Source organism: Excalfactoria chinensis, chromosome 9 (assembly GCF_039878825.1).
Source record: "Excalfactoria chinensis isolate bCotChi1 chromosome 9, bCotChi1.hap2, whole genome shotgun sequence".
NCBI classification, from domain to species: Eukaryota; Metazoa; Chordata; class Aves; order Galliformes; family Phasianidae; genus Excalfactoria; species Excalfactoria chinensis.
In genome coordinates, this window is record NC_092833.1 from 17318537 (window position 1) to 17390625 (window position 72089).

The window sequence follows — 72089 nt, forward strand, 5'->3', positions numbered from 1 at the left end:
TCGTGACCTTTTCTCCCAAATCGGTACAAGCCACCATAAAGACGTCTGCCCTTTTTCATAAAGACATTAAGAAGGAGTAGAGAAGAGATACTAAAATGTTCAAAAGATACTCCTTTCAGAAGCAAAGATTTAGAGATTAACAGTACTATTTTTTCCAGCCTAGACAGATTCTAAACCTTTCAACTAATTGCCATTACAAGGAGTTGAGAACAGTTCATCACCACTTGGAATTAAAAAAAGGCATCACTACTGCTCTCAGGTAGTTCCCAAACCTTGCAGCTTTCACCCTTCAAATCAAGAAGGAAAAAGAAGACAATTCACAGCAGCAAATTTCTTGAAATACATTTTACTCTTCACTGCATAGTATTCCAAAGGCCTTCAGTTTCAGAATGTTAATGCTTCTAATGGCTTAAACTTTTATATTTAGCAATTCTCTGGAAAAGCGGAAATGAATCTTAAAAAACCTGTTGAACAACTTATTTGGCTAGTGGTAAGATTTGGCTCTGTCCTTCAGTTGGAGCAACTCAAGACCAGAGGAAAGCCACAAAGACCAGAGGGCTGAAGCTACTAAGACGGGCTGAGGGAGCCGGGCTTGTTTAGCCTGGAGAAAAGAAGGCTGCAGGGTGACCTCATTGCAGCCTTCCAGTACCTAAAAGGGAGCCTAAAAACAGGAGGGGAGTCAACTCTTTACAAAGTCAGATAACAGCAGGACAAGGGGAAATGGTTTTAAGTTGAAGGAGGGAAGATTTAGGTTGGATGTCAGGGAGAAATTCTTTATTACAAGAGTGGTGAGGTGCTCAAACAGACTGTCCAGAGAGGCTGTGGATGCCCCATCCCTGGAGGTGTTCAAGGCCAGGTTGGATGGGGCCCTGAGCAACCCAGTCTGGTATTACAGAGGGAGGTTGATGGCCCTGCCTGCAGCAGGGGGTTGGAAATTGAGGTCCCTTCCAGCCCAAGCCATTCTACAATACATTTCTATGATTCTGTAAGACTGCTGTCACTGAAAAGCAGTTACACAGAGATGAAACTTCAGATTGGGGCTGGATAAAAATACAGACTCTAAAAGGAGTTCTAACTTAGCCAAATTTTTCCCCTTCCCTTCCAAAGTTTTTATCAATAGTTCATAACAATAAATAAGTAAATTAAACTAAGCATGAAGATGTCTGCTCCTTTCCTTTCCCATGTTATTGTGCCCAGTGGGAACTGTCTAGACAAGGTGAAGAACTGCTTTCTGCTGGAACTGACATCTATTTCAGTTTTCCTTTGTAGCCTAACATGATGTACAAGAAGTCTTCATTTAATTGTTCTTGGGTGATTTCAGAGCACCTGCTGTAAGATTCCGTACAGCATCCAAAAGGCTTGCTAAAATTAATGAGGAGTGTCTACACACAGATAGCCAGTCGTTAAAAATCTAACACAACCTGCAGTTTATGAGGATATCTTCACCAATGTAAATTAGCTCATTCCTAATGCAAGTAATGCTGCCTATGCATTCCTGTTGCTACTTTGCAGTGTGCATGTAGAATACTGAAATATTTCTCCATACGAATAGCTGGATCGCAGAGACACCCAACACATATGCCACAGTCCTGAACTCCTGAACCAGCTTTGAGGGCCTCCTGAAACAAGGGGATTTGCTTGGCATCAAACACTTGGCAGTCACCCCCAGGTTTTAGAAGGAGCTATTGCAGAGCAGCCAGGATCCAGCTACAGCACTTCTATCAACTGTTTTCATATAGAACTTACCCTTGCCTTCTAGGCTCTGATTAAACTTTTACAGCTCAGAAGTATAACAAACTGACTACAGGATATCAAGAAGAGGGGAGAAAAAAAAAAAAATTAAATAGGACAATATACTTTTCCAATATTTTGCTGAATGTAAGACTAAGCAATTTAATATTGTGGTGTTTTCCTGCTTTGAGGCACAGCATCATGTCAGCTCATTTAGCTGAAGAAATTCATAACCAATTGGAATAAAGTCTTTGTTGTGTACCTTGCTGTTAATCAACATCAGCTTTTGCTTTTATTATCGCCTAGTGTTTTAATCTAGTTCTGAAACTCGTGTATGTGTATATACACACATATGGCTTTGTTGATGCTTCCATATGAAGCCACAGACACCACCAACCACTCAGTTGTTTCATTTTAATTTAAGAAATTAAAAATTAAAAAGCAATTTAAAAAAAAAAAATCCATTCTGAGTACAGAAGTTCACTTCAAAGCGGAGCAGAAAAGCAGGAAAACTCAATGGGGAAATGGGGAAAAAGGGACCCCACCATCAGTACTTAAAATCAACAATCAACTATCAACACAAATATACCTCTTGCCAGGACTTAGTTGAACAGAAAGGCACTTTTCATAGCAGGACTCGTTTGATAATATTCTGACAACATCCTTAGCACTTCTGACTTTGCAAGCAAAATGCCATCACACCTAACTGCACTTAAACACAAGCAACTCTGCCAAACAGTGCATAACAGTATTCAAACTTTTCAAATCTCGATTGGATTGATGTTTTGGCTTTACTTCCCCCTTTGCTTTTGTGGTGTCTGTGACCTATCTGGCACACAGCAGGTCACCTTTGCTCTCACAGAACAGCATCACAGCCACTTCCAGGCTCGCACAGCCAGCACTCTGTGCTGGACTATGAAATTCAGCTCTCCAACTGTCTGCAACCACACTGTGATATTTTGATCTCCCACAGTCCCAAGAATAAAAACAAAAAACACTTCATTTTCCAGTTTATTTTTATAACCATTCTCAAGTAAATCGTACTTGCATTTGAATTATTTTACAATTAAACGAGAGAATTTCAGCGGTCTCTGATGAATTCTTGTAGTTGATCATTTGCAGTGAGACACTGATGGCTGTTTGTTATGTCCTGAGCATAACCTTGAGACAACGGGAGCTCAACACAGATCATAATTACATTCCTCAGTAGGAAGCAAATTCCACAGTTGACATATGGAAAGAGCAAACTGCTCTTCCACTCAAAATAAACAAAAATATTTGTTTCCTGTTCTTTCAGCTGTTAACTTCTGAACGTTTCAGAAGTGCCCTCCTCCATTTCCTCCCCACTTCTACAACGATGCGCAAGTGGTGAAGAACAGAAGAAAGCTCCGCATCCCCAAAGGCTCCTACCACTTGTAATCACATCTTGATTACCACCCAGCGCTGCTGAAACAGGTCAATTAATTCAGCCCCTCAGTAAATCACGCCAGAACAACGTGCTTTACCTCCCTTCCTGAAAACATCAGTTAAACACCCGCAGATGATTTCAAGAGACAGAGACCCTCCGTGATGCACAACACCATTCCTATTAAAACCGGCCAGCTGCCCATCATGCACATCTACCCAGGCGCTTAGAGAAAGTATCGAGAATAAGTGGATAAGGACATCAGAAGCACCCTGCACGTCACAACCAGACAGCTAAACCTGTTGCAGGCGCAGCGCTTTTCTGCCCCACTGTAGCAAAGCTGAGGGTGGGTGCGTTCAGCATTTAGTAGCCAATGAACCGTTAAACCTCTCATTCACTCACTACTAATAGCAAAGATCTCAACGCCTTTATAAGCATAGAAATCCCCAGCAAAAGTAGTTGCTCTAGAACAAAGGCTAAGAAAGGAGTCTGGGGGGATGGAAGCCTCAGGACCGTGGAAATTTGTTGTAAGAGATGTGAATTAAAAAAGAGACAAGAAAGAAAGAAACGATGGGCTGAAATAGTTTCCAAAGAGACAAGGCAAAGCCCAGGCCTGGCCACAGGGGCAACAGCAGGGCAAGGCGCCAGGGCAGCTCCACAGCCAGCATTGCACAGCTTGAAACATTCGTTAAGCACCACGCTAACGACGGCTTCATTCTCCTATAGATTACTTCTGGGCAGCTAAATATTAACACGAAGGCTGGCTAATTGAGTAAGCAAGAGCTAACTGAAATGAGCGCATCCTTTAGGAGTAATCCCCGTGAATAACGATCGTGACTTGTTTTCACAGAGGAGCCGTGACTTACTCAGGCTTTCACGACACGCTAGGGTTTCTATAAGAGGCACTGCGCTAATTACCCTACTCGGTGACAGCAAGTGCCTCCTGTTTGCGTGGGTTTTATTGACTATCCCGTACCGCTTCACAAATACGCCCTCCTACGCGTAGAAAGGAGTTCAGACACACCAGATAATGGCTTGTAACATCTTCCCACTCAAGCATCCTAAGAGACATTTTCCCTTCATTTGTCCTTTTCAGACAAGCGCGTTGTGCTTTTCGTTTTCCAGCACCCAGACACTCAATGACGCAGGAACCCACATCGGACTGGCACTTTATTTTTTTCCTATAGCCAGGAGTTATTTACTTTCACGCATTTTGCTGCATTAACTCCATCAGGGTTCGAAACCTAAAGCCATCCGATTGCTCAACAAACACCACCGCAAGAGACCACCATCCCACCCCACACTGAGTTCAGGGGACCCCCAAAGTCTCATATAAGCCTACCTGGGCTCCTGGGCAGCCTCCTCTCCAAGAACACAGCTCTGCACGGCGTGGTAACCTCCACTCACTCCAAAACCCATTGCCCTGGGCTGGGTGTGAGGGAGAGAGGTACAACTGCTGTTAATGAGCTTGTTAACAGTTGGGGCGGGGCACCGAAGGCCTTAAAGTGCCTTAGCACGGTTCAGACTCGAGCCCTCTGCCCTCCTGCCGTCTATTTACTCCTTGCAAGCGTTGACATTGCTATGTGTTGCGTGCTGCTAGCAGCTTCCTTACCCCCTCTAGAACCACCACCAAGTACACGAAGACACCAAACAACAGCTCAGCTTTTATTTTATTTGTGTCAATGCCGAGTTTAAACAACCCTTTTGTTTTTACTGACGTAGCAGGGACTGTAACCATCCTCGTGCCGGTGCTGTCTGCATGACGCCAAGCATAAAATCCACGTTAAAGTGGAAGACCTCCAGTTCGTTTCAGCCAGCATACTTCTCAGGGCTTGTTCAAAGCCCTCTGCTAGATACAGGTTTGCCAGCTGAGAATCCCTCTCACGTTGGAATATTTATTCTTTCAGTGATAACGGTGTACAAATCCTATGCAAACAGGAGCTGCTCTGGTTGGTCTCAGACTTGGAGGATGCAGATTTCCAAACACTTCCCTGGGTCTTGTTCCTTCTTCAGCTGAAGCTGCTGTGAGAAGTACAGCTGAAGAGCGGATGTTGGGTGGGCAATGTTTCAGCCAGTCAGCAATATTCAGAAAGCAGGGCTGGATGGAGGGGAAGAAATATATTGCAGTTGTTCTGCAAGCTGTCTATACCATCGTGACCAAATGATGTCTGCTTCTCACTAGATCCCAAATAATACAGAGAAGGGTCGGTACCTGATGTTTTTGAAGCAGGGCAGCACTGACCACTTTACCTTCTTAGGGACTTTCAAGCAGACTGCTGTGCAATTTAGTTACCTTAGTAACTTCAGACAGCACGTAGACTTGCAAATAGTTGTTATGTCACCTTGCCAATCTGCTGCTAACCCTACCAGGAATGCAAAGCAAGCAATCAATTACTTTACACTTACATGTAAGAAAATCATTACCTCTTTTCTTATGAAATTAGCTTAATCCTAGTGGGAATCACCACATCTTTTTGGTAAGAATCATTCCTCAGTGCAAAAGAAACAAAAAAATCCCTGAAAGAACTGGTTGTTTATTACTTCTGTTCTGCCCGAAACCACTTTGCATAAATGATGTGACATGACCTCGAAACAATACAGACTCGACTTTTTTTTTTTTTCTTTTCTTTTCTTTTAATATTCCAGAAACTTAATTTTCTGGTGGGAATTATGTACCAAAACAGCTACTTTTGAAATGTTGGAAACTGGTAAGCTTTAAATATACAGAGCAGGGAAATGTGGCTTTCATAGAGCATCACGCACTGTAGATGTTGATGACAAGCCTGATATTCGCTGTTCCACACATCAAAGAAATTCTGCCTGAAGCCTTTTAAAAGATAAGTTTTCTATAAACTGAATATTGCTCCATCATAAATGCAACAAAAAAGCAATTAATGGCAAATATGACCTGATATGCAAAGCATATATATGTATACCTAAAAGACTAACATACGTAATGTGGGGAAGATGGCGATTTATCTTGGTCAATAGGCAGGACAGATGATTTGTGCCACCTCTGCAGCAGAAAAACATCCAGAAACCATTGAATGGGGTCTACATGCAAAATAGTGTTTTTGTACTCCTTGTTACAGGAGGTTAAATAAGTAGTCAATATTTACTGGTCTGAATGCTGAACCCCTTCCTTAGCAAGGGTGGGAGCTAAGGCTGCAGGTTTGTGTTCCTTTCCTTCAAAGGGATGGAAGCAGCTGGATATTCATCTGGTAGCCCCGTTACAATCCCAATGAGGACAATACAATTATCCACCTGAGTGGCAAATTGCAAAAGTCAGACTGCTGCATACGAGTGTGTATATTTATCATACATAACATAAATACTAAATTTGTGCCAAACAGATGTTTATTGTAGAGGAGGCAGCTGTTATTGGGATTCAGTTTCTGATTTTTTCAAATGTCACAGAAGGAAATGTTGCATGTTAGCTCACAGTTGCATAAACCGCTCACTAGAATTAATAAACTTTCTGAAAGACGTATATAGAATGATATTAATGAAAGCTATTTATTGTCAATTCAATGTTCTGTTTTCGGCTGACAAAAATGCATTTAAAGTGCCACATTACCAAGAAAGCACATAGTTATTTTTCATAATCTTAATTAATTTTCACGCACTACCGTATGAAATGTATGATAAGTTTTAGTTTGCAATTCATTTTCTATTAATTCAAAATTAATTTTAATTCCAAACGCGCATTCACTGCACAGTACCTGAAGAATGAGAGTTTAGCAGGGATGAATGCCTGATTGTACAAGGGCCTATACAGATACAAAGCAATAGACAGACATAAAAGTGAAACTTCAAAACGCAGGGCTAGATCGAAGGCAAGCAGTATTAACCGCATGACATATTAGAGCTGTCATTTTGAACATAGCATGCCTTTAAAATATTTAAGCAGAACCCCAAAGGAATATATAATTTTACCTTAAAAAGGTTGTTTTAATAGAAATTGATGACAAAAGACTATACTTAAATGGTAGAGCAGCACACACCCAACCTACCACAATTAACGGGAAAAAGGCTCATTTACAAGATAACGTAAAATGCAAAAAGTGGTCTGTTTTTCATACTGAATAGTAGATGGTTTTGAAAGTGAACAGTACTACAAACTCTGAGAGCTCTGTTTGTTCCATGTGCATTTTCTCCATTGTGCGCAGCCCAAGTCTGGTTGCTCCCATGCAATGACACCAATCAACACCCACTAAATTGAAGCTAAAATCAAGTAACATAATTTACTTACTATGGCCTATGGTGGACTTGGATGCTGTTTGCCAAAGTGGCAGAGGTTTTCTCATTCCATGGCCATGGCTTTATGCGGATACCCACTTTTCATAGCTCCTTGTCCAGCACCAAGGAAGAGCCATTGGCACCTGTGGAAAACAATTCCTTGCATTGCAGTTACGCTTTAGAAATCCAAAACCTTGAAGATGTGTGTTATGCTCCATTTTCTCTAAATGAATGTATCAAGCTATGTAAAGCATATAATAACAGTTCTTCAAGTGGCCTTTAAATGCTTTTTATGTTCCATTACCTTATACATTAAAATAAGATATTGATCAAGCCTTTCCCGATGAAATATGAACTTACAGCAGGTTTACTTTGGTTGCATCTCCTTCCCTCAGCACAATAAAATGCCATATTTGTGTTTTCTAATCTTAACCACAATTTTGACTTTGAAAGAGCATAAATACAAGCTGTGTAAATATGAACAGAGAAATCTGTTTTCCTACTTCCATCCCATTTGCACATAGTGGGTTAACACTTCATTACCTTGAGCACTGAAGGATAAATCATACAGCACAATAAGGATAAAAACATTAATGGCTCAATTTGGGAGCATTTCAAAAGTGATTTCCTTAAAGTGACGCTGCTCCAAAGGCTCACTGAAACACAAATATTTGCATGTATATTAGGAACTGTGTTTTGACTAGGATATCCATGCCAACCCTTATTGTTTAATGTGAAACACCTTTCTTCTCCAGCAAAGTTACAGTTCAAATATGGGACGGTAAAGTAGAAACACTGGCAAAAGCCACGGCAGATACTTTAATATGTAATACAGATAGATGTTTCTATAGGCCAACCTTTCAGCCTTGGGCATGCCAAAACATAGATCTGATCCTGATAGTGCACTAGCTAATGGGCTAATTGTGAACCTAATTGCCTCTTTGCACTTTCAGTTACGAGACTGAACAGATGAGAGCAGGACTTCCTGCACACAGCCTTGCACTGGTTAGGACCTCGGTGACCAGTGGGAATGGTGCAGCTGTAAAAGAGCAGATGAAAAGATATTCACAGAATGATTAGTCAATTGCTCCTTCTACTTTGCAGCAATCTGATACATTGAACAAAAAGCACTTGGTATTTATTCTCCTAAAGTTTTTATCTCTTTCCCCTTGATTTCCACAGCTCCCTGACAAAGGTATTTTACAGGATTATTTTCTGACTGCGGTGCTGAACTGAAAGGAAGAGGAGTTCAGTTTGGCTCTCACTTTTGTTCCAGACTGCCTGTGTAATGTCAGGCAACTCATTTAACCTCATGGCATCCTAGGCCCCATCTGGTCAGTGGGAAAAACACAACCTGCTGAGAGAGCTGCTGTGAGGACATATCCATTCCTCAGGAGATTCTCAGGTACAAGAGTAATACAGCCTGAATAAATACACAGTGAGAACAGGTTTTCATTTCTCCTGTTTGTAGTTCATGAGTTGCTACTTCATTACTTGTGGCACTGAAGGATAAATTATACCAGCACAAACTGGAAATGAATATTAGTATCTTCATTCAGTACCATTTCATAATGGTCTACTTTAAGGTGCCATTGGCCTAAAGACCTAAACAAGTAAGAAGCTATTAAGAATGAGATCCTTTGCTTTTAACTACTTCAACATAAGCATGTAATTCCTAGCACTCCAGAATGGCATTGTCCTATTAAATCTATTGTGTTTATCCTTAAAACCTGGTAAAATGTGAGAAATAAATATCTAATAGCATACCCACACTGCACTCACCACTGTTAAGTGGCACTTAGCATTTCTGAGGCAGCTTTTAACTTCCAGACCATCTGCATGCTGAAAAATCCCCCTAACTTGGCTGTTTGAGAGGTTCATCTCTGACAACCCAGTACTACCTCAGCCTGTTCATCAGTTAATTGAAGTCAATAAGGCAGATTTAAGAGTTCATTCATGAGAGGCAAGAGTGGCTTACACCCTGCTCTTGCTCTCAGAGCCTGAGAGATGACATCAGTACACCAATTGGACACGAGTACTATAGAGGTGAACAACTATTCTGCCTATTGGCCACTGCTGACCATAGAGAGATGAACTTAAGCTGAATAGTTCCCAAGAGCAAGTGGGAAAGCGACACAGACCTTTACGTACCTCCCAACGAAACTCTATCTGCTGGCATCAGCTGGGCTGAGTTAAACTGGATAAACTCCTCTGCAAAAGCTGAAGGCCATGTGTCTGCAAGGCTCTGATGTGTGTTGTAGCTTCATACTGGAGCTAGCTAAAAGAGAACAGAGGAAGGATAAATAGGGTATAAAGTTACGTCTGTCTCTACAGTCTGCCTCTTGTCTCCATCACCTGCTCACATATGCCGGTCAGAAAAGGGCTGTGCCCACATGTAAAAGACAGAGGTAGGCAGATGAAGGAGTGCCATTTTGTTAGCTTTTACTTTGCTCAGAAGCCAATGTGAAAACATGCTTCTCAAACTATGAGAAGAAAGAACATGAAAATGTAGATGTGCAGAAGCAATGAACAACGGCTGATGGATATTCTTTGGCTATGACAACAGGAGATCAGATAATGAGCTGGAGTGTACAGTATTAGGTCACAGAAAAGAAAAAAAACCAAACAAACAAACAAAAAAAAAAACTTCTACATAACCTGACCCGTCCTGCATATGCAGTTTATGACAGTTCTCAATAAAAAAACTGAGGATAGGTATAATTTTACATTAAAACACTGATAGCAGCTCTGAGAAAATCAAGTTTTCCTTATGTAGATTATTCTTTTTTCTAAGATAAACACTATTCATGGTACAAAACGTTCTTTGCACCCCAGATGTAGTAAAAAAAAGTGAGTACAAAAAAATCTTTTTGGGAACTACACATAATCAGTCTGTTCCTGAAGATAGAGAAATATCATTATCAAAAGTACTGCAACCTGTAGGTGATGAATTTCAGGGCAGGATGCACCCAGCTGCTTCCACCACCTTTCCTTTAGCCTCCTTTGAACAACCTCAACCACAAATTCTTTTTTATGTGTTCTGAAGGTTCTGCAAATAACTACCCTTTTCATTTCATCTTACGGGACTGCTGGGTCTGACATACCCTAGTGCTGTGTAATATTTGATTTAAGGAGCAGGAGAGACATGAGACAACTTCCTGGTAGAAATTCAACAAATTCTTCTTTTGAAGCATTGCTGATCTGCGTCATTTGGAAAGGCATCATCTTAACTCTTCTCCAAAGAGGCTGACACTAGTGATTATTCAACATAACTACGTAAATATGTTTTTACTGATACAGATCTAGACCTTTTTATTAGGGGAAGAAAAAAAAGAAAAGAAAAAAGAAAAAAGCAGAAAATTTGTTAATATTTTTATTATTGTTATTATTGTTAAGCTATTAGTGAAATCAGGATTGGGTAAAACGCTAAAGAAACATAAAATAACTTTGTATCCTTGAAGTGGAAGTCAGAGTTAAACCTCATGCACAAGTAACATGATCTGCCAGGCCTGACAGAGGGACAGCGTAATTACAAAGTAAGAGCTGAAAATATGAAGCAGCACAAGACAGACTCAGAGAGGTATTGATGCCAGATCATATAATCATTTACAGATGTGTCTCTTCTCCTAGTCTTTTGGTAGCTTTTATAACAATGCAAGTATAAAATAAGGTATATTTTAAAACTGCCTAACGGTTATGAACAGAAACTAAAAAAATTAATACTAAATTTAAAGAGTTTCTTGTTATTATAAATGAATTCTAACTAAATGTACATAGAACTCACAGTACTCAATATTGATTACTTTAAGAGCAGCATTTATCTCAAAATGTGATTTAGCCCTTGAAGTCCAAAAACTGACAACATGCTTCAGCAACCACACAGTCCCTGTCCTCATATCAACCAGGGCACATTTCAGGCTTTAAAATGAAAAAGTCCCAATTTATTATGTGCTCCTCTTGATGAAAACTGAAGTAATTTGACTAACCCATGCCTAAATTCATGTATAAAATGAAATGTTTTTCTAGAAATTGAACAAAAACCAGAAAAATTAAAATAAATGTAAAGATGTTTCAGTTTAGGCTTTGGTGAATGGATGCTTTTGCACTTGGGGATGGGATGTTTGGAGATCTCATAAACATCCTGAACAGTCATGATCCATTTCAGCATTTTATTTTTCTTTCTCTCCTATTGAATGCTATTCAATACCTACTTTATTACACTGAATCTCAAATGTCCACGGTTCACAGAAAACAATAACTGCCCTAATCTGAAAGAAAAATATGAAGCTCAGCTTCAGTATGCATTAGCCAAATAATCAAGACCAGCTTGTCTCACAAGAAACATTAATAAGTAAATTATACATGAGATGGTAAAAATTAATCATTTTTTACTTCCATCAGAATGCTAGATAATATAGGATAGATAGCTCCCTGTGGTGCATGGCTGGGAATGACATTATTTAATGACCTTTGCCAACTGTACAGTTAAAACCATGCAGGCTAATTTCAATTTATAATATGTTATGCTTCTTTCATTGTTCTAAAGTCAGAAAAATTGATCTACTGGGGAAAACACAGCTCACGCCTCCAGCTGTAATTCCCACATGCATCGTTGTGCTTCTTGGACAGCCCAAACAAGAGAAGGCAGGAGCCATGCCTGTTGCTGCACGCAGTTCACTATTGTTTTTAACATCAACCTCTTCAGCCACAGGTAGATTTCACTGTAAAATAAAATTTATTTAGCATGTTATTGGCCATAACACTGTGCCTTCCTGTCATGATCTCTTGGGATTTTTTCCATATCTTTGTCAATACACCATAAATAAACTGTTTCTTATTCCATGCTTTTTTGTTTGTTTTGTTTTTTACAAAAATCCTGTTCATTATCTGCTGATACCTGTACCTCACTAACAAGCTCTGCACTGTTCCCAGCTGCAGAGGGACCAAGGCACGTTGCTCTGGAAGAGATGCCGCCAGCCCCTCAGGTGCTTCTCCCTCATTCACCATCTGCCTAGGGCTCCCTGGCCCAGAAAACAGACTGGATTGGAATAACAAAAAATAGAAAGACAGAAGCATCTCTCAGAGAGTTGTTTTTTTTTTCTTTCAGAAAACACACACACAATATACACATGAATGGCTGGTCCAGCTCAAAATGAACATGCACATAGTCCCACATCCTTCAACATTGCCCACAGCCAGTATTTACAGAATACAACCATATTCCCCAGAATACCTTCCCAGCCTGCATCTATTTGTGGTCCAAGGATACCCTGAAGCTGAGGTGAAACCTTCCTGTGTGACAGATTTTTCCTCTAAGGATTTTCTGTGTTGAATTCTTTTCTTCCTTCCAGTCACTTTTTGAACCCACACAGATTTTCGGCATATCCCCTATCCTGCAAGGTGAAGACAACACCTTACATTAACCAAATACTGAAAGCACAACATGTCATTGGAAACCTGGTGGTCTGGTGAAGTTCTTCTCTTTGGTTTCCAAAGCATCAAGGGTTACATGGTCAGACTGTATATGCATAAAACTGTTTGGAGAAGCAGAATAACTAAAATTTAGATTTCTATGCTAAGAAGTCTGAAAAATTTGAAAGATAACTCAGTAAGCCACCATTACTCAGTATTCATTACCTTAAAATATGGATTTGAGAGAAATTTAGAGACAAATATATACTCTAATTAGGAACACTTTTCAAGATTCTTAAAATACAAATGATTTTTGTGCTATCTACAAAAAATATTTGTTCTTGGCTAAGTTATTTATCTAGAGTGCTCTATCTTATTTTTTTAATCTTAACTATTTATTACATAGCCAATAAGTGAAAAAACACACGTTAAAAATGAGAAGAACAGCTCAGTTTCTACATGAGTACCACAATCCTCCTCACACAACCACACTATGATCCTGAGAATCAATTACTGTAAAAAGCACTAATTTCAAACATACACAAGAGAGTTATATGTCAAGGATTCTTTTCATTTATAGAAGAGCAAATCATGACTCCAGTTATAGATCAACTGTTATTTTATACATAATTAGAGCAGAGACAGCAACACAAAGGGTGCTGGTTCTGATACTGTGCAGATAAGTTGGAGTTTACACTATGCAGTGATTGGGAATTTTAACCTCTTCTCTTCTACTAAGTAGAAAAATGCTCAAAGATGATAATCATTCTAAAATGGCTCATTACATTCTTGAGTGCCAGTTAGTCATTCAGGAGGACACTTGAAGTAAGTAAACTTTAAACAGTTCAATGCAGTCCTGAGAAGTTCTTCTGCAAAAACCCAATGTTATGCGCAGCACCATAGATTTAGAAGCTTATGCTGAGCTTGTGAACAGCTTAGAAAATGTGTTCTCCAGTCCTATCTGTATGCTGTAACCTATCATAGCTATGGAAAAGTTCTATAACAATCCCTCCTTACAATGGTTTTATCTATCTGAATAGAAATGTTTATGTCACAGTCATTTCCCCCTCAGCATAAAATTAGCCTTTTTGCAAATAATGAAGATGCGTTAGATCATTAGGTGTTGTTAACAGGATTCAAAGGAAAAGGAAGGGACTTAGGAGCCCTCCACTCCCCATCATTCTCTAGTGATAAATAACTGATCTAATATTAAGAGTAGGGTATTATACATGCACAGTTTCATACACTTCCCACAGCAATCTGGTTTTGATAGCTAGAATATATATTTAGCTCTTATCTTGTGGAGTGACTTTTAATGACATTTAGAAGCGCTAAGGTACTTTGAGGATTAGGCTGCTTATTAGTCCCAGTGTACCCTCTAAGTGGTTGTTCAGATATTAAACATTCCCTCTGTCAGGGTACATAAACAATGAGCCCATTTGATAGGAGGCAAATTTTCTACATAATTCTGTTTTGCTGAGTTTATTCTCATTACCTTCAGACATTTATCTACATACAAACCTTCCTGGTATGGTAATTACTTACTTCATCTTCTCTTTAACAAGTGCTGAGTATTACAAAACAGCCTCAATTTTGTTTTTCAGCCCATTCTTATTTCTTAGCCAAGCAAAACTGGCTTTGGAAGAATACACTTCTAGTTTTGCTTTGAATCAAAACAAGCCTATGTCAGCAGCTAAACTATCCCCAGAACAGAATCACCTGCATTGGAAAAAACACTCAAGATCAATGAGTCCAGATATCAACCCAACCTACTGAGTCCCACCACTAGACCATGTCCCTTAGTGCCACATCCACACACATCTTAGAATTTCTCTAAGATGGGAACACTTGACACACCTGGGGAACCTTTCCCAATGCTGGGCCCTCTTATCCATGAGTGAATTCTTCCTAACATGCAATCTAAACACTCACTGGCACAACTTGGGGTTGTTCCTTCATGTCCTGTGGCTTGTCATCTGAGAAGAGAGACTGGCACTCTCTCCACTAGTACCTTGTATCATATGGATATTTTGCTGTCTGATCTTTAAGATCTGCTTTGGAAGTTAATGAATTTCCCACCATCACAGAGATCCCACTCATCACATTTAGCTCTACATTCAGCTTTTAGTGGAGAAATTCACTAGTTTATTGAATACTGAAATCTAAATACAGAAGCTGGAAATAGAGGGAGTTCAAGGAGGCCAACTGTTTGCCTCTTGTGTGGTGATTTAATATTATAATTCAATGTATAAACATAATAATTCCTGCACTCTTTCTGCTAGAGGAAACGCATGCAGCTTCTGATAATAAGATAATGCAGAGAGGATTCATTTCCTACAAGCTGTCTTTGTATTGTTTACTGCGCTAAATGAATGTGAGAGATGTGCAATACCTAATCATAAAACATCTTTGCGTGGCAAGAGGAGCACTTTTCTACAAGATAACTGATAATGGTTTTTTGTTTGAGTTTTAGAACAAGAATTAGAGCAATCAGAGATATAAAAAACATGACAGAAAGCAACTCAGAACTGATTCTTCATTCTACCATATAGGTTTTCACATAAACTTTACATGACAGGCTGTATCAGGGCATTCAGGTACTTCTGAGGTTTTCCATTTAATGAAATCAGTATTTCTTCATTTGGCTATGCTTAAAGAGTTGTATCTGATAATTTCCCTTTAACTGTTACTCAGTCTTTTTCTCTGCCTACCAACAGTTAAGTCTCTTCTACAGTTCTTCATTTACAAATATTAATCTCTGCTGTAACCATCCTGTGTCCCCAGCATATCCTGCAGCACCGATTTCCAGTCTAGGCTTCTCATTTCAGACCTTTAATTTTCGACCAATTTAATTGTAAGGAAGATGGTCAGTTTCACCCAGATGATGCTAAGTGCCTTTTCTCAACAAATTAAAAGTAATAAAGAAGTCTAACCTTGATCTTCCAAGTGGGGAAAAGAAACTCTTCTTCTAATGAGAGGCACTTATATGATTTCACAAGACAACAGCAGTATCTCCAGGCTTTTGTAGCTGCCAGGTAGAGGAAAGCTGCTTTAACTGGGAGCTCAAGCACCTCCTAAGCACACAGTGAGAGAAATAATTGAGCTGTAGTTCAGCATTCAAAACTGGACATTAAAATCATGATTTCTTGGACTAGAGATAACAGAAGCAGTGTCTCTTAGAGTATGCCAGTCAAAGGCCACCATCCCTCTGCCACAGAGAACACAGACAGATTTAATTAGAACTTCATTCCTAAGATTGGGGTTTGCACAGTGGTGAAGGCTTGCCCTCTAGCTCTACTATTAGTCACATACATGCAAACAAATGTAAGCATATTGGATAACTCAGAAAAGCCAGATCTGCAGGCAATCCTTTAAAATTCCTGCTGGAAAATCCCAGTACAGACTAGTGCTGAAGGGTTGGAAAATATCCTTTGATTTCTGGGCTCATAAATCAAGACTTCTGTACTCTCCTCCACCTCTCTCTCTACTTCTGCATGACCCATGTACTGGGGCAGACATGGAGGATAAAGGAGGATTTGGTACTGAAGATGTGCCTGGACTGTATTATGATCCTTTTTTTTTTCCTTTCTGAAAGAGCTAAGATGAAATCCACAACTCAGAACCAAGGCAAGAATTTCACAGCTTGTGCATGGAGCTGGGAACTGTCATGCTCCGTCTCAGCTTGCCTGTCCCAGCAAGGAGCTGCTAATATGTGGCTAGATCATGCCCCTGTTTTCAGTGAGGGCAATGAGGAAATCAGCACTAAATATAGCACTGTTTAATACAAAACAAACAAATAAACAAAAAAACCTGATTTCCCTCGAAATACATCTTCTGCCTCAGTTGCAAAGAGTCCTCTAGTTCAAAAGGCTCTGTGAAGACCATTCTTGTGTTTTCCTGTATGGACCCAGCACTGTGCAGCACAGGCAAGGAAGTGCCTCTACTAAAAATAAAATCTGGGTAGAGACTAATAATATTCCTACAACTTAAAGAAAAAAGACAATGTTTTAAGACTCCGCAGTGCTATAGATCTTCAGTCTCATGCAGTAAAAGTAGGAACAATTTGCAGGCCAACAATCTTGCTGCAAACCTGTAATGACTAAATTGTGATTGATAATATCAATTTGTGAGCAGAACTGCCACCACAACGTCCCATAGCAACAAGAGGCATTCTGTACAGGATTTCCCACTTGTGCAGTGATTACAGTAATAATGATGAAAGTGTTTTGAAAGGATTTCTAAGAGTCTGGTATTCCAGCTAAGTCTGGAGGAAATAAAGGTTGATTTCAGGCTTCTAATTCTGCGTGTAACTTAAGCCACAGTCCAAAAAACCACACCTGAATGTTTTAATGTCCATTAGGCATGCAAAGCCTGAATGGCAATTTTTCACCTTTCATAGATAGCTTGCTACCACTTCTGTCACTTGGCAGCAAATTGCAGAGGTCAATAGCATGCTTCAGTACCTGCTGTATGAAATAAACCCTACTCAGTAGACAGGGAACAAATGGAAATGAGCGGTATTTCTGCTGGTCTTAAGCACATCCGTAGAACACGTCTAGCCAAAACCATAATTTCACCTGCAAGTGCTACAACATGAAGAGATTTTGTCTAACATGGGTGATAAAAGGTCGTTTATGAGGACAAGAGATAAAATGGGAGTCTGCTAGGAATTTACAAGTGAGCTTCATTTTTTTTTTTATATACACTCACATTCCCTTATTAGCTTACCAGGGAAATGAGCACGCTGTAAAGTTCATGTTGAAAAGAAAGGTCACGCTTCACTGCAGAGAAAAAGCTACTCTTGAAACAATCATCAAGAAAAAATTCAGAATGAGCACAATGGAAAATGTGACTTTTGTTACAGGATAAGAATGGTTTTCTGCAATTTTGCTTCATTTCCTGGAGAAGATATTACAAAAACGACAGTATACCTAAGAAACAGTTATCTGTTCCATGGCTGTCAATAATTATTCTGGTTATCTGTTAGACTGGAGCAGGACTTCCACAATTTGCCTAAAGTTCTAAAAATCAGCCAAGATGCTCATTGTCCCACGTTATGGCAAGGCAGAGACATACTGACAGCAGTATGATTGAGATGCCATCAAGCACAGGAATGGCTAATCATTTGGTCTCATCTATTTCCTGAAGTTTAAATGCCCTTTAATCTTACATTATTTACCACAGCTTTGAAGAGTAAAATGAGGGTGAGAGAGGTACAACCCGAACCTGAAACCACACCTCACCCATTTGATCACCACTGTTATAAAAATAACTTTGCTTAGCCATTATACTGTAGGCTGTGTCATAACAACTTAAATGCAGTTAACTATTAAAAAGATTATACACTAAGCCTGTAAAATACCTTGTCTTTCAGCACTAATCACTCCCAATAAGCATATGTTAAATTTCGACTCGTTGGGAGCAAACCAAGAAGATGGCATTTCGTTCCAGATATCTGTCAATTCAAGCAGTATCAACAAAAAGGCTCTGCACAGCCCACAGACACTTTCTGCAAGCCCTGAGTCCTCAAACATTCCTACAGGCCACATGACATGACACAACCTCACCATCACACTACAGACATTGCAACGACTTGTGGCAGAGCGTTTTCACAGTCATTTTACAGTGAAAAGGCACACAGAGTAATTACTGGGAGCACTGTAACACAGCCTGGGGGCTCAGGGAGGTTGGGACACAGCGGTACCAGCATGAGCAGTGGGTTAGAGTTGTTCTGCACCTCCTGCTGAGGTCAGGGATGGCTCCCCAAGATCCCTGCCCCAGGCTTGCAGACGTGACCCCGGGGCTTCTAGCACCTATTACAAACTGGCTAATAGTGGCTGAGAAACATGCAAATACAGTGGAGTACAGTCAAGGAATGTGAATGAAAACACCATCTGTAGATGATACAGTCAGGCACCTTGCAACAGATTTTAGATAACTATAAATAAAACCCACTGGTTAAAATGCAATACCTTGATGTTTACACAGAACGGATCCATGAAGGAAAACACAATAATTGCTGGTAAAGAAAATGCCCAATAGGAAAGTATTTGCCTAGAACCAGACTGCTGACAGATCAGTTCAATATCTTCAGACCATAAAATTTTTTGTTCTATAATGTTTCTCTAGAACACAATTATCCTTATAGTTTGTCACAGAAGACATTTATATATAAACTGATACTGCTAAGAGGAAGATTTGGGACTGATTTCTTATTTAAAAGTGATAAAATTGATTTTAAATTACTTTTTGTAAAGCCGGATCTTGATGCCTCAGTAATAGGGAGCAACGAAAGGAAGAAATACAGTAGTCAATAACACAATCCATTTGGGTTGTGTTCTGTTGTGCCCTTGCAAAAGGGTCACTTGAAACGAAGCAGCCACAATGTTTTCACTGCATGGGTTATTATTATGAAGGCAGAACATATTTTATCATGTGCATTGAGTTACTGAATCATCTTATATTTGGATACAGTATCTTGAAATATGAAAGCAAACAGAAATCAAATTAATATAAGACCATTGTTATTACTCCTCATTATTTAAAGTAATACATAAAAAGGTTAGTTTGGGTTGATTGTTTTTTTGCATGCAAACTATCTTAGTGCTAAAAACCACTATTTAATATATCAGTATTATCTGAAGTTGCCAAGAATTACTGGAAAATGCCAACAAATTCAAGGACCCATTTCTAATATCTTCATAAAGAGACAGCTGACCTGCCCCTCCAGAAGCCCTTCGAGCTTGTACCCAATGGTTTCCATTTGCTACGTTGCTTTACTGCCTACACTATTGAGTAGGGATACTTGTAATTTCTTTCTAAACCTTTCTAAGACCTTTCTAATTGTTTCAGCTCTGTGTATTCAAGCGTTTAACAACAGTGAATTTTTTTGAGCAGATCCTTTGGAGCTCTCTTACAGATGAGAGTTTGCTCTCCTTAAGTAAAAATAAATAGATATCAGGACTTCTCTTAGAAACTTAAGTGTTCATAATTAACCTTTTGTTCTAGAAGAAAGAGGTCATAGAAACGCCTGGCCTATAGCTAGCTTCTTGTGAACAAAAGGGAAAGAGGAGGACTCTTGTTCATTATTGAGTGAGCAGCTCTCCTCCCCCGAGGAGCACAGAGTCAGTGTTGCAGAGCCATCACCATACCCCTCTTGTAGCCAGATACATTAAAAAAGTCTACAATGAGATTCAGTCCCTTGTCACTGCAGTGACTCCATGTGATCTATGTATGCCAGGAATAGCAACAGAAATACAATCTACGCTGCTTAGTGGTAGTAGCAACATGAAACACAAATATATCTTCCCTTTTTCTTTCTTTCTTTCTTTCTTTTTTTTTTTTTTTCTTCTAAATGTTATACCATTAAGTATCTGCTCTTTCATGAAAACCTTTATTTTTATTACAACTACACTTTCTCATGGAAACACAGCTTTGCAAAACATAACATAGTTAACTTCAGGTCATTTCTTCAGTTCATTTCACTTAGTAGTAAAAATCTAATGGCCAAATCTACCTATTGACTGATGCTTGTGAGATTTCTCTTTAAGTCAATAACAGCCCTTAGCAAGAATCAGTGACTTTGCTGTTATTTATACATAAAGAGTTGTATTGAACTCAAGTAGTGCTCACAGTTCAGCATTTTACTTTTTTGTTTTGTTTTGTTTTAAATTCTTGTTTTCCAAGCTGTGTTGGGATCTTGGAAGCCACTACAAACTAAATCAAACCAGAAAATCTTACATGTCAAAAATAATCATAACCCAGTTTTCAATGCCTTATTTATGGATCTCACCATTTTACAAGCAAAATTTCCGATATCTACTTAAATCAGTTTTCAGTGGCATGACAGCAACCAGTATGCAAGCAATAACAGAACTGCATTAAGGGAAGCACTGAATTTATGATCTACCCAGTAGAAATCTATCAATTTTGATCAAGTTCTAGGCACAGTTTCTAATATTTCACACTATGCTGTGCAGTTTCTCACCATGTTTATAAACTGCTTCATAAGACAATATGATACTGAAAGAAACTGGCAAAGCTAAGTCAGCAAGGTTATTAATTCATTACAAAATGTATGGCTTGATTGCAAATTATGATTAAAAGTGATCTCTGCATCTCAGATGAATTCTGATTCTTTTTTAGTATTTTGTTATTGCTTTACTACAAAATCTTACATATACAACTACAAAAAGAACAGCACGATTGGAAGAGCCGTACCTGTATATTTGCATCCTACAAAATCCTTTTTTTCCTTCCATTCTCCCAGCATTGATGGCAGCGACCCATCCACAAGACAAAGTCTGATATTTTAATAGGTCCAATTTTACCTATTCCTGATAATAATAATTAATTGCAATGAGTAATCTTGATCCACGATTATGAATTTAAATAGTACGCAATATTTTCTATGACTAATGTAATGTCATAAGATGTTTAAGTGGGGTGATGTGGATTTCCAACAGATTGAGAACTCTCATCGTCTATCTTTAATCTGCTGCAGATTGAACGCAAAGTTCTATAAAACCCATCCAGTGGGATGCTTACAGAAGGCCTATCCTTTGTGAGGGAGACTGAAAAGGAGTAAGACTTGGCTGTTTTGGGCTTTATCGTGTTTCTCACATTGCTAGGGCTTAGGTGAAAAGCAGGCACACTGAGGAAGATGTGCTGCTCTTTAGGAGAGTTGGATACATGCCTACATCTCTGTGCTGGGAGTGACTGCTATAAATTCTGTGCAAAGTTCCCCCCAACATTCATTTTCCCATCTTGAAAACATTTAACCATGTAGTAAAATTTTGATTAAAAGACATCAAAGAAGCCTTCACAGCATTGTAAATGCTTCCAAATCTCTGCTCAGAACAACTCTTTGCTCTTGAACAGCTTCTAAGGATCTAAATCTTGTCATGTACAGTTTAGTCTCACAAACTACCCAGTCTTAAATCCTATCTGGGCTAGTAGTATATGTAATACTTCTTAAAAAGAGGTGCTAAAAACTTGGTGAAAGAAGTGCCCTTGGGGAAGCTTCTGATCTACTCCTGTCAGTGAATGCTTAGTGATCTCATCAATTACCTTAAATCCTAAAAACATGAGGGTTTCTCTTATACATTTTGATTTTCTGTAATAAACCTTGATCCACATGGATATCATATAATCCTTTTTTTTATCCTTCTAAGCTCTTGGTCTTAAAGTTATCTGGTGATAAAAAGCTCCAAAGGTTAATTGCAAATTGTGCAAAGTAACCATTTCAGTTTACTAATTCCAAGTGTGTTACCTTTGCATTAGGTTACATGCTCCCATCTGAAAGCATTAAGTGGGAGCATCTGATAAACCTTCCTCACACTATTGGATATTTCCTAGGATTCTGCCTGTTTCTGTTATCCAAACATCCTCTGCTCCCCCTTTCTTCACAGACAAGTGATTCCTATGCCAGTATAATTTAAGTGTCATTTTTGCTCTAAGGTCTTCCTGAAAAGTCAAGAATCAAGTAAAATAAAACTTACTGTTTAGTAAGTACCATACACAAAGAATACTGTGTACATTATTGCACGCTATAGTTCCAAGAATATATCTAAAAGCGAGAATATTTTGAAGGCAGTCACAACATAAGCCTTTCAATAGGAAGCAGTCTTTCTCCTTACTAACGAGCACGTAACTCATTAACTCTGGGAAGGAGCTGAAGTGGCTCAGGTGTTCCAGCAGATGCACACGCTGCACTTTTTGGGCTCTGGACATTCCAGGGCAGAGCTGCTGCTGATGGAGCACACCCAGGAAGCCACTGTCAGGTGCAGAGAGTGATCCTGCACTGCTTGGAAGTTACACTGGTTGAGGGCCATGGAAAAGGAGAGGGGGGAAGTGATTTATACCTGGTATATGAGGCTCTCAGGACTTGCAAGCCAACTGAGCCTGCAGCAAGCCTGTCCCCAGACACTTGAAAAACCCATAGGTTCCCAAGAATACCCAAGATACCCAAGACCTATCTGCACTGACTCATCTTTTCAAGTGTAGGACCTATTCCGAATTTAATGATCTCCCTTAATTAGCTTGTTGAAATTACACAGTGCCTCAACATCTGGCAGGTGTATCCCCAAAAGGAGAAGCAGCAGTACTGGAGGGTTTGTGCTGCCTGAGAGATTATTTCAGTATCAGTAAGTGAAGGTCTGGAAGAAGAGGGGCTGCCCCCCCCCCCCTCCACCTTCACACAGCGCAGTTTCATTTCCAGGACAGAAGTCAGAGATTACATTCAAAGCCCCCAGGGAAGGCGGTGTGTTTTTCTCCTGATTCTTTCACTCCAGCTACTTGTGCCGTGTATCATTTCAGCTCCATTGATCCCAAGTCCTACAGCACGTATTACTCCTTATGGAAGAGTTTTAAAATACAAAATAGGAAAGCAAGTTATACTCCAAGAACATCTTCAGTTCTTGATTTTGCAGCAAGGAGCATCACACAGCCACGTGCCAGATGCCCTCAGTGGGGATCTTGGACTCACTGCTGCAGAACCTTTTGCTAAAGAAGAGGATTAAATTAATGTATTGGCATAATTCTTTTGTCGGCTTATAAAAGTTCTGTCTTTTCATACTTATTCCTTCTCTTTACTACAGATATGCATTCGCCTCACATTCTTCTCACGTTCTCTAGAATATAACTTCCCTCCGTGTTTAAGGAACAATATCCTCAGGTCATCTGGAAAAATGTACTCATCTTCCCCCATTTTCTTTTCAGCGTAACTGACATGTATGCTGCTCTCTTGCTAAATGGGGAGCCCATTTAAGCTATCTGGTCGGGGCTAACAGACCTGAAATCTACAAACACTGTAAATAATAAGTGTGCTTCTGAAGTGTTACAAAGTGGGCTTTCTCATTTTCTCTAAGCATGCGTAAGAGGAAAGGTTTTTCTTCCCTTTGATTAAATAAGCTCCCATATCATGACTATAATCCAAATGTTTGTTGACTATGAGTCAGCTTTTCCATGTAGGTTAATATATATATATATATAGAGAGAGAGAGAGAGAGATTTTTAACTCGGGTCTATATTTAAGGTTAACTAGTGATTGCCACAGAAGTAAATCTGCAGAGCAAGAAGCTGTGGCAAAGCCCTTTACAAATCTCCCTCTTATTCATCATATAAAGTCATGGAACCCAAAGAGCACATGACTTCATTTATTAGTTTGTCTCCAAACTCAATCAAATTACATATGGCAAGATGAAGGAAAGAAAAAAAAAACTAAACCACAAAAACTCCTACCTGAATGGTGTATTTAAAGTCTCAGAGATAGCAGGTTAGCAGAAAAAAATAGCAAACTTTTAAAGAAGCCAACTCTGGCCACTTGAAAGTTAAAACTGAGGTGTCTTGGAAAAGGCAGTGCCTATAAGAAACACTGAATTAAGCAGCACTGTATTTCTACTTCTTGTTAAGATTATAGCTCAGGCAGCTTTCACTGCTCCTTCGCCGTGCTTACAGTAAATCTTGGCGAATAGCCCATATATCGCACAGCATAGATCGTACCAGAGCTGGTAATTACCCCTTCACATACAGCAGCTCAAAGTTTGGAAAAGTATTAATTTAATATAGCACTGTTCTACTGAAGGCCATACTTCCCCAGTAAATTGTGCGGTAAAAGAGACAGAATTTTGTTTAGCCAATATTTTCCTTTAACAAATCAAAGCAGAAAGCACACAATGTTGATTAGTTGGTGAAATTGCTTTGTTAAAAATCTCCTTTACCAAGTACAGAAGTACTGACAGCTACATTAATTTCTCTTGAAGCAGAAGTAAATAAGATAAAGCTTTAGGATGGTACTATTGCAAAGAAAAGCCTGTTTCTTACATATGTTTGCATAGTGACCCTGCCACACGCAGAACACTCAGCCAGAATAACCAGAGCTGGCACCCACCAACATCAGGGAGCACCTGGGTGTCAACTGCACAAGAACCCAATGAAAAAGCAAGTTTATCCTTAGAATTAGGCACCTTTCATACAAACACCACTGGGATAAACATGAGCTCCTCTGGACCATTTGTTATCCCAGTTGCAGTGAATGTATCATAAAAACCGTAGTGCCTTGATCAGCCCAGTCTGACTGCATGGAACATGTGAGCTTTCTGTTGTCAGGTATCACTCTTCCCAGCTCCCATTCTTCTTCGTGCAGATAAGGCACACAGCAAACAGCCATGAACCCCACACACTTTGCCTGTGTCTCTTTCTTTGCCCTGCCCTCCGGAAGTGTGCTGTGGGTGGGATAATTTGGACACCTCCATGCTGCTCCTGCAGCCTGAGCCAGAAAAAGAAAGAGTTGTTCCCTGCCTTTCAAGTTATACAATCTCTAAGAAGCAGAGCTCTGAGGCCTTTATGCCCCAGCAAGGAAAAAATACACATTTTGTTCAAACACAGCATCTGATTGTGTAATCACCATAGGGCTCTGCCAGCACCACATACAGGACTTCTGTGGTGCTCTGCTTATGTAGAGGCATAACCCTCACCGTGAAATTGTTTTAAACTCATCATATAAATTAAATGCTGCGTGTCTGACAAGGGAAGGGGACAAGTTAAATGTCTTAAAAAGGGGGAGGATGAGATTTTACAAAGTCTCATTGGAAAAAGTACTTGGAAGGCAATTAATCAGTTAAAGCACACTTTTAACATTGGCTCTCCAAGGCGTATACAATATATATATAAAAAAAAAACAAACAAAGCTTTTCCAATAAAGTAAAAAATAGTTTGTCTTCAAAAATAGCCACATTAGTGAGCTGTTCACACCTGATTCAGCAGAATTTGAAAAGAATAAGTGGTGTGCTTTGAATTTTCCTTTAGTTCTCCACCAGCTGCACTGAGCCAAACAATGTCCTTGTCACAAAACTTACCTCTTTCAAGGGCAGAAGAGAAAGAATGAGGTTTCTTCTCTTGGTTCCTGCATTGGGATGGCTCAAAGAATGGGGAAAACAGACCACAATGATCTTGTTTCTTCATTCATATCAGAGCACACTCTTCTCTCCAAGGTGGAGGGAATGAAAAGTCCCAAGCCAGCTGGCAAAGCTGTGGTGCTATCAGGAAGGAAGAGGAAAGGCCAAAGCTTTTTCAAAGCCCAGCAGCCGAATCCTCTGCATGCTTTCCCCTTCTCTAACCATTTCCAGATGAGCTGCATGCCCACCTGCCTGGGGTTATCCCAGCTTCTCTGAAGCTCTGCTGCCTGTGTGGGGAATGTCACCTGTCACTGCTCCATGGGATCCTAAACCCTTCAACAACCTAAACCTGACTAGTTGGCTTCTCAGTTTCAAACACATCCAAATGTAACCATCTCAGAGCCCTCCATTCTTGGCAAGCTGCCGCTCTCACCAGTGCCAGTAACCCCAGGTTTCCATCATTATGCTGAATGCCCAGGGTAGGAAAAGCAGCGACCTACAGACAGATTTGCCTTTTGTATAGAATTCAACGTGACAAGCAACAAAAGTCTAGCACTTGCGGCCCAAAACCTGTAAAAGCCAATTGTTTCCCTTGCTGCAGCCAGCACGCCACATTTCCCTCTTAATTAAGTTCTTACACCCAGCCTGATTTCACATCAGAAAAGTGATGTTTGGGAACAGAGCAAATGGCTCAGTTGGCACCTCACAGCGCGGCACGCTGCGGGCTGAGCTCTGCTGGCAGCAGCCCCAGGCTTCCTGCATCCCCCGGACTCAATCAGCTGCAGAAGGGCTGATTTAGGTAAAGGGAAAAATAAATGGTATTGATTTCTTCCCAGATGTATTATTTCTGCAAGTTCAGCAAAGGTTTGGTGAAGCTGGGGATTGCAGAACATGTGTCTAGAGAGCATATGCAGAGTCCCTTCTGATACTTCCAAGATAAATGACAAGAACGAGAGTACAAACCTTAGTTTTGTGTTGTTTCACTCTATTCAAGTTCCACAGTTTTCAACATATTCTGAGCAGCATGCCCTTCTCATAGCCCACAAGAGTTTCAGTAGCCAGGCACTGGTGATAGTGCAGACACATGTGCTAGATACCATTAAAACCCAATGGATTATCTTCTGCTAATTAAGGACGTCTCCATTTGCAGCACTTCACTAAACCCTTCTCAATTTACAGAAATACCGAGAGTGTATTTTTCAGAATCCAAACTTCCTTTGAGGTGCCTCAGCCTGAAGCCATTGAAAATCAATGGGTGCTTCAGAAAACAGAAGGAAGAGGGGTTTATAATGGAAGATGAGTTTGCAGATTTTTCAAGGTCTTTCCCTGTTTCTAATTCTTGGCATTGTCAAGAATTTTGAGCAGCCATAGAAGATAAGCTAAAGAATAAAACACATTCATGGCTGGGCACCAAGTCCCGTTCCAATGGAATCTCTTTGTTTGGTGGTCTAGGTATATTTTAGATAACATTTTAGGTTTCAGTTAAAACACTGGACCACTGATTTTGTGACATTACCACACAGATCACAAACTTCAGCTTAAATGCTTTTTGTGTACTGCATCTATCATTTTTCCATACGTTCTTTTTGTAGAGACTGAGCTGACCTGCAAGAGTCCCAGTACAGCCACCACTGTGGAGCTCGCAGCTTTACCCACCCAACAGTCATGTGTTCTGTGTTTTGCTGGAGACTTCTTGTGTTCATTGGTTGTCCATGATTCTACACTAAGTTTCATCATTTCTTGCAAGCTGACATTCTGAGTGTGTGGAAAGAATGCATCCGTTCTGTTTAGGAAACAGTGGGAAATAGAATCAGCTCTCTACACTCCCAAGATATATACTTTTGCCAAGCTCCATACAAAGCCATATATATTTTATGCACTGCTGATCTCCAATTAGTAATTAGCATTCATTCATTCACTGTATTTTCCTTTTTCTACTGTGTTCTCATTTGGCTCTATTGTGCTGTCTACTCCTGTTCTGACACACCACTTCTGTTTACCTAAAACTTAAAATCTATTGAACTAATACACTCATCTCCATGTTACAGCTCTCTTATCAGTTCTTAATTGCTGCCTTTTTATCACCCTATTTTTCTTGCACTACTATTTTCCATGTAATTACCTCCACATTTGTACTCAATTCTTCCACTTGCTATCACTTACTGAAAGCATGGGAGCAGCAATGCTCCCACAGGCGGAATGGGAGACCTCACCTCGCAGTTGTGTTACTCCAGCACCTTTGGGGAACTTTGGGCCCACAGAGAAAGAACAAGTTGTGTGTTGTGCATCACAGTGCAATTAGATTTATTGCACCATTTGCCAATACCGTTATCTGCATTTAACCTTCGCACCAGTCTTTCTCCAGGCAGGGTGTTTCTAACGGGAGCTTCATTGTCATTCTCCATCAGTATTACAATAAACAGCCCTCCCTAATCAGCATTCCCCTGGTGCCAAGCCCAAAGGCAATCTGCTCGAGAAGATGTGATGAAACCAGAAAAGATCAATACCAAAAAGTTTTCACAAACTCAATCTGGCAAGGTTAGCGTGGATAATACTGACAGATAAAGATCTAACTTCATCACACATGACAACGGGATGAAAATAAGAGTGTGTAGGGATGTGGTACTTAAAAATGTATAGGAAACTTGTCTTTCCCTGATGATAATAATATCAATAAAGATATGAATGTACTGTGAGTACGGCTGATTTTAAGTGTAAATTATAAAATTATGAAATATTTACTATACATTTAAAATGCGTGTAAGTAACTCCAATAATTAATTCAATTTATTTCATGAGCTGTGAAATTAATAGCAAATACAGATTAATTATATAAAACAGATTTCTTTTTTCTTGTTATAACAGCTTTTCTCAGATACACTTTGAAGTCTGTGGAATTTCTATTATATCCTTACATCTTCTCTTACTTGAGGGATTACTATAAAATAATTAATTTTTAGTATGGGAAGACTCAGGACTTTATTGTGCTAGTCACTATGATAATGTTTTCCTGCCACGTCCACACCAGGGGAATAAAAACCATATTATCACGAACAGGAAAGAGTAAGGAGAAACAACCCTGAGGATGCAGTTTCCTTAATATCTCCTCCTCTTTTTCTTGTCTATACGATTCTATTTCGGATTGATTTCCACTGATATTAGCAAGTTATGATTATATTTGTTTTTAATGTTATGTTTCAATGATAGAAGAGAGCACAAAGTAAATTAGAGAAAGCTAATGATCACCAGCACATTTCCTAATAGCTCTGAGAAACTGCTCATGTGGCACAAACCAATGTCTGCAGTCTGCTCCAGCAAGGAAACCATGTTAAGCGTAAAACCTAACCACACACTGCAGAAATGGGATTTTCTTTTTTTTCCCAAGTCAAAAGAAAGGTGCAAACTGCTTACATTTCCTTATGTATCATTTGATATTGTCACCTAGGTGATAGTTTTCAGGTAGTTTGGCTTTACCTTGTGAAGAAAAACATTCCTATGAGAATATCCTGGCAGAATGTTTTTGTAATTATAATATTAGTCTGAAAATGTCACAGCAACATCAAGGAAACAACACAGTAACCACAGCCTACACGGCATGTGTCTTTGAATACTGAGCTGCCAAAAACTTCTCCTGCCAGCAGCTGAGCTGTGTACAACCTCTGCAGTGAGATGCTGTGGCCAAATCACACATGTAGAGGTGTCAGCCAGCTTTGTGGGACAAAGAGGGGCTTCATCCTCAACTGGCCTTTGGGGAAAGCTGCTTCAGGTTATGGAAAATGAAATAGGAATTCTTTCTTCTACAGAGTTCTTGAAGACTGAGAACTGTAAGGGGTGATTGCTGGAGGGAATTAAGGATCCTCTGTGTTCATGTAAGTATACATGCGCTTGGCCTGCAGATCACTCACTTTCTTTGCAATAAGGCTCTGGGTGTCACCTCAGCACTTGGGCTACATAAAGGAGAGATTAAGGCCAAAGCCTCCTCCCAAACTTCAGGGTAGCTTCACGCTGTGCATATATATTCATATGCAGACTGGGAAAGCCCTGGTTTCTCCTCACAGCAGTTGTTTAGGAAAATGCTAGAAAATGGGCTTTAGCAACTGTGTTGTGGATATAACCTTAAAACGCTGCAATCTCTGAAATCCTATACAGGGAAAGTGTTTCATGGAAAACAGCTAAATAGTGAGTACCCACAGCTGCCAACCTGAAAACCTGAAGCAGGGCAAAACTTATGCAAATAGTATTTGCATATTTTAAGAGGAAATTACAACCTAGAATGAAAGAAAGCAGATCAGCCACTGCAAAAAGCACTTGATAGTGTCCATCCTGCCTGGGTTTTGTACTTAGCTGAACACCTTACACCTTTAATGTATTTTGTGTGCACGAATGTGAGAATATTTAAATAGACCCAGCAACTGTTCACCAACAAAAAGATGCATTTCCCCACACACACAAACGCTAAAGGTGACGAATTTATAAAGAAAAAGCCACAAAGAAACACGTGTCTGTGGATGCCCGGGTCTCTGCTCCCAGCACACCCGAACCACAGCCACCAGGGGCTGGGCTTGGGTATTTTTCCTCTGTATCTGACTAGGGGTTGGGTATTTTTTCCGTGTGTCTGACCAGTGTATGAATTTGATTTCATGCAAATATTTTGGTGCAGATTAGTTGATAGCAAAACAGAACTGGAATGCTAATGACTTGCGGCGGCATATACGGAGGATGAAAACTCATTCAATCCAAGGCAAAGTGTCAGCTTTAATAAAGTAATGTCATGCTATACCTCCCCCATAGCTGGCCTATACTGACATGAAAAATTGTAATGGTGGGAATGCAGAACTTTGCAGATATAAATAACTTGAGACTGTGTTATAAAATTTCCAAATGGGGTGGAGGAAAACTGTAAACATGCATTAAGTGGCTGCAGTGAAGGATATTATTGCCACCTATTGACAGCAGAACCTTCTGAAATAATACAGCCTGGTTGCTGCTCTTGAATTGAAATTCCTCCCTGGTAGCATTACAACAGGCTGTTCCTACTGTGTTTGTACAGCAGGGGATATAGGTACTTTGAATAGCATAAACATCTGGATTTAACAAATATGATGCTATCTGAAGAAGGTAAAAGCAAAAAGAAAACAAAACTCAAACAAATGCAAAATCAAAATCAAATATATTAGAAACAAACATACAACCAAATCACAGCAGAAGTATGCAGTGTTCAGCTACACAAGATCTAAGGTCTGGGTAATTACTTGACAAAACAAATACTGATTTTATAATTAGGCCTATTTCAGCCAGAGGAACTGTCCTTGTGTGACAGTCTTCCCTTCTTTTTGGTGTTCTATCAGCATTTGACAAATGAAAGCCCTCCCACCTCTTCTCGTCAGGGACTCAGTTACATTGTTAGATACTTCAGTGTGACTCACTCTTGACAGCCCACTGATTCCTGATCTAATTTGGGTCAGACAGTGCAGATGGAGACCAGCGTCCTACTGAGGCCTGCGATTCAGTCACTTTTCAATCAAAATCTAGGCCCAGAAACACCCATCTTTCACTGATTCCTCAAAAAACACACTCAAAACCACACGTGCCTTAAGATACACAATGTCTGGAGCACACCTTGGTGAAAATAAACGTTCTACGGGTCATAACAGTTTCATGCCATAGAACAAATTTTTGCCATAGCCTTCAGTATTATTTATTATTTGAATATGATTTATGGATTCCATTTTTAGAGCAGATCACCATGACCCTTGTTTTAGTAATCAGTATTATGGGAATGAATCTAAGTTTACCAATTTACAGACTCACCTTGCTCTTATATGAGAACCACAGATAGCATTCCTGCCTTCCTCACCATGGATTCTTTATAAGAAGCTTTTCGGCTTGCATATATATATATATATATATATATATATATCTGTCAAATGTTTGAAGCATCAAGTTTTTGGACTTCATTCTGTTTTTGAATAAGAAATATAAACAGCTCAAGATGAAAAGTTATTTCTTCAGTCTCCCAGTCATACTTCGCTTTATACGTCGCGGACCACCACTATGCAATTTGAAGATGCAACGTGTTTTGAGTGTGGATTGTTCTTCATCAGACCTCTGAATTTAGTGGTATATCAAAGTGATATTTCCTCCCTATACCACCCACTCTAAAGCCACACATGAAGACAAGTCACAAACTTCTGTTCATTTTTTTCACCTTTCCTACAGAAATGTCCCCAGAAGGGAGAGACAGTTCCAGTCATTCAGGTGTGATGTGGGGACCTGCTGCTCATAGCAGTTCTGGCTCTCTCTTATAAACCACTGATCCATGAGCACTGCAGATCATTTACCCCCGAGATAGGAAAGAAATGTCACTTTTATTATAAAATGCCAGTCTTTACTTTTTTTCCCTTAATTGATTCATCTTAAATAGGTTCTCACTATTGATTTTATCATTCCAGCCATGCCATCCCTCCTGCTAGGCCTCAATAACATGATGTGGGTCTAGTTTACACTCATAAATGAATCATTTGAATTACCTTTACTCATTACCCTCTCAACATAACCTATTTGAATTTTTTTCCCCCTTCTCTGATCTTTGTTCATTTTGCTTCTTGTTTCTCCTGGCTTGTGTTCAGACCAGGGGTAGAAGACAACTGAAACAGTATCTGTTTTTGTCTGGTCTTTATGTGCTCCATAATACACTCAATATACAGAGGGAAATATTTCTATTCTACTTCCCCCCAGAGCATCTCAGCACAGAAAAGCATTTCAGCATATGCTTAAGTACTTTCTGTTTGTCAGCTTCATTATCTCAAGTGATGCATCTACAAGTGGGCACCCATAAAGTGGGAGAGATGAGAAACAGTGTATTCTATTAGGGACAAAATAACGTGAGTGAAAGCCTGCTGGTGTTTGCAGGAGTTCATTCACTTGTCAGGAGCAGACAGGCTGCTTTGGGAGTGATGGGCCACTTTGAGATATGAGCTGTATTGATGGGGCAGCGTTTGCACAGCCCAAGTTCTAACATCATGCAAGAAATCATACAAAAGAATTTGACATATTTGAAAATTATCTGTTCAAAGGCATGTTATGTTTTTTGATGACTTAAGAGATGTTAAGGCCTTGATTTGAAAACCAACTGAAAAGCACAGTTGTTTCTTTCCTATCCCTGTGCATATTTCTCACATAACAGAACATTTCTCCCTACTAATATCCAGAACTTCCAGTTTTATGCATCACCACATTTGGTATGAGTGGATAAAGCTTCTTCCTAGTACTGAAATAATTTCCTCAATGTATCTGTGTTCCCAATATATTGACATATATTTACTAAAAACACATTTGGGCCCATATTAGTCACGAATCCTTAAAAATATCTACATTTGTTGCAGTTGATTCAATCTACCAGCTGTTACCTGCAGTGTTCAGATTTCATTTAGGATAGGAACAGAATATTCCAGTAGACGCAGCTTAACTTATCTACATCAACCTCCCAGAGCCACAGAAACTCTACCAACAGCTCAGTTCTATGTTTCCATTTACCAATGTTTAGTTCTTGACACCTCCCATGTTAAATAAATAAATTAATTAATAATAGAGGAAGAAAGAATAATATGGGTATGTAAAAAACAACAACAAAAAAATCACTTCTGTTTCATTTCTGTGGGAAGCACTGATTTCTTTTTTTAATGGAAAGCAAAGACAAATATAAACTATCACTTGCTAGACAATAACTCCTCATTTGATAAAGCCTAGTAAACACTAAGCTTGAAGCCCAAGTTTATCAGGACCGCTGACCCCTTTAGGGAGGGAAGATGTGCCATGCTGCCTTTCAGATCTGGCACCACAGTCTTAAATAGAAGTAGAGCTCTGAAACACCACAGGAACCAAGCCTAAACCACTCAGAAACACTGGCTGCAGCCTCCGTACAAGCCCACAACAGGTTAATTGGACTCCAAGCGTTCACCTGAAAACTGCTGGTCAACACAATCAAAGTGAATAGCAAAGTAATTGTACCTTTCATGTAGCAGTGGAGATTGTAATTAATTGACTTTGCTAATGGCTATAAAGTGCTACAGAACTTTTACAAACAGAATTTTGCAACTGATAATAGGTAATAACAGGTTCTGAAGGTGACATTGACAATCATTTGTCTGCTCTTTGGGAAAGAAATACTGCTACATATGCTGACATTATTTGATATTAGAGGTTCTAGCATCTAAATGTCATATTTTAAATGTCATTATATTTGTAGAATGTTAAAATAAAATTTTAATGCTATTTTAGTCATATACCTCTCATTGAACCTTAAAATAATGTCATGTTTTTATGAACACTTTTAATAGCATGAAAAAGTAATTATCTCTAGCCTGTCAGGCTCAGTGTCCTTTAATAATGAACTGAGTCATTCTAGAAGTACCATATCCTAATTTTATAAATGACTGTTTGTGGACTAATGGAGAACATACATGAGGAAATATTTAAATACTCCAATACCCTGTGACAAGTAAGATTCATACTAGCTTTATCTATGAATTATTTGGGTTGCATATACTGTTCTAACAGCTAAATTTGACTAAATACCCATTCAGTGTCCAGAATGAAGAATAAGAGTCAATACTTTTTTGGAGGGACTGATGCTACTGAATAAACAAGAGGTAAGCAACCATGTAACTTCAATTTCACACTCAACTTTAATTTCATGGTGTCAAAAACTGTTAAGACAGCTTAGTCTTCACTTATCTTAAATATTTAAGCTAACCCAGTAGTCTGTTTCACCTCTGTAGTCAACATGGAGACGTGCAGCCCAGCGGGTGATTCAAACGCTGTTGGATCTGCTATCAAGAAGTAATTTCTCATCATTTCATATATTCAGCAATTTTAATCAGCAACCAGACAATTAATTTGGATTAAGTACCTAATCCAACAAAGCAAGAGAAAAGCAAAATCAAAACTCAGATCAGAGAAACTGTAGGCTTTAATACTGGCTCTTCAAAAGAAGAGAGCAGGCTAGACAAAAGCCCCCTTGCAGCACATTTAACTCTTTTTCTTAGTTAAGAGATGCAATCTGGTTCTTCACATGGCTGCTGCCCTTCCATTGCCTGTGTTCTGTTGTCTGTATGTTTTTCCTGCATTATACTTATTCATGAGGATTCAGCTCCCAATACACTCTTTGCCTTCTCTTCTGATCTTCTGAACTTTGTAGCTAAACTAAAACCCACTTAGCCTCAGTTTCAGCTACTTCTGGTGCTTAGAGCTGTGTTCCATGGGCTCCCAGAACAGTGTTGTTTCCATACCCAAAAGGACATAAAAACTAAATACCATACAAAAGAGACCAGATTTTCCAAGACTGTTCTGATAGGAGACGCATACAAATGATCACAAAGATTTTAGCATCATCTCCAACAACAACATTATCTGCAAGTCAGCTGTTCTGGAGGAACCAGGGGAGTCCACCTGGTATCCCATTCAGTGCTACGTGTATCGTGCATGAAGCTTTCTGGATCATCTTGATTTAACAAACAATTCCAGTCACTGGTTTACATTTCCTCTTTTACAATTTCTTGCTGGTGTGTTTGCTTGCAAAATATTGCTTACAAAGCCATCATTCTGATGCTTTAGTGTTATGTGGCTGGTGTACTGGTTTGCTTGCAGGTCCAACAGTTGTTATTCAAAACAGTGCTTAAAACACAAAGCAACGCAGAATTTAGATATGCAATCCAAACACAGCAATCTGTAAAGGAAGAGCTATCTGGGATAGCAACTAGAGAAATGAATGAATAGATATGGTATTTTTTTGTAAAAAAAAAAAAAAAAAAAAAAAAAAAAAAAGACAATTGTTATTATTATATTGCTCTGTTAGTGCAGAGCCAGGATTTAGGTTGTTTGGCAAGGATCCATAAATCCATAATGGAAGGGTTTTTGTTCCTTTCTCTTTGATTGCCTTTAAACTTAAGGCCCAATATAGCAACCTGAAATATGCTACTAGCAGGGCAAAACAAATGTTTGTTTCAGCAGTCTTAAAGTCTAAATATCCTTAACTGCTTCATATGGCAAGTGTTCTGTAACACATACCTTTGTTGCTAATTCCTACTACTCTGGGAAAAAATACTTTTCACACCAAGTCTGCTTGCCGCTACAGAATGAATATGAACCCCCCACTAACCCTTGATACTATCCTTGAAGACTCCTTTCCAATGCCATAAGCACCAGTCAGCATCTGACAGGTATTTTGGTGCCAAAGTAAATATTTCATGCTGAAATTATGCAAACAATATGGTCTTTAACATAAAAGGATCCTAATTTTATTTTATTTTTTTAAAAATATTAAATGTATTTGCCATATTAATAGACCCTGTTTTGTAAGGTAGCAATTCTAGGCAAGAAATTAGCTCAGCTCAATTGTATTTAGTTCACAACTTAAAAAATGACCAGATCCTTCTTTGTCTCTTGCTTCCCTTGCTCTGCAGAAAGGTATTTACAACAGAAATCAATTCCAGTCTTCCAAGACTACATAATGGGTTTGAAAAAGAAGACTATGCCAATTATTTATTTATCATAATTGGAGGCCCTAGGACCAAAGAAAACATTTTGCATTACCTTCTATAGAATAGTAAATTACTTCCTTGAAGCAGCTACAAAGACCTGAATTAATTACCACTGAGATTCACGTCACTGGATTAGTATGAACTTCCATTCTGCTCTCCAAGTTAATTGACTTTCTAACTAAGACTATGATCTTACTTCAGCTTGCATCTTATGGTGGTGAAAAAGAAAAAAAATCCTAAAATGCCAACCAGTGCTGGTACATCTCCTACTTTTGTGCTATGCTAAACTCAATGATATCAAAACAAAGTTATGTTGAATGGAATGTTTTACTTAAGTTTTTCATTTTTTAACATTCCTTACTGATGCACACACTTCTGAAAACTTCTTTATTATTTACATATTCAGTTATTTAATCTTTAGTAGTCAATTATCAGAGCTTCAGTCTGATTATTTCTCAAAATACTTCAAGTGTCACAGTAAACAATTCTTTGCTCTTAATGCTTTTTGCATTTATCTGTTTACTATCACAGACTGGTCTGGGATGAAAAGGACCTCAAATATCATCTAGTTTCAACCCTCTCCCACGGATAGTGTCACCAACCATAAGACAAAGCTGCCCAGAGCCAGTGTAGACTGAGCGAGACTGCCCAGAGCCATTACAAGAATGCTACCTTGCCCTAGCCTTGGTGGTCACAAACACCTCTGGTTTACAGTCTATCTTTTACCATTCAGCTTAAAGAGTGACTTTAAGAATACAACACAACAGCAGTTTCTAGAGCTAGGTTTGGTTTTGCCACACACCAGTTAATGGCTTTTAGATGGTTCCTTCCTGTTTATACATCAGTTTATAATGACAGAGCAAACCCAAAGCATAACATGTAATTAATTAATAATGACAATTACAAGCTTCTATTATCAGATCTGATGCAAGAGAAAAAGCAGAAACAACCACTTATTTTTGTCAGTCAGGTACCTTTTCTATTCAGAAGCACCCATAGTTCTCCACTGCAATTCATTATGCCTTGCCTTTTTCCTGAGGCCTCAGATACCTGGAGCCATCCAAGTGTCTTTTGTGATATTTCCCCACTCCTCCTTTGCAATACTCTGGATATGAGATGCAGAAGGAGCTCAGTGCTCCTAAGCCCCCCCACCCTGAGCAGAAGAGTAGCAGGATTTGCAGAATAACAAAAGCCATTCATTTGAAATGCACTCATGTAGTTGGCCTTGGGGTTTCACTGTGCTCAGCTTGATTGTCAGGTTATGTGATTAGATCAGCTGATGTTACCCACTATGATATTACAAGAGCTTCTTTGTTTTAAGTAAACTATAACTATAAAACCTGAGCTCATTCTGTTTCCCTCTATTCTCTGCAATCCTACTCTGTTGCCTCTGCCAAGGATATACTCCTCATCTCCCCCGTATAAGAAACAAACTTCTCAGCAGAAACCCAAACAAACCACATTTAAACATATATTTCCTACCTGTGGCCTGTACTGCTCATCTTCCTTCTTGCATACCACTCTTCAGGTACTCCACCTAGCTTGCTGTGTTGCCACCCTGCAGGTGTCAGCAATAACCCCTGCCCACCTCCCTGGGGCTGGGCTGCAGTAAGCCAATGGATATCCCCCACACACACTTATTAGGTATACTGGCCCGTAAATTAAGTGAGTTACTCTACAGCCTTAAATATTTAACTGAATAGTTTTTAATATTGCATTAGATTACTATTTATATGATGAGTCAAAGGATTTTTATTTTTATTTTTTTCCTCAAATGAGTGTCTCTTCTTGGAATATCCCAGCTATGAAAATCATTCCAACCACTTCATACCATGCAAATGCTTGGAAATTTATGTATTATTCTTTTAAATCTTTTCCAAAAGCAAGCCCAGAAAAGGTCCAAGGCTGACACAGCCTCTCCAAGTCGACTCAGCCCTAAGCAAAACTGTCAGAAATTCAGGCTGTCAAGGACATACTACTGGAGACAGAAAGTGAGCATTCAGATGCTTTAAACTACCTGACCCTGAAAATTCGAATGAGTTAGAAAAGTTTAATGATAATAGCAGCGATGTGTCCTGCGACATAATCTCAGTGCAAGCACAGCATCTTCTTAAAATGCAGATGAGTTTTGCAAACATGAAAGTCGTTCATTCCCTCCTCTTAAAAAATCATCATGTCATTTGGAACTAAATCACTCCTCATTTTCTTCCTCTCCAAACCTCCCCTAGGTTTTATTCAATCCCCGTTTCCAACACCCAGCACTTAAGTGTTACTTTTGTTGAGATATCTTGTGAGAAATGTGCTTGGATCCGCTGCAGGACGGGGGATAGACCACAACATTTGGAGCCTTTCTGGATGTGACTATACATTTCAGACTCAAAGCAAAACCTCTCTTGGACTCTATGAAAATGCCAGGGTGGGACTGTGAAGGACTGGCATTAAACAGCAGCCCCTCTCTTGTGCATTTCTGGTATCTTAACAGGTTTTTTCTCCATGGCTTACACATGACAAGAGGGATCATCTGCTTTCACAATTTAATTCTGCATAGCATTGCTGCACACCAGCATATAAAGCAAAGTTGCAGCTCTTCTGCCTCCCCTGTTGTTTTGAAGCATGCACACAACAGCTGTCTTTAAAATTCCTTGAAATATTGTGTAATCTTAGCAATAGCAGAGAGCACTTGGGAGTTCAGTGCATTACAAAGTCTAATAACAGTGACAATAACAACAATAACGGGAAGGCAATGAAAACTCAAGGATGCCGTGACTTTCAGCACACTGTAGTATTTGAAGAAGTCTGCTGCAACACAGGGAAAGCTCCCCCACCAGACAGCAATAGATTCAGAGATGGCTTAAGGTACAGGTGGTGCAAGTGAAGGCCTTTTATTCGCAGATCATGGGCTTGAGTCTGGCTCATGCTTATAAGCTGAAGGCAGATGGGACACACAGTCAAAGGACTCATCTCTAAACTTTGATAAAGAAGTCATATGTGATGAAAGACAAAAGTTGGGGCCAAATACATTATTGTCCTCAGCTTCTCAAACCTCTGAAATGAATATGGTTTTAATAGGCAGCTAAATCTGCAACAGCATGCATGGCTCCAGGAACCTCTTTCTGTAGTCAGGATTCACTGCAGGGTTATCTCATGGGATAGATAGAGGCTGACAATTTTATAAATGAAGATGGAAGCAGAACAAACTGATGTCTTAATCACTCCTTCTTGTGGAAACAAAGGCTCTGCCCAAGTTCCTTCATTACCCAGCTTTTTTTCAATGTGAGCTGATCCTATCTGGCCACAGAATTTACCTTCCTGGCAGCCTCTTCTGTTTGCAGGGTTTGGTATTTTAGTAGAGCCCATGCTTCCAGGGCAGGACAAAAAGCAGCACTTCAGAGCTCTTGAATGTCATTCCTCCTGGCAAGCCTTTTCCCAAACAAACAGCCCTCAGCACGTCTTTGACCTGCAAACCCAACGTCCAGCAATGGCAGGATCTCCAAGCAGCAGCCGCCTCTCTAATTGCTTTCTGCTCCACCAGAGATCAGCATGTCTGCTGCAAGCTGGTGGGCTCCGAACAATGTACAGGCAGGGATTTGAAATGTTGCCTTCCACATCATGCTCTGCGGAAAGCTCGATGCTTGAAGTCCTGACGTTCTCTAATCATCGTAAATTCATAAAGCTTTGAGGATGCAGGAATATGCATGCCAGCCTGGGAGCCAACACAAAGCCTTGCTGGAAAGATGAAGGATTCACTTGAAAGAAGATCCTGAAGCACAGATCAAATTTTAATGTCTTTGACTCTCTTTTCTAAATGTCATCTCCTAATGACAATCCGAAATATGCTGCTTCTCCTATCAGACTCTTGAAAATGTTCAGTTGCTTAACTCATGGGACCGAAAAGCCATCAAGCAAGGTTTCTTACTAGACCTTAAACTGCAAGGAGTGAACTTTCTGTGGCACATCTTCACATTAAGGGGTTGTTTGGATGTGCAGTGTCTGTTTTGTTTTCAGTTGCTTAGAAACATTTCCTGACTTTGGAGTTGTGAGAAACTGAAACTGTTATTGATCTGAATTATTCTTTTAAAAAGCTCATAAAGAGACTCTTCAATTCATCTGAAAATAAGGCCAAGTGTTCAGCAAAGACTTCCCGCACCCATCGATCCCTTAAACAGGGAGCTGGATGATCTGTAAAGTCTCTATCAACCTCAGTCATACTATGATTCTAAACACCACTTCTTCACGCAGCAGACTGATGCTCAGGTGGAGCAGGGGAGTGGAGCTGGCGGAGGTGGCTGTAGGGCACACCACGTGTCTCTGCCAGCAGAGCAGCCCCACTGCCTGTGATTTACAATGCAGACAGGGTGCCGGGCACTCCCAGCAGCTGCCATGCAATTCTTTCTGTACAGATGTGTGTGCACCCACATTAAACCAGCCATAAATTATGAACTGAAAACTATGAGGTTTATTTTCTAACAGCCAGGAAGAGCTAGCCAACAAAAGATGCCTGCACCCAATAGAAGGTGACTTTGGGGAACCATCTGGGTTAATAAGGAAACGGCTGTGTGAGGATGTCACTATTTGCAAAGGGTAACGGCGGCAAAACTCTTTCTCTGCCAGCCTACATCACATGTCTGAGCCTGAAGCAAGCACAAGCTGCAGGGTTTGCTATGGCTTTTGCTGCTAGGCAAGGATATGTATGCAGTGAGCACATACCCTTGGCTGGAAATCACAGAACTCCTGTGACAAGAAAACAAGGCTCTTGCCAGCTCATGGCCCAGGGCTACCCCCGGCATGTGATATAGCATTAGTGGTGCAGGCAGATGTAAATAAGAAAATACTAAAGCAAACGTTGTTTACTGGTGCAAACTGCCAAGCATAATATAAGTTTGCAAGGAAAATGCGTGCCTCATCACAGAGAGTGAAAAGGCTTGATGTTTTTTCTCTTAATTTTGGACCCAGAACTTAACAGGCTTTGTGTAGAACAGCATCTACTTGTGACATTTTAAGGGAAACCTTAATGGAAACCCCAGTATGTGCCCAGAGAACACTGTAATATTTTTCCTTGGGAAGTACCCCACATCATTATTCATAAACATGGTTCTGACAATCTCCTTTTGAAATCTAACAGACATCACTGAGACTTTTGAGTGACCTTTAGCTGTTTTCCCCCAGTTTGGCAAGCTTCCATTCCTGATAGGCCATAATTAACAACATCCAAAACAATACATGTTAAAATCCGAGGAAAACATCATTGCACCTGGTGAAATGCAAAGATAAGTCGTCTATTATGACTCCAGTGCTTCTTGTGAAGCTGAATTAAGAGAAAACAAGGCTGCTTACACACCAAGGAAAGTTGAAATAGAAAGTTTCAGAATTAGCACTCACTTTTGCTAAACTAATATACTGGTCCTTAAACTAATATACCAATTGCTACTGCTAAACAAACCAGCCTGCATCAACATCTGAACTCAATACAATTGTATCACATGGACACAGTTCACCAAGGACTGACCCTACTGCAGGACAGATTTATAGCTATCATAGGAAGAACTGGCAATGCCATGGTAACGAGAATCACTAGCAAAGGGCAACAAAAGATTTTGATAGTCATTGTGTGCACACGATTAGACTGTTTCATCTAGAGTATCACATCTGTTTTCTTTTCAGGCCCACTTTGTAATGAATTATAACTTTGGAAGCTCTAGTTTTACAGTGGCTCTGAGATTCTTGTGACCTTGGGAGCCATGCTGAGCCGCAGTGCCATTGCAAACAATTCCACCCAGATTAATGAAATGTTTACATGTTATATTAGTATTCAGTAGCAAGAAGGGGTAGCACAATTTGCTCTGCACTTTTTAAACCAATAAATTTTATGTGAACACTGAAACCATTATTTTCAGTCGTAGCATTTTTCCTTCTTTCTTTCAAAGGAGAGCTGTGTTCTCCTTTGGGGTTTCAGTTTTTTCAGTCTTGTGTACCAATTTAGCAATAAAGTTGGCTGACATAATGTGTTTCACATACAAATGCTTTCTAATGAAGCATCATATCATTTACCCCACTACATTACTGTATTATTAATGTGTATTTTCTCATACTTGAATCCTTCTGAAATATTTATTTTCCTTCTTCTTTAGTTCACAGCTCAAATATGGTATCCAGGAGAGTTCCCACCCTTTAGAATGACACTTACTATGGACATTTGTAACATTTATAAAATTCTGTATATAATTCTTAATATTTTGTTCTCACTACATTGGTAAGAGTTAAATCAGCTCAATTAAAAGCCCAGTCTGAAACAGCTAATAAAAAATTGACAGTCAAAATATGAGTAATTACCCAGAGCCGCAGTCAGTTGTACTTGCTATAACAGAAAAAGCTGAATGAGGAACTGAATGTCAAATAATAGCTTTATTTATTTATTTATCTAGAATGGTATTGAATTATTGAATTGTATTCTAGTGGTGTAGACTAGATAATGGATTCACTAGATTCAGCCCTAAAGGATTTACCAGAAGATCAGATAAATATAGTTAGGGACGTGAGGAAAAAATGTAAAAATGTCATCAAGAGCTTTCAAAGGAAGTCTCGGTTTTAAAACCAGACTAACAGGAGACAAACTGAAAGGAAGAGATGGATATTGGTTGCTTAATTAGATAAAGCTCGCACCTTAATTTTAATGAACTTTCAGGAAATCCAAGTGGCATTAAAGACCATAGCAATTTGCATCAACAAGTACCTAATGGGTCTAATAGATAATACTGCCTTTAGCAAGAAAATGTCTACAGTCAGAGCTACTTAGCATTCCCCTTCTTTCTATAGAAACACATTCCAAACACTTCTGGCCAGATTGTTTTAAATACTTTTTCAGAATCAGAACACTTACACTGCAGAATGGGCAGGATTAGTCAGTGCTGATAAGCCTAATTGAGGGCAGTTAGAGATTTGAATGCGAATATACAGAAGGCCACATTTTAATGATCCTTTTGTAATGGTCAATGGAGAGTTTCCATTACTCCTTGGCAAAGGGAAACAAATCAAAGACTCTCTGCTTATTAATGAGCTATGTATAAACCACTGCCTCGTGGAGCAGAAGCTAAGCATTGAGAGGAAAATGCAGACCTCTGGCATTTTTGGAACGACATGAAAAGTATTTCAAAGCTACTAAACATTTTCCAAGCACGATCAAGAAAGACATACGAGTTGGTGGATTTATTGCAAAGGCATACCTGGACTTCATCTCTCACAGTTGTGGAGGAAGAAAAATGTATTTTGCAAACTCCCTTAACTCTTTGGCTAAATGTCTACCGGCAACCAGATAGCAACAAGGGGAACCACTGTCATGTGTCCACTTCCCAGTTGCTGTGAACAAGGCAGGACATTGCCAATCTGGCAAAGATTTTTGAATGTTTTTACAGTACAGCAATACACCGCAGTGACACATACCAGCTGATGAAGCAAGGGTGGGATTTCACAAGAGTTGCCACTTTATCTTCTCAGCAAGGGAAGAGACCCAAGCACAGCCTCTGGTATCTTGGGGTCTGGCACATTGACTGCAAAGAGAAACTGCCACCTGAAAGAGAAGGGGACACTGGGAGAAGGCTCAGCAGGAAGAGAGGTGAAGCTGAGATAGAGTGACAACAGAAGATGTTACAGCAGAAAAATAAGTGGTGCAAAACAGAATTTACCAGACCTTGCACGTAGTCTTTGGAAAGCTTCTATTTGTTTCAAAGCATCCTCTGCAGGCCAAAATGATGCTGGTGTTTGTCTTTTTATTGTGTCCCATCACCACTCCTCAAGGAGTGGTGGGAGAGTGCTGTGTTGCTGTCCTTCCCAACAAATGGCTCATTTTTGTTTGTTTGTTTGTTTCACTTAGAAATATTCACCAGCTCAACTTTCTTCTTCTGAATTGACTTTGTTGCAATGTCTTTAAATGGTGACTGCAGATAGCTATGCATCATTTCAGCAACTAATTGCTTATTAAACTCCTAGTTTGCAGTGGAAATATATGGAAGATTTCTGCAAAGGCTGATGTTTGTGAGATTAGCTGACTGCTTACTGTTAGAAAATTGAGAGCAGTGATTTCAAATTAGCATCCACTGAGCCAACTCTTGCATATCCAGCTATGCACCAAGTAACAGGTCTTAAAGGTCCATGAAGCGTTTAACCATTATGTTGTGTCAGTACACAGAATGTGCGCACAAGCTTCTATTTGCTCAAAGATAATCATAAATGTGCTTTATCTGGAAGGGAAAGTATAAAGAATGGCAGTGTCTGTCATTCATCACAGTGAACAATGCAGGAGAAAATACATGCATTTATTGGCACCAAAGAGCATTATTCTGTCACTACGTATAAAAAATATGAACAAGGAAGTAAAGATTTTATCCACAAATAGTTAACACTGAATAATGAATGTAACTCTCAAGTTTCAGGCAAGCAATAATCTCCTGAACTGAAAGACTACGTTGGGATGTAGGAAATAAATCTGCATAGAACTTCCCAAAGAAACATTCATAACACAAGTCATCATCTTGCCCCGGATAGTCAGGCACTGCTGGCACACCCATATGCATCAGCACTGCTCATGGGAACATGCAGGGGTTCCACATCTCACAGCGCATCATTACCTTGCCAGTGCCTTGGGACTTCCTCTCTATAGCTTTTCTGATAAATTATGATAAATAGGTAAATTTTTTGCATGTGAGTGAATCAGTGATGTATTTCAACTCCTACATCAGTTCTCATTAGACACAGTCCTTCTTGGTACTTGCTTATTAGATTTCCACTGGAATAAAAGACTTTCTCATTCTTTTTAATATCTTCTGTATCATTTACTGTCTAGTCGCCCTCGGTGGTTATTTTTTATGTTCCCATACATGGTCCAAATATTACCGTGCAGAGCTAGATATTTAGAGGCAATTTGGGATTTAAATTGTATAGGTAACGTAGCACTTTTAATTGCATATTTTTCTGAGTTTAGATTAAGCTAAATAATAGGATGTCATCCATTTCTAATTCAAATTAGAGTAACTTATTCCACCAACGAGTGAACTTTGTCTTCATAATCTATCTCAGCAAGCAAGCGTGATGTAAAATAGAAAGTAGTAACTGAGAGCACTCTGACTAATGAATGTGTCATCAGAAATGCAGCTCCATCTACGATGTCCGAACCACTGAATTTTGATTTTTATTTTTATTAATTGGTAGGACCCTCACAGTAACCTCTGTTAATCAGTGGCTGAGCAGCTCACGGCATGCTGTCAAGAGAATATGCACAAATGATAACTCTGAGCTCCCCTCCAAAGTCATAAATGTAAAAGTGTGCTGTAGCCCAGTAATTGTTGAATTCATTTTCAGAGCACAATGTGGTTTTATGGCACTCAAGAATGCATTTCTTTTCCATGAAGTGATGTTTCCTCCTTCCACATAGTGCACTTTAGAAAGGAAATTGTATTGCAAACAATTTGGACTATCTGGAAAATTTGGAAAATTGCAGTTTGTGCAATGCATGTAAAACAAGACATGTTTCCTTTAATCCAATATTCATTTTGCAGAAGTGCAGTCCCCCTTTTCCTTTATCACTCTTTAACAGGCTGGCAAGAATGATAATCTGAGAGCTCCTATCCTTGAGCAACTTTAATTGAAGATGCTCTGAAGGGATGAACTGCACTGACACATACTCTGTGTTGAGGTCTTCTCTGGTCACTGGCAATTAAAATCCCATCTGAAATGTTTGGTAATGCTCTGCATTCGAGCATGCTAAACCACTTCACTCACATTACACAGTAACTCATTAGTGAGGACATTTCTGAGATCTGTAAATATGCTCTTCAGGTTCTTGTTTGGGAAACTGAGGCACAGAGAAGTGAAATCTCTTTGGAGCACACAGGACGATGAGCTGTTCCTCACATATCCCATCATTCTACTTATTCTTCCTGGTTTGTGTGTGGGTTTTTTTTCCCCTCTTCTTTAAAAGGGCTGTATTGTAGAGGTTTGAATGTCGTCAAGTAGAAAGTTTACATTTAAGCTCTGTTAAACATCTGACAAATCCACAAAACCAAGGAAATTCAGACTTAAGGCTGAAAATCCAGACTGACACTTCAGCCTTACTGATACTGCCACAAAACTCCCTGCTTTTGTGCATTAAAGTCAGACCTCTTACTTCACTAAATGCTGTTTTTTTGTAGTTAAATTATAGTAACAAGTGCTCCAGTTTCACTAAAACCCACTACCTACAAGATTTGGATTACTTAAATGTAACCTAAATCCTTTCTGTTGGTGGTGTGTGCGTTTGAAGATAAGTAACAGGGTGAGTAGGCTAATAATGGATTGGAATCTCCTATGGATAGTTCAGCACGTCTAATTTTTTTGAGACTGCTTTTCTAGTTAAATTTAGATGAAAGAGGAAGACACGTTTATTTCTTGTCTGATGTGCTTTTTTTCCTCTAAGGTATTATGAGAATTCTGTTATATAGACTCATACATACAGAGAAGTGAAAAGCGGCAAACAATTTCTAACACAGTTTTGATTATACTGTGGATGACATTGGCTCACAGTAATTAAAGACAATAAATTTCATCCTCTCACTCACCTTGTTGTAGGTCAGGGACCCAAACATGTATTTATTATTTGTTTACTATGATTTTAATGGTGTTTTGAACACACAGGTCCTACACATATCAATCTTCCAGAAGCCTCAGACTTTTTTGGCAGTACAATGTTATCCACTTACTCTTTCCCCTATTTCCACATGCAGCCAACCCTATCAGAAGGCACCTAAATTAGACACAACATGTGTCACATCAGAAGACTTTTCAAACATCCACAGTTTTCTCACAAGTTAATAGTTTTAAGCCATCCTTATGGGAGGAGATTCATAAATGGGCCCTAGTTTGCTCCTTCTGGATTGCTTACAAGACTTCACTTTTCCTCTTTCAAGTCCTCTGCCTTTGATTTCCAGGGGAAAAAAAAAAAAAAAAAAAGACAAAGATTTTTTGCTAACTCTTTCTGAAGCACTTAAATAGGATGAAGGTTTGAGATGGAAGAGATGCATATGAATTGAGAACAGTTCACCCACTGTACAGCTTTCTGGCTACAGCTGTATTGTTTTGAAGGATGTCTTTGGCACAGCTCTCACCAAGGATTGTGAATATTCATCACCAACATTTTGTAGGGAAAAATACCAAAGGGGAATGAAGCTTGACAATGCAGATGAAAGTACTCAAATTTGTGAAGACTAATAAAAGCCTTACAACGGAGTAGATGAATTAGGGTAAATGCCTTTTGTGTGTCCTAGACCACCCTCACAAAATATGAACTAGAAAGGATTCATAGGGAGGATCTGTGACAATCAACATGGAACTTAATGAAGAGAAAAATTTGTTTTATGTAATACTCTGTAATTCTGGAAATCAGCCCCCAGCTTGGGTACAGCAACGTAAACACAAACTAACTCCTCTGTGTTTGATTATCCTATGGTAGATATCCAAATTGCTTGTGAGTCCAGTAATTTATAGCATAGGTGGTTCCAACTGTCAGCCAGCAATTTACCTAAAGTGAGAATAACACAACCTGGGTGCCTGCACATAAGAAGCCCCAAACTTATATGTTGCCCTTCAGCTGCTATTCATTAATACCTTCCTCACTGATATTCATTTCTAAGTCTAGCACCTTTCTTCCTATGCTTGAGGCATTTGCCCACAAATTCATTTTAATATTCAAGCTACAAAGGTGTTTGCCATCTTTGACTCAGTTGACATTTACTTGCAAGAAACAGAACTGGAGTGGCTGGTAATTTCTATAAGAGGTGTTGGCATTAATTTTCTTGCTGCTATGCCTTGTTGCTCCAGTAGATGTTTGTAGATGCCAACATTGCTTAACTTTTTTCTCTTTTCCTTATGTTTGACAGGTTACTTATTGCTTATTGACTGTGGGAGGTTTATTGTGCAATTTTGCTTCCTCAGCTTTGTTTTTTAGCAAAAAAAAAAAAAAAAAGGTTTTATGTGTCTCATGACAGAACGTTTATCTGACACTAAGTCCTCTTGTTGCAAGTAAAACTTGCAAAGAAATTATTATAACCTTCACTGCTTAACTGTAAGCAAACTGCGTATGCTTTCACTTCTGATCATGCGGAATGGAGAAAATGTGATAATTTGCTGAGTGCACACAACTGTAAATAAAGTTCAGACCCACCATCTTCTCTTGTTCTTGTAGTTGAGAGAAATTACATACATTTCATAAAAAAAACCTGTACTCATGAGTTCTAAGATTAATAAGATATATATTAAATTTATATTACATGTGTAATGTGTTGAATATACAATTGCAAATGTCTAAGGTCCATAGTCTGCCTGCTGAATAGGAAACAAAATTATAACAATCTGATACCAACCATAGATTCACCTCGATTGTAAAGAAACTCAAAGATCATCCCGTTCCAACCCCCTGCTGTGTGCAGGGTCGCCAACCACCAGAGCAGGATGTCCAGAGCCACATCCAGCCTGGCCTTGAATGCCTCCAGGGATGGGGCATCCACAGCCTCCTTGGTTTCAGTGCATCACCACCCTCTGGGTGAAAAACTTTCTCTTAATATCTAACCTAGATCTCCCCTGTCTCAGTTTAAAATCATTCCCCCTTAACAATGACTGTAAAGATAAATTTTCATAAGTATGTTAAAATTTTACTGAAGGTTTTGGTCAATAATTTTCTTTGCATAATAATGCTCATTATTGATACCCTGTTGCACTGCTCCTATGAATAGACAGTAACCCACAATTCCATTCAGATTTCTGGAACATGAAGAAATTCCAGATTATAAACAATGATCTGACTTCTGAGAAACGTATGTTGTAGGGATGGACCACCATCTCTCCAAACAGAGTAAGGTGATATGGAACAGCCAGGAAAGGTATGATGGCTTCCCAGCATCTCTCTTCTTTAAGCTCCCACGTTGCATTTATTGTTTCCAGCCAGCAGCTAGCACAGAATATATCACTGTGGAATCATCAACAGAGGAAAAAATATTGAGGAGTCATTTCAGCCAAAATACTGCTGTTTTTCTGCCATTAATGTGCAGGTTTCTATCAACAGCCCTGTTAATCTCAGTAGCTCAGTGGTTATACCGATCTGAAGTCTTCATGTACAAAAATCATAGTGTATTTTGGAAATTATTATTTCCACCTAACCACCTTTGCAAGAGTACATTTGGTGTTTTGCTGCAAGAAGTAGCTCAAGAATCTCAAACCTGGCCATGGTCCTGTTTCACCTCAGTTTGAGAAGAGTGGAGATTGCCCAGCTTTAGAAATGCCAAAGGAATTTATGCAAGGACTGTGAAACACAGCTAAATCTAGGACGTGATAATACCATGCCTTCATAATCCTGAAACTGAGTGTATGTGCATAGAAAATATTGTCAGTACCAGTGAATAGAGCCAGTTTTTCTTATAATGTCTGGCAGTAGAAAACAATAATAGGAAAAAGATAACATTAAATCATCTGAAAACACTCCTGGATGCATGCTTTTGGCAGGTGATTGCATTTTCTTGCAACATGATAAAGCAAATAGACAAAATGAGTACAGACAGTGTGAAACAAATCTGTAACTATTCATACGAAAGTCAGCAGAATTTTGTTCAGAGGAACCTTTCCACGTCATGTCAACATAAAGGCTGTATGCTTTTCTCGAAATAAAAGAGCTATTGCAGCGTGATGAAATTATGGGAGTTCTGTGATCTGTTCACTTCTTTCCAAGATTCATATTAGGAGGATGCCTTACTCTGAGAAACAGAAGAAAGCTGACAAATAAGATGCTGACATAATAGGCTTGGCTCCACAGTAACTTTGAAAAGCCAGAAAAAATGGTTCTGCAATTGCAGAATATGATGTGGATATAGAGTCCTCTATTGCCTTCATGAGGTAATTAAATTTTGTTTACTCAATAATCTTAATCCAAGCAACTAGAATGCAAGCATCCCCTCACCTGGTTACAGGTCAGAAGCTTACTGCAAACAATATCCTCCATTTTCTTTGCCATCAGGGTACTGAGTGCTTTGCACTGAAGAGTAAGCCCAAGCTTTGTGGGCACCTCCGTGCCTATGGCTTTCCTTTGTAGTCAGGGGTTTAACCAGTCATTCCTGCCACAGATTTCCACTGCCTTTCAAATTTCCATCTCCAATGCTTGTTATTAGGGATCCAGAACATTTGTTTGACCAAGAGCAGCTGAGCAGTGGGCAGTTGAAATTGTTCGGGACTGTCACATAGATTTCTTATTTCACTAATATCCATTGTGTTTGAAGTAACCAGTTGAAATGGATATTAAGGGAATTTATGTGGTTGTGGGCAGTGTTTTTCTGATGGGCTTTGGGTTTTCTTCTGTGCTGATAAAAATGGAATTAACAAGTATTAGCAACTAAATTAGTTGGTAGGCATTAACAACAAAAGAAGCTGTTCAGGCTCATTGAAGTAGATCTAATTCTAGTTACAGGTAAATGATTTTTTTTCAAGAAGTTGTTTATTTGCATTACTTTTTAGTTATTATTTTTAAAAATATTAATTCTTCTTAATCACGAGCCAGCAAACTTGGACAGCCTATTTGCCTTAGACCATTGCTCTTGGAGAAGAAATGTGCACTATCTTCTCATTTACTCTCAGACATTGTGTCTAATCCCTGGAGGACTTCTAATTCAACCTCAAGAACAGCATAATTTCACATGTCTCTGGAGAAAATGGTGTTACAGAACACCAGCTGTGGAAAAGTAGACATTTGGGCTTTCCACACCTGTGTAATTAGTGCTCTGCTCAATTCCCAACAAATTATGAAAACCAGTGATCTTATATGGCACATGATGCTGTATTGGTAGTTTTCTACACAGGCATAGAAGCTGTTTTTTCCCAAAAATTCAGTTTCTAACAATCAAGATTATGGGTAAATTAATTATTTGTCTGCATTATTTCTTCAAGCTTCTTATCCAATGCAACATTAATGAAACTGAGACCATCTTAAAATGGACTGTAGTACAGGCTGCAAACTGGGGATGTCAGTTCAGATTTTTCTTTCAAGCTTTTAAGCATCTCTACTAATAGCTAAAGTATTTCTGAAGCAGTCTGACCCTTAAATTCTATTTGAAAAAGGTTTCTTTTCTTTTGGGAAACTGCCTCCATCCTGAAGAGGATGGTAAAAAAAATATACAAAAACTTCTCTTGCAATACCTATCATAATGCAAATATAAGTTTTGTTTAGGGTTCTAAGACAAAAGTGATTGGGTAAAAAGCCCTCAAAAGAATATTACTCTCTTTTCTATGATTTGTATTTCAGCTATATGCAGGAAATATATTTGTCCATTCTAGATGAGAATTTTTATTTAAATAGACAGAATGTTCATGATTGTTCTTTGTCTATGTATTTCTCTTAAGACCAACAGAAATTAAATGTCAAATTGTTATACGTATGGATTCTTTATAGTACAGTACATTTGAGTCAAACTAATACAATTACATAACAATTCAGTGAATTATTCTGATAGTGCATTGACAAATACATTGTTGTTACTACTTAAACATGCAGCAATGAAAACTGGAGCTGCCATTAGAGTAATGGCATTTCAGTAACTAGGCCTGATGATGGTAAAAGCAACTGCGACTCTTAACTGTGGGACTAGAAGCCTAGAAGCTTATATCATTTGAGCATGGACAAGATTTGAAGATAAAGTATCTTTTCTTTTGGTTTCATCTTTAAACTCTGTAGTTTGGAGTATCGTACTAACAGAAATGTATAACCTCAACTTACCACTTGGTGGTCTGAAATACTAAAAAAGATCGTTGGAACCAGGAAGAAAACTGGAATAATACCTAAATTGGAGAGAGCCATAAAAAAGTTTGACAGAATAAAAGAAAATGAACATAAATAGAATAATGAATAAACAAATGAATAAATAGAGGCATTATAAAGCAAAGTACTTTGCCTGAAAATGTCTTTCAAAACAAAACCAAACCAGGACTAAGGAATCAGCATCACTTTATAGATAGCCATCTGAAACGGCTGTAAGGAACATCAGGTGATGAACCAAGCCGTTCTCACACAATGAGGATGCTGTTCTTAGGCAATGAGTCAACACTTGAAATTTAACTTTAAAATTTGTTAAATTGTTCAAATATACAAGTCCATTAGGTCTTGTCTGAATTAACTCCAAATACATATCCCTGTTATCTGAATGACTATATTGGGTTTTAAGGTTTAATGTGACACACTCATCCTTTTCATTCATTTTAGACCAGTTTTGAATACTCTTGCTTATTGGTATTTAGGTATTCTTGTGTATGCAGTTTGCCTCTGCTCTCTCTTCCATTAAAAAAATAATGAATAAGCTATAAAAAAATATGATCAGAAACTCTCTTCACCACATACTTTTCCAATACAAGTTCTTTCCTGTGGGAATTTTCAGCCTCTACATAGCACTGTTTTGAGCGTTGCTCTGTTCCAAGTGTTTATCTACTAATTTTTAATAAATGTAGTACCCGTTTAATAAAGCAATAACCAGTGACAATCTTTGGCTGATCTAAAAGACAGACCTCCATAAACCTCGTTAGCTTCTCTCCCAGGAAATCTAGGAGCTGGCACCCGCGTTAGGAGCAGCTGTTCTCACAAGTCTTACAGATGGCTGCAGAAAAGGAAATCAAAACCCCGCTGCATTCAGACCTTTAATGAAAACTGTAGAAAATCCTGAGCCAGTTGAAATCATCTCCAGGACCAGCCTGCCTTTTGTATGGATTCTGCATGTGATGGCTGAGGGCATTGCCAGAAGGACCATGGCAGTGAGAGGGCTTACAGCCATTCTTCCTCTCACCTCCATACCTGTATGTAACAGCAGCATCTATATAAATGTCTCTTATTTCTTCACTGATACAAAAATTTATATTTGCAACACTTGCAAAAAAGTTTTTAATATAAACATACGTATGCATATAAATATAGTACATATATATAGAGAGAGAATGGTTGAGAGAGAATGGTCATAACTACTCTGCCCATGCACACTGAGATTAAACATTTAAAAAACAGACACCTAACAAGAAAAGTTAGTTTAGAAAACTAAAATTCAACAGTGAAATGGTTTGACAGCATAGCAGCAGGTTGGGCAGAGGGGCACAAGCTTGAAACACTGCTGAAGTTAAATGATGTTAAAAGAAGTGCAGCAGGTGGAGGTTTTGCAATGCTGCTTTCAATGCTGTGGAACAAGAGATTCTGGCCCACTGAAATCAGCAAGGTCTGAAAGTGTTTTGCATGCATGGTAACTGCAGAGAAAGCCTGATTTATAGGGTCCCTGTGATGTATTTAAATGTCAAAAATACATAATTTATGGATTCATCTGTTTAGAGATCTATTCTTTTCTAGATTATGTATACTAAAATGACTATATTCCATGTAATTCTGCTCAATTTCCAGCAGATTACTCATTTGAAAAGAGCTGAGAAACGAAGTGTCTGCTGTTCATTTTGCACACAGAACAGATGTCTACAATGTGCTTTTGCACATCTTAACATGAAAATTTGGATTTGTCATCAATGATTGATCATCTCACTGCTGCTCTCCAAATGTGCCTTTGTTACTTACACTTCTGGCATTGCTTTTGTTTGTTTGTTTGTTTTAATAGTGACATTGAAACCTGTGAACCTCTATCAGGTGAGATAATCCACTTCATTACTTTCTCCTCAAAGCAGGCAAAAGAATGAGAGCTCTTCCTTGGTTCTCCCAGCTGTCTACCTGCAGTAGTGAAGAAAAAACAATCACACCCTGTCAAAGAGGGTCTCTCCATGCCCTCAAGGACTCTGTAAGAGAAAAAGAACCATTTCTCCCTTTATCCATGACACTTAGCACTGATTAACTCAGCCATGAATCACATCATGGTAGTAAATTGTGCGAGTTTCCCAGCCTATGTATAAAACACACACATTACATTATTTCTTGCTAGAAACACAGAGGTGTGTTCTTATTGCTGATTGTATGTAATAGTGAAAAAGAAACAGTCTGTTTGCCCATCTTACACAATTTTTAAGCTACTTATTACCCCATCCAAATTCTTGAATATTCATTATGCTACAGGTGGGAAAACACATATTCAAGCAGTAGTATTCAGATTGCTTAAAAAGTAATTTTGGTGATTTTGGTGCCAATCCTATGAAAAAGAAGATCCTATATTTAATTTTAGAAGTATCTGACTGAACTAGCACAATATATGAGTTTTTTTAAGCAGCTATAGCATATGGTTACCTAAAATGACCATCGCAAATCAAAGTCCCCAGCGGGGAACACAATCGTTGCTTAATGCTCTGAAAATGGATTAAAATATACAAACACAACTGAATTTTAAAGGGTTGTTCAATGCGATATTGGGCTCAGAGGCAAACTGGCTGCCAAAGTAGTCAACTCAGGGTCTTTTTGTTTTCAGAGAATCTATGTGCATGTAATACTAATAGTTGATCCTATCTCCAACATCCAGCCCATTGGAAATACAGAATATTTTCATTACCAACACAGTGCTCTTGAGTATTTCTAAATGTTTTGCAAGCCAAACAATGCATTACCTAGATTCCCATTACAAGAAGCCAACAGCAAGGAATTTTCTTGCAATTTGATTGGGAGTGTTGCAATTAGCCAAAGCAAATGCAGATGGCTGTGCATCAGTGCAGCTCCTGGCACTCCCTTGACAGGTACCAAGCTTTCTCACAGTGTCTGTGCGCAAGACTTCAGTACAGCTGAAGGATAAGTCATTACCTATGGTCAAGGCAAGGCTACTGCCATCAGCCTGATACTTCTCAATCAAAAAATATGGGCAAGAAATAAAATGCAGCCTCTTCTTTATTTTTGTCATCACCAGGTTTCTTCTCCCAGACATTAAATAATACAGTTAAGAACTTCAAATTTCCATTATAAACTACCTAGACACCTCCCAAATCCCAGGATGCTGATGACACAAGTGATATTTCATAGGTATTCAGTACTTCAGAGGTTCGAAAATATTTTCTTCCTTACCTGGGCACCCATTAAAACTGAGATCTCCAAAACCAAACAGAAACAAGCTTAGTGCGGATATGAGCTAAATTACCTGAGATGATAAAAGAAATCCTGTTTAAAAGCAGATAATTAAACCTAAATCCCACAAGGATAGATTACCATCCCAAACATTAGAAAGATCTTCCTCTTAAAAAAAATCATAAAATAATAAATTGGACTCACCAAAGTATTCTACTTCTGCGGGATGAAAATACACAGCTGTATTTAACTGAGCCTTTACAAGATCATTAAGCTGCCTTACAATTATTAGTTTGTGGGTGATGTTTGTGTTTTAGTAGCTTGTATAATCTTAATATATTCAAGAATTCTGAACTTATGAGCCAAAGCACTGTCCGCAGTTATAAAGAGCATGTTACTGCCATCTGGGTGCAGGAGATATATTGCAAGGTACACCAGCAGATTTCTATAGAAAATCTGGCATATGAAGATATTGTAATCCCCACGTGCACACACTGCAGATACCTCATCCAGTTGTTCTTCACAGGGTTAAATTGGCAATAAGCTTGGCAATAAACACAGCATCTCTCATCTTCAGGAATTAGAAAAGAAACAAGGAGATTAAGCAATGCAGAGTGCTTGTATCAAATTTTGCATTATTCAATCAGTCTGGCAATTGGAAAGGTGCAGTGTAGGGTTTAACGCTAATAGGTCTGAGTGGAAGAGGAAAACAATCTCATTACAGGAAGGTCCTGTTATATTCTGCCCACTTATCTTATTCTTCTGTTGGAAATGAGAGAATTTGCTATATTTTGAAAAAAAAATGCTCTTCACAGTGTAAAGCAATCCCTTCCCTACAAAAATGATCCATGTTTGTCTGTACAATGCAATTTCACATTTCATTTATCTTACAGTAAAATTTCATCTACGTGTACATATTTGCATGCATATAAATGTGCTAAAATTATACAGAATTCAGTTTAATGGACATTCGTTAAAAACAGCACCACCATCAACAACAAAGAAAATGACAACAGTATCAAGGATACAAAGGGGAAACTTTTATGAGGCAAAGGTTGTAATGACTCAGGCAGAATAAGCCAACTAGTCAAGTGACCAGCAGATGCCAACAAAAATAAAAGTTAAATAGCTTTCTTATTAAACTTTCATATAAAAATATTCCAGCCTCCAGAAGAGTCTGTGGGTCAGTTTTCCTGAAAAAGCTGCATCTAAAACCAATGGGCAGATTACAGTGATTATAAGACAAAAACAATTTGATTTTTGTTTACATGGCTTTTAATCCATATGGGTTATTTCATAGAATCATAGAGGTTGGAAAAGACCTCCAAGATAACCAAGTCCAACTGTTCATCTACCACCAATATTGCTCAGTAAAGAATGTCATTAAGTACAACATCTACACATTTCATGAACACCTCCAAGGGAAGCAATTCCACCACCTCCCTCGGCAGCCTATCCAATGTCTTTCTGTGAAGATTTTTTCTACTCAATTTTCCTTTTTTTACTTTATTTATTTATTTATTTTTAATGTGTGAAAAACAACACAATTGGGACAGACTTTAGGCTAAACAACATCTCAAGGTATGAAGCAATAACTCAGGTGAAGCAGAAAAGCATTCAGCTGGGGGAGCGCACTGAAATCATCTGACTTATCGCTGCTGTCGCCAGTCTCCCTGATTCTGCAGGAAAAGCTGCTGTTGGTTTGGGTCATCAAGGTACACAACAGCAGAGATCACCTGCACACAATTTACTGCCCTTTTGCCACAGCGAGGACATTCTGTGCCTATGGAGTTTAATACCAGTGGAACTTGACACTGTTCCTTTGGGACATCTACTGCTGCTCTTATAGACGCATGGCTCTGTCAGGGCTCACGAAGATCCATGTCAAGGTCCTGTGATAATTTTTTTATTATGATAGGTATTGTGCAACTATTTTTAGTTTGAAATCTGTCACAGAGTCATTCACCTGCAGGAAGAAAATGGTCTAAATATAGTACAACCTAGATAGATTTAAAACCACACAGGTTTTTAGTTATCTGAGCCCCTAAAATAACTACTTTCAAATACAAAATGGGGTGTATATTCCATATTCTGAAGATAATAAAAAAGTGGGTGAACCAAATAGATAGATCTTTCCCAAAAGTCCATTTTTGAATTCAAACTAAGAATGAGATTCTACATAACACAAGGATATTTTTAAGTTACCTAGAAATGAAAAAGGAGATTTATAATATTAGGACTTCCGTCAAATTTTATAGAGCAGAAAAGACAGTAAGTTTGCACACCTGACTGTACAGGACACCAATTTGCCTCCCAGACTATCCTAAAGCACAACAATAATTATATTTGGGAATTAGATTTTATTTGTGACACCAAACGTAATGGTTCCATGCAAGCAGAACCCTTGCCATTCATTTTTAATAATGAATGCACTGCTCTGGAGGAAAAAAACACTTTCCTCACAGATTTGGAGACTAACTATTGTCTCTATGGTTTCCCCAGGACTATCAGAGTCTAATCTCCTTAGGCAAGTGGAGCAGGGTAGAGTGCATTGTCAGTGCTTTGTTACCAGCATGGACAAAGAACTTCTCACCTTAATTATCATTTAGAAAATATTACCATAAAATAGAATTGGGAGACTTTTGAGGGCCCCCTGGGTCCCTAGCACCAGCCATAACAATACTATCCATACAAAATTAGACTATGTTTTCCTTCTGACACTACTTACCCAAAGGTTTCACATCTTCTCACTCTTATTTTTCTCCTCCAACAGAGAATTTTCTTCCAGTGCTGTTAATACCCTCTCTCAAATAGCCCCAGTTGTCATTCATCCCTTTCTTTCCCAGCCCACTCCTTCCCAGTCAGCGTTGGCAATACCTTTGCCCCCAGAAGGGACTTCTGCCTGTGACCAGCAAGCTCTGCTTTATTCTGACTTCCCTACAAGCCCTGAGCACTAAGCTCTAATGAAAATCTGGAATGAGACCAATCTGAATACAGCACTGTAGTGAAGAATTCAAATATAACCTTTCATTCAGAGAACCTATTTCATCCTATACTCCCTTCTTTTTTAATAGTGCCACAACTCGCTGGCAGGTGCCGTGCCTGGTTATTGTTGCCAGAGGAAGTGAGACTGGTTCCCTTCCTATCTCATATTGCACTGTCAAACAGAATTTATCAGAGTTTGTCTTACAAGGACATTTTATTTATTTATTTATTTTTTCTTCAGGTATTGCCACACTGCCAGCATTACATTTAACATAGTTTTCTAGCAATAAAGCCAATGAATCTAAGAAACTGAGGATGTACTTTGCATTATCCCTGATTTGCCAGTCAGCACTTTGTAAAGCCCAGATACTTCTGTATCAGCATGTCATGGATATGTTAACACAAAATAACTTTCCTATGAATTGAATATTATTTGAAGGCATAAGTTTTGAAATGATGTGTAACACAATGCTGCAGTTTATACAGTATGTTTAAAATAATTACCAATAATTGGCCAAGGGTGTTTTTTTCACTTTATGTCTTTCAGTTTAGATTTGAGTTGCATCACCGGTCCTGTATATGAGCATATACTTATACAGCAGAACAAAAGAACTATAGTTTATACAGAAACATATTTAAAGTGTCATAACTGAAATATCAAGTGTAACTAAATCAGACTTCGCAACATTGCTGAGAGCATGGATCTTTCTGTCCCTTCAGAATGGTAAAAATAATATATTTTTTTGTATGTTCTTTCCTTGCTCAAGAGCACAGAATATTATGTGGCACCTAACTTCTGATGTTTTCAGAGTGTGCTCTGACTGAGTATTTTGACAATGTTAAATGGCTTTTGAGGATCTTGGAGGGGTTTAATTCACTGCATCTGTCCACTGCGATTTTCCCCTCACAACGTCATGTCCTTCTGCACAACAGCTCCTGCCTGAAGTTATTTTAAGGATAACTGTGCAGCAGATATTTTTCTTACTGAGCCTTGCAGATAGACCTTGCACCTAATAGAGCTACTGCCCTGGGAGAAGTTCATGGGAGCAAATAGGTGACCAATTTTATTCATATTTGCTTTCAGACGTAACAATATTAGTTACTTCAACGAGAAGTCATATCATTGAGTTCAGATTGATAGTAAGACAGATCTTGTTCTCATGTGTTATTCATCTGGCTGTACAGCAGGAAAAACACTGACAAAAAACTATGTGCTAAATAAATTATCCAGCAAAACATTTAGTAGCATGTGATCAATTCATAAATCTACATAGAAGAAAAGTGTGCTTATTTAGAAGAGAAAGACATGCAGGCTACAAAGAGGGCTTGAGAATGAGCTTTCATTTCAAATACCATAGCAAACTGACCAACAATTAACTGCCTCCATTAACTCATAATTGTCTGAAAAAAAATGTCAGTATAAGTCTGGAAGATATCCGGAACAAGAAAATGTTGCACCACTTTATCTTCCTCTTCTGATACCCAATGCATATTTTTTTTTTCATCATTATTATTACTTTTATTTAGTTTTTTATTTATTACTGCTAGAGGTGCTGTTTTGCTCAAGACTTTATCTAGTTCTCTGTCACCTGATCAAAATCTGTCTAAAGGAGAAATTCTCCATCACTGCTGACTTTTCCATTCATGAACGTATATATTTTTTGTATGATATTTCTGTACTAACATTATACATAACCTTTTATTTAGAATTCAGTATTTAAGCAAGAATTTAAAAAATTACCAAAATCCAGCTGTACTCCAACACTTAGGCACTGCAAATGTTCAGAAAACATTAGCTAGTTGTTTATCTTGGCACATTGCTCCCTTCCTTTCTCTGAAAACGAACAATTTGCTTTTCAAGACTAGCTGTTATCCCTAACTGAGGGTGGAGACTTGAGTTTATTCCCCTGTCTATCAATCATGATTTCCACAGACACACTTGGACCTAGCAATTTGGGCTCTTTGGAGGCAGGAGCTGTAGTAATCACTGAACAGAAACCTTCCTTAAAAGACTATTTCTGTAGAGCAGAAGAAAGTCACTGCAAACGCATAAAACAAAACAACAGCAAAAGGGAACAATTCAACAAACCACGTACATACCTAGTTTAGAAGGTATTTATTCAGAGAAACCATTTAAATTTCATGTCCTGCAGATTCCTCATATAACAGCTTCTAAATCTGGTTCATTGCTGGAGTTGGCAGCCCTGATGTGGGCTGTCAAGTCTCTTGCTTATTTAACTTTCTGAAAAGTGAGGGTATTATTTCAACCTGTCTTGCGTCTTCGAGTTTTAGGCAAACCTAATGTCAAAAGTAAGACAGACAAAATTCTATGCAACCACACGCCAACAAGGTTTTCCATAGCATAACAATGCTCATCAAGGTCACTGCTTCTTGGAAATATTACTACTTAAGCTCCATTTTGATTGTAATTACATCATTAATTGCAATCATAAGGGGACAGTAAAATACAGCAATACAGTCCTATATAAATCCATCATATTAAGTTTAAAATATCTCAGTATATTTAATTAAACTGAGATTTATCAGGAGTTCAGAAACATTTTAGCTTATTTTATTTTACAGCTGACTGGAATAATCAAAATCAGAACTATAATGCAATTTCAAGTGTAACAACTGTGGAATTATTGCTAATTCTTCATAGTATTTACCAAGCTTGAACTAAGGCAAATGCATTACTTTTCACAACTGTAGTTTACGGCCCTATAAACAACAGCCTTACAATAGGCATTTTGTTGAATTTATTTGTGCATATTAATGATTTCTACAGTACTATTATGTTGGCTTGATTTTTGTTGCTCTAGATGCCATCTCCAGAAGTGCTGTAAGGAAGAGACACAGGAAGGAGGGAGTCTGTCCATTTCATTAGTAGTCTACATCTAATCTAATTCTTTTGACTCATCTGTTTGCTTCTCTTTCAGGCAGTTTGTCATTTCGCTGTTGTCAGTGCCAGCATACTGCTGGTCAACTGCAAATACTTCAAGATTCATTAGAAGGATATGATTAACTTGGGGATGATACTCAGACAGGATGAGCCTTCTTCACGCAAGTTCTTAGGTGCAACCTGGGACAGCAATACAGCTATATCCATTTTGATACCACCATTTCTTATTTCATACCCTGTTTCAGGATGAACCTATTTTAATTCAATTTTTTGTTTTTATTATGCTTTTATGCACAACTTGTTGCAACATTATCAACAGGCCACAGTTTGACTGTCCCATTTTCCTGAGTTATGTAAGCAACTACCAGTGATGTTGCCGCTATCCCATGTGATGTATGGGTCAGTGCCTTCAGTTCTCAACACCAACTAGCTCATCTATCAAAAGCTTAAATGATCTGTTAGTAAAATAACTAATGCACAGTGAGGTTTATCTGAAAAAAAGTGTATACCGTAAAGATAAGAGATCTACAAACCATTATTCCTGCAAGAGACACCAGAAATGCTCACAGTCTGCACATGGCAGAACTATCATCTGTCTGCATTACATATTTTCTCATCACAATCCTCCTGGGACACAAATAACAAGTTTTTGTAAGCAACTTTGCAAGTAGCACAATTTTGTTCTGAGTTTAAGAATGGCCTTCCTTCAGATTGTTCTAGCACCTCCAGCACAAGAACCAGATTAGAGGCTTCATTGTTGGAAGCGTTCTAACTTTAAGCAAAAAGTTTCCAAATCCTTGACACAGTATTAGTCACTTATCCAGGCTTTTCTGCTATCGGAGCAGATGTCTAAAGCACTAAATCCATGTGGGGAGCCTTTAGAAGTTTGTATTGTTTCTACCGCCTAAGGGTTAGATAGTTAAATTTTCTTAATATGGAGCCAACTCAGCCCTTATCACAGTTACACAAAGCCATCGCATTATTCAATAGAAAAATTGTCTAATTAATCCCATAAAATGACAAATTATAATATATTTTTTTAAAAAATCCATGCTCAGTAGATAGCCAAATGGCTACAAACCACATTAGACTGAATGAATCAGATACCATCTGTGATAGAAAGCCTGCTGAAAAATACAGTCTAGAAGCTAAGCATATTGAATGGAACAAAACATACCATATAACAGATTTATAGTCTTAATCCACACAGAAAATCTGCTAAAATAGATCAGCTCTGTCACATAACACTGCTTTCATCTAGTGTCCAGGAGCACCACACCACTTTGACTCATTTAGCAGATCAGTTACATGCTATTCCTGATTTCATGCAGCGATGATTAAGGATGAAAAATATCTCAGACAGTTGGCAACTGCAATAAATCAAAGAGCTTTGCTCAATTTTGCTTTACATATTTTCACTGGATTTTTTTTTTTTTTTAATTTTTTTAAAAATATGATTGAATTAGTGATGTACAATAATTGTTTTCTGGGAAGAATTTGCTATGACTACATTGGGTCTTCAGATTTCATAAACACTTTAAGACAGGAATATAAATTAAGCCTCAATAGGATGTTACATACCCACTGTCAGGAGATGTTGCATATACACTAGTTTCTGTTAAGATTTTTGTTTTTGAGAATGGGCCAAAATTGTAAGCCAAGAAGTGGTGATATTAACTATATTAATCAGACGAGACTTGGCACAATTACCTGCACTACTTAAGGTATTTCATATTCTTTTCCAGCCTGTGCATCATACATTTTCAACAAATATAAGAAACATCTGCTGGTTTGAGGATTATAGACTGCTTTCTAAATTTATACTGCTTGGGTAGCAATTTGAGTCACCAAGACCCGACTTTTATCTAAAACCAAAGCTTCAACTGCCCCTTGAATATGAATACATAAAGCCACCCCAATGAGCACTACCAGACTGTCTGCTCAGGCCAAACACCTCCTGCTAACCCCCACGGCAGCGAGATGCTGAGCATGAAGGCAGCATTAGCCAGTTTCAAGTTTTCTTTTGTCTGCCAAATGCCACAGAGCAGTAGAAAAACAAAGGTTATTCTGAATTTGGGCCAAACATGTTGATGAGCTGTCCTTCTCCCCATATATGCTGCTGCATATACAGCTGTCAGCAGCACCACTACAGCACCATTCCAGTCCCTTGAGTTCCCTCCACAGTGTGCTCTTAAAGGATGCTCTGTGATTCAGATCAACTGTAACATCAGCACTGACAATCATATGGAATAAGATACAAATTGCAGTGTTTGTACACTGTTTCAGGTGGGAAACAAACTGCAGTATACACAACAGTCTGTAAAAGTAGATCCTGGGAAGCCTTCTGTCTCGCTATTTAACCTGATCACTTCAGAGACTGTAAAATCAGAAGCCTCTGAAGTCTCATGCCTGTGTAGTTTCATTTATTTAGAGATTAATCACAGTCTGAAGGAAGGAACAGGAGTCCATTCCCACAAGAACTGACTTAAATTCTGCTGCCTTAAATTTACTTTGTAGCAGTCTCTCCTTTTAATAAAGCACTCCCAGTGATTTAGGCATGACTGGTGGTAGTAAGTGAGATTTATTATTATTATTTTACTTCTATCAAATTAAAGGACATTTGGGGACAGAAAAGGTCTTTCTTATATAGCTTTCAGACAACTTGAGTTTTCATTTGTGTGTGCATCTATGTAGCAAATACACAGAATAGCAGGGACATGAGCCAAGGCAGCATAGTGGCCTGCCATACCTCCAGCTTGGAGACCATCGGGTTTGTTTTTCCATTTTAAGTCAAAACATTGGATGAGGAGCAATAAATAAGGATATATTAAGTACCATCTGGAAAACATTAAGTTTCAGATACAGACAAGTAGTTGATATAATCAATGCAAAAACTTGTTGGACATTAAATACAGTTCTGCACACAATTCACTAACCCAGAGCTCATTAGTGTATTCATATTTAATGTTTCTCACTTTGCTCCATAGTATTGTTGGGTTCCTCTGTTCTAGCTAAAGAAAGCTGGCCACCTTTCTTTTACAGCAACATCCATTGATGCATTTGACTTGAATAAAAGCTGAAAGAAAAGGAGCAATTATTTCCTCCTCTTGAACCACATAGGCTTTCTCACTACATGGTAAACGCTTTGTCATTTTCCAGTCCTTCCACCTTCACTGTCTATTATTGCACAATGAAATACTTGGAAAAAAGCTTCTTTAATTGTTTATCAGAAATGCACACAACCACTCTCACTAAAAGGAAGGTCTATTAATGTGAACCCCGTCAGCCCTGCTTATTCAGTACACAGGCAGTAGTGCCATTCAAAGGAGGAAAGGCAGACATCTACACTTTCCCATCCTGTAAATATATTGTTCATCCAGAGCACTGAAAAGAGTCCTATTATGATACTGTGTGTGTTCTGTAAAGGAGATGATGCAATGAAATAGAAAACTATTATAACAAAAATAATTATACATTTAAAATGAACATAGACTGTTTCTGACTGATAATAGGAAAATTGAAGCATCTTTAGCTACAGCAAGAATGGTTGCAGAGTACCATTTTTCTTCCCTAATTTCATCTCATTTTTCATAGCTGTTTTCCTTTTCATTGTGATAAATAATGTTCTTTCCTGAACGCTTGCTATAAGATTCCTTCCCCCTTGCTCCCCAGTTCTTCTCTCATCTAGATTTGATACTCTATCCATCAAACCATCATCTCTCTGACAATGCTTGTACTCTCTGGGGAGCCTTTACCCAACGTTATTCAGTGGTGTGATCCCAAACAGCTCATATAGTCCCAATCTGAAGTACTCAATTGATAGGTACAACAAAGCAATGCACCATGAAATACATACAAATGTAAAACATGCATTGATAAAAAAGGAACTTAAGTACAAATCCCTGAGTATCCTTTAGCATGTAGACTCATTGTGACTGATGCCAGTTTTCCATTCTAGCAATATTTACCAGAAATACCAAGTACACAAGAGACAAAAGTTAAGCTGATGTTTGGCACCATAAAAGCAGAGGCAGTGAGGGCCCTGAAATAGATACTGATAAACAATGCCAACATACAATATGTATATCATGAGCTTTCAATTTGGAGTTAACTTCTAGAGACAATTACTGAAAGAATAAATTGAAGAAAATTCACTTCCAATGCATGAGGAGTGTGATATTTGAAGAATTTTTTTATATAAGCCAAGATGTAGACTTTAATGCCTTTAAAGTGCAAGTATTTAATTCTCTTGAAATATAAGAGCAGTATGTACATATCAGATTACACTATGTAATCCATTTAAAAATCATAATTGAGGAATGGATGGGGAGTTTTATCTTGTTCCAGCAAATTGTGATCAATCACTGAATGTGCAAGTGTAACTTCTTGCAAGTCAGAAACCTGGAACGAATTAGGGTGGTTGTAACCTTGAGAAAAGCATACTTCTCTGTCTTTCTGCATTGTGAAGAAATGAATTAGGCATCGATAAGAGCAGTCTTTAGAACTAAATAAATTCATGTTGCATCTGTTCCAGTAGTAAAATGAATGTTGCTACCTTTTTAAATGCTGATTTTTTTAATGTTTAATTAAGTACTAGAAAGAATTGTAAAACATAGCTTAAGGTTACTTTAACCTTCATGATCTATTGAGCAGGATAAGAATGAAGGAAAAACAAGTACTTTAACTACAGCACAATTACACTGACAGAAGGTGTGAATAAATAAAATCCACAAGAGGCATGTATATTCCTATGAAAAAATATATCAAAATGGTCATTTCAGTGTCTGTGATAAGTAGTAATCTACAAATTTTGCTGATGTATACAGTACTAAGATATTACTTATCATGATTGATGAACAACATTAAGATTAGGTTGTTCAGAATCCAAAGTTGCAATTCACTCATCCTATACTTCGGTGATTCACTGTTTTACCTTCACTGTACTTCAGCAAAAAAGAATGGAGCATCATTTTAAGCATTGTTACTCCTGCATGAAATATCTTCCACTTGTCTTGACTATTCCTTTCTGATCACCTGTTGAGGGTCATTTGACCTTCATTATGGATAAAGGGTATGTGCAAGTCCAAGCAAGATTTGAATCCTAAAAATCATAGAATTATAGAATCATAGAATGCCTTGGGTTGGAAAGGACCTCAAGGATCATAAAGCTCCAACCCCCCTGCTGTAGGCAGAGTCACCAACCACCATATCTAAACATGCAACCACTAACACAGAAAAGAGCAGTATAACAATGTTTACTTTTCCTCATCCCATTAAATCTGTATTCTGCTCTTGTCAAGACATCTTAACACTTCATTCCTCCCTTTATTCTTGTGAGGCATCAACTTGGGAAATTATGGAAATGCCAGAGGAAAATAGTCTAGTAAATAATACTATATACTAACATTATGGTAGTACAATCGTTTATACTAACAGAGTTTAAATTTCTCAATTTCTCAGCGTTTCCTTTAAATATATATATATATATATACACACACACACTCATGTATACAAGAAAATTTCAACTTTTTAGAAAACAAATGAGTTACAGACATGATTTTCTGGTGCAAAAATAGACACTGTTACTTATGTATGTAATTCAAAAACTCTAAACTAATAGACTCTTGGACACATAAACATGTGGGCACAGTATGCCCCTGCTGGGAAAGGGGTTGGCCAGGTGACCTCCAGAAATGCCTGCAGCCTCAGACACAGCAAATAGGATAGCATAGCCCAACCACCTTGGTCTTACTGCAGCATCTGTTTATTTGGGCTCAGGGCAGGGATTTTTCCTCTTTCATACATCATTCACAACTAGCCAGACTGATTTCACAATGTCAACTCAACAAACAGCCTTTGCATAAAAAAAAGAAGAATGAAAAATCTATCTTTTGCTGTTGGGTTGAATATTAGCCACACTAGACCTGGATTTCATTTTCTCTGCCAGACTTCAGAGGCTCCACCAATAGCAAAGGTCACTGAGCAGGACAGAAAAATAAATAACATTTTCTGCTTTTTTTTTGGTTTTCAAAGTTCTATTGTCTATGAACACAAAGCACGTATCACCTCAGATGCATCACAAATGGAGGCACTGATTACAATGTTTTATTGCCTGATTCTCCATTTTAATTAAGAAACTGTTTGAATGATACTTTCAAAGGCACAAAGAGCAGCAAAAACACGCAAGTCTTTCTAAAAATTAATGGCAAAAGGGACACTCACATACATTCAGCTTTCCCCATCTGACTTCTGCTGCTGTAGCAAAGCAGGAAAAGTAAGTCAGATCAGAAGAGCCCAATAACATCTTTGCCTACCCAGAGGCTGAATCTCCTTTCAAGTAATAAGGACCGTTCACATCTTTCTCATGATTTTGAGCTGGGAAAAGGGAAAACAGATTTTGCCACTGCATTTATTAACCTGATTAAGTCTAAATGAACACACAGCTACATGTAAACATAACTTCATTAATTAATTAAAAACAACATTCAAGTAATAACTGATATTCAATTAATAAAATGATAAAAGAGAAACTGCAAATTCTTTCATCTTCCAAATATCTTACTATGTACAGAGGACAGATATTCAACTCATGAATTCAACCAAGAATCAGCTGTGAATAACCTTGCATTTGTCAACTGGAGAAAGCATCTATGTTGCTTCAATCTGATGCCATCCTGATAAGATCTCCATTCCTGAGAGAGATTTTTGATTTAAGAACAATTTAAAGATCTTGCTCTTTGGCTGGAAGGAAAAACTCTTGTTTCAGGTTGATACAGAGAATAGCCTGATTTCCATAACTACAATTACTTAATAATCAACATCACTCTTAATTTCTCAACACAAATGAATCATGACCTTTCTCAATTTACTTAAATGAGAGGTGATTGTTGAGCAATGCTTAAAGCCCATAGTCTCAAATACAGTTAAGATTCAATTTAAGGAAGATTTAAACTTTAATTATATATATATAATGACTCTTTCCTAAAACAATAAAAATGCACACATCCATTAATCTTTACAGGAAAAAGAAGATGAAAATGTAAATTTCTTACCTACCTGCTTCTGAGTTTTGCAGCATTTATCCAAAGTTTCTGCAACCACGTCTCAGTCTCAGGCAGAATGCTTACTTCTATGAAGAGTATTGCGGATAGCAGTAGCCCAAGCAGACTAACCACAGTTTAAACAGCTTGGACCTGTGGATATTGTGCTGAAGGGAACTGTCACAGCTGTTTCCCATAGATATTGTTGCTGAACTGAGCTGGGAAAGGGGTCAGCTCTTTTCTACCATGGTCTGACCTTTATTTTCAGCAAGTGGTTTTCATCTGTTAAGCCTCAGACACCTGTCCTTGTAATTTCAGGTCTGCTCAGGTGGTCCCCACATCCTCAAAGATAGTTGATGTCTTTCAGTTGCACTGCAGTAGGCAGATGTCAGGCCTCAGGTCACCACCAGTCATCCTGCTCGGGATGACGGATGTCTGGATAAATCTGCTGATGCATACACTTGACATCTGTTCTCTAATAGACACAAAAATAGGATCTGTGTGGGCTCACTGTGAAGGAGCTGCTACCGGCCTTCAATCTGGGCTAACATCTCCAAGGCCACCTTCAGGAGCAACATTTGGAATAGGGCTGTGCCCTTTCTTTAAAAAAAAAAATAAATAATGAAACCTCTCAGCTTACTCAGCAACACACATTTGCTCCTACAGATTTGTAACAACCCTGAAATGAATCTAAGTGGTTCGTGAGAGCAAAACAACCAAGCACATAATCACGGGGCCTTAATTTCTTAACATACTCCATTGCTTTTGGCCTAAAAAGAAAGAGACCAGTTCAGAATCCAACTAATGCCAGAAATTCCCTCTTTCATTGCAATGAATGTCTTTCATTACAATGAGAGCTCCAAACTTCATCTTTACTCTTTCTATTCTCTCATCAGCAAACCAGCAATAAACAAATAAGTAGCATTCAGGGAACCACTATTTTGCCATGCTGAGTTCAATGTGACATTGTTTCCCCCATTCTCTATCTGTTTCTGCTTCAGCAAAAACAACATCTTTGTTAACCAAAACCTTATCACAGGTAAACCAACTTCCCATGCATTTCCAGATATCCCTGAAGTAGTTGTTATGAATAGGAATAATCAGCTCAATGGTCCAAGGAAAATGCTACACCTCTTCCTCCTAAAACTGGTGGCCCTGGTTGAACATCAGTCATTTTGTCCTACAAAGGGAGTAGTTTGACTTATGTTCCTTACCCTGTTCTTACGCTCATGTGAGATTTATACAATAAAAGTACAATTAGAAAAAGATAAAAATGTAGAAAGTAGACTTTCTTTTACGGGTGAGGGAGGGGGGTCAAAAATTCCAGTTTGTGAACCTGGATGAAGTTGATGAAAAACTTGATCAAAAGCACGATGATGTATTTTTACTTGATTGTTTTATATGAAGTCACAGCAGCAAAAGCTATGGTTTTGGTGTTACTCACCCTACATGCTCAGTATTATTACCAAAAGTGCATTGCTTTACCACGTTGCCAGGAAATGTTGGCCAGCGCTGTTCTGAAGTCTTGAAGAGGCAGAAGCTTGGAGGGAGGGCAATGAGCTTGTAGGGTGCCTGGCTTAGCTCCAATTAACTGATCTTTTGGAAGAAAATACATCTCAGTGAGGGGTAACATTTTATGTCAGGAAGTGTAGGGAAGAGTACTGCAGAAAATGAGGTTATTTCCCTGCTTATGCTGCAGATGTACTTAAAAATGAACTCATTAGAGATCACCACATTGTATATAAACTGATCAAAGTTCTCTCATATGTTAAACTAATCCATCAAGCAAAGGTCCAGAGTTAATCCGTCTTGCAAAGGGCCAGATTTTCAATGTGCTATGACAACCATTACAGGGTAAAGTTCTGCAGAGACATCAGGCATCAAATCCCTTGGAAAACAAAAGCAAGGTCTCTTTACCTTGCTGAGTGCTTCACATCAGTTTTGCTAATCTCCTACTAAAGTTAAATCTTTAGATGCAAAGATATACAGTAGCATAACGCAGTAATCTATTGTCTTATTCACAAAAAGTAATAGGAGAAAAAAAAAAAACCAACACTTTTGAAACGGCTCTTTTCTGTATCTAGCTTGCCAATTTTGCAAAACTGTGATTTCCCTTGTGGGAAATCCATTATATTGCAAGCATATTACTGTACATATTAGCTGCTTTTCCAGGAATTATACCCAGAGTTTTGCATACCATACTGTCATTTTACACAAGCAACAGTCTCTAGTGATAGATCTCTTCCTCTCCCATCCTTTAACACTACTTAATTGCAAGGTTAAGTGTGCTGAAGGCTAAATGTTTAAAGGAAAGGATGTATCACACTGTACAGCTACACCTGCAGAGACAGTGTTTGTTTGTTTGTTTGTTTCCCTTGGTACAAAACCAAGCATTTTTAAATTTCTAAATATTTAATGAATAATTAGAACAGACACAAAAATCACTACATTTCCCATAAGTACTGTGCTTCATAGCAACTTCTATGGGCACTATAGTTTCCCTGTTAAGCATTTCTCTTTATTTCAGATTTGCTTTCCTCGGCAAAAGGGGAATGCAAAGTTCACTTGGAAAAAACATGTGTCCTGTGGGTATTCTATAATAAATGACTTGTCTTTCTCTCTGGAAGTGCTTGTACTATTTTGAGAAATGGATATATAGTGGGGTGGCTACCAGCAACCCCTTCCATTGCAATGGAGCTTCTCATGTTTCACAGAATAACTGATTCTTTAAAAGAGCTTTCTAGTATCTATAGCACTCATTTTATTCTGGCTCTCTTTATTTTCCCCCTCTCAGATGCTTAATTACCTTTTGCAGTAGTATACATGATCAAACGACACAGTTGCAAGATAAGTCATTTCCCAGTATCCACTAGAATTCACAGAGGAAAAAAAAGCTTTTATAATTTTGTCATATACCTTCCAGTTATCCTCCCCTCCCCCCTTCAGTCATAATACTAAAATTGAGTTTTCAGTAGAGTTGATACAAAAGTTGAAATCTTAGTTTCATCACTCACAGAAAAAAATATGTCCATTAACATCCTTTTGTGATTAGGTACATCTTCCACGGGCTTTAATGAAAACAGCATACTCACAGCATACAGTATCTCTTACACTTCTACCCTTTAAGCAAGCAGAAGTTGCAGAAGCACTTGTGCAATGCTGCAGTTCTCCTAAGTTTATATGGGTTCAAAAAACAACTGGGAAAATTAAAATAAAAAAAAAAATAACCCCTCAGAGATTACTGTATACCAAGATGACACTTCTGATTACAGAAGCATCTTTACTAAAAAACCTTAAAGACTAGTTGAATTCTATGGGGCAGCATCACCACTGATACCTTTTAGATGGAGTTGGCAAGAGCATTCGGGACCAAATACTTGCCTTATCAGTGTGGCAAGTTTTGCAGTTTCAATATTAAGTAGAGAACTGAGAACACGTATATACCCATGTACACATGGGCATATGCACACATTCAGTAGTCCACATCCAACAACATACTCTTGTGAAGATCTCAACTGTCCATTAAGATAAAACACCAAAGCAGAGCCTTGTGAGCCAAATCTCAAACACAGGGACACAGATTTACATTGAGGCATGCTGCAAACCCTTCAGATGAAAACAATTCGATGACTTCAGTGTCCCCAGACTACTAGAGGCAGACTTTCTGTAATATTTCTGACATCAGTTCTATTGTTTCTACTTATAATGCACTGACCTAGATCTGTTGGTGTAATTTTTCAGCTTCTAATGCTGATAATATTGCTTTTAGACAGTGGTTTCTGGGTCCTTTTGAGATGAGTTCTTCAAAGCTGTAGCTTAATCCATTCTTTATTAGCTTCTGTAAAGTGATTACTTCTGCAGGGCTGGATGGAAGTATTTAAAGGAAACGAGCATTCTGTTACCAAACATCTCTGCTC

The 72089-nt window shown here is 38.5% G+C and overlaps 1 long non-coding RNA gene across 2 annotated transcripts; it reads right to left on the reverse strand.

Annotated features, from left to right (window-relative positions):
* Positions 1-8344: 8344 nt before the first annotated feature.
* Positions 8345-37841, reverse strand: LOC140255926 (uncharacterized). Of its 2 annotated transcripts, none has more exons than XR_011904614.1 (3): positions 37707-37841; positions 9527-9653; positions 8345-8414 (listed from the first exon to the last, which is right to left on the reverse strand). It is a non-coding gene; the product is annotated as an uncharacterized lncRNA (long non-coding RNA). The 2 variants fall into 2 exon arrangements; XR_011904613.1 differs by lacking the exon at positions 37707-37841 and adding an exon at positions 12609-12723.
* Between the last annotated feature and the right edge of the window lie 34248 nt (positions 37842-72089).